This window comes from Pogona vitticeps, chromosome 2 (assembly GCF_051106095.1).
Source record: "Pogona vitticeps strain Pit_001003342236 chromosome 2, PviZW2.1, whole genome shotgun sequence".
NCBI lineage: Eukaryota > Metazoa > Chordata > Lepidosauria > Squamata > Agamidae > Pogona > Pogona vitticeps.
In genome coordinates, this window is record NC_135784.1 from 3,145,798 (window position 1) to 3,215,125 (window position 69,328).

General features: G+C 47.5%; 4 protein-coding genes and 1 long non-coding RNA gene across 9 annotated transcripts in view; 3 read left to right on the top strand and 2 right to left on the bottom strand.

The window, feature by feature from the left end:
* Window positions 1-2,955: 2,955 nt before the first annotated feature.
* LOC144587261 (major histocompatibility complex class I-related protein 1-like) lies at window positions 2,956-20,516 on the bottom strand. Of its 2 annotated transcripts, XM_078387297.1 has the most exons (8): window positions 20,422-20,516; window positions 18,324-18,719; window positions 10,655-10,927; window positions 9,214-9,489; window positions 8,416-8,703; window positions 8,049-8,147; window positions 7,508-7,546; window positions 2,956-4,386 (listed from the first exon to the last, which is right to left on the bottom strand). In XM_078387297.1, the coding sequence occupies exons 3-8, from the start codon at window positions 10,854-10,856 to the stop codon at window positions 4,370-4,372; spliced, it is 921 nt and encodes a 306-aa protein (XP_078243423.1). In that variant the 5' UTR covers window positions 10,857-10,927; window positions 18,324-18,719; window positions 20,422-20,516; the 3' UTR covers window positions 2,956-4,369. The 2 variants fall into 2 exon arrangements, with proteins under 2 accessions (XP_078243423.1, XP_078243421.1); XM_078387295.1 differs by lacking the exons at window positions 18,324-18,719; window positions 20,422-20,516 and adding an exon at window positions 17,320-17,530.
* Window positions 20,517-21,207: 691 nt separating this feature from the next.
* On the top strand, window positions 21,208-38,522 carry LOC144587255 (class I histocompatibility antigen, F10 alpha chain-like). Of its 4 annotated transcripts, XR_013542425.1 has the most exons (9): window positions 21,208-21,339; window positions 22,300-22,563; window positions 23,248-23,487; window positions 30,602-30,883; window positions 30,962-31,082; window positions 34,364-34,441; window positions 35,490-35,516; window positions 36,606-36,638; window positions 36,841-38,522. XR_013542425.1 is itself a non-coding variant. In XM_078387270.1 (8 exons), exons 1-8 carry the CDS (start codon window positions 21,270-21,272, stop codon window positions 37,044-37,046), a joined length of 1,200 nt encoding a protein of 399 aa, XP_078243396.1. In that variant the 5' UTR covers window positions 21,208-21,269; the 3' UTR covers window positions 37,047-38,471. The 4 variants fall into 4 exon arrangements, 3 of the variants coding, with proteins under 3 accessions (XP_078243396.1, XP_078243398.1, XP_078243397.1); XM_078387270.1 differs by lacking the exon at window positions 30,962-31,082 and having other exon boundaries at window positions 36,841-38,471; XM_078387272.1 differs by lacking the exons at window positions 23,248-23,487; window positions 30,962-31,082 and having other exon boundaries at window positions 36,841-38,471.
* LOC140706842 (uncharacterized) lies at window positions 24,311-30,310 on the top strand. Its single transcript, XM_078387149.1, has 2 exons — window positions 24,311-26,809; window positions 29,417-30,310. Exons 1-2 carry the CDS (start codon window positions 25,799-25,801, stop codon window positions 30,059-30,061), a joined length of 1,656 nt encoding a protein of 551 aa, XP_078243275.1. The 5' UTR covers window positions 24,311-25,798; the 3' UTR covers window positions 30,062-30,310.
* A 10,293-nt stretch (window positions 38,523-48,815) lies between the features above and the next one.
* The window catches only part of LOC144587337 (uncharacterized), a 194,143-nt gene continuing 173,630 nt past the window's right edge, over window positions 48,816-69,328 (top strand). The window contains exon 1 of the long non-coding RNA XR_013542497.1: window positions 48,816-49,423. This is a non-coding gene — a long non-coding RNA (uncharacterized LOC144587337). The remainder of the gene's footprint in view (window positions 49,424-69,328) is intronic.
* On the bottom strand, window positions 49,506-56,593 carry LOC144586925 (vomeronasal type-2 receptor 26-like). Its single transcript, XM_078386094.1, has 6 exons — window positions 56,352-56,593; window positions 54,524-54,815; window positions 52,909-53,202; window positions 52,384-52,614; window positions 51,833-52,076; window positions 49,506-50,398 (listed from the first exon to the last, which is right to left on the bottom strand). Exons 1-6 carry the CDS (start codon window positions 56,591-56,593, stop codon window positions 49,506-49,508), a joined length of 2,196 nt encoding a protein of 731 aa, XP_078242220.1.

Here is a 69,328-nt window from a genome sequence, read left to right on the forward strand (position 1 = left end):
ACTAGAAACCGGGCCTTCTTGGCGGTGGCTCCTCGCCTCTGGAATAACCTACCTCCGGAGATTCGCGCTGCACCCTCGCTGGGTACTTTTAAGAACCAACTAAAAACGTGGATGTATAGGCAGGCCTTCCCTTCCAGTTAATTCCTGTCCTCTTTCCTTTTTTTTCTCCTCTTTATTTGATTTATTTTGTATTTTTCCCATTGCAAAATCATTTAATTAATTAATTGTTATAAATTTTTCTTGAACTTGTTATGTTTTATGTTGTAAGCTGCCTAGAGTGGTCGAAATGACTAGATAGGCGGGGTATAAATACAATTAATAATAATAATAATAATAATAATAATAATAATAATAATAATAATAATAATAATAATAATAATAATAATAATAATAATAATAATAATAATAATAATAATAATAATAATAATAATAATAATTTCTAACAGAGGAAATCCTGTTGCTGAAGCATAGGGAAGGAAAACTGGACGAGATGGGGCATCTTCCTCACGCCGTTCTTCTGCTTTCCACATCGTGCTCGGGTCTTCCCTGACAGGGTCCATGAGTGGATTCCCCATAGCCTTTTACAGCCCGACACAGCTTATCGGAAACAGCACGGGGCCCCATCCTGTAGCCGCCGGGCATGGATCCTGCACCATAGGCCAGGCCAGCCTCGTGCTGCAGCCCTGGCTACCTGCTGGAAATTCAGGATCCCCATTGTACCATGTTTTGCCAAAAATAAGAGAGAGAGAGAGAGAGAGAGAGAACTGCAGAGGGACCCCCAAGACCTGATAATTCCAACCCCAAATATGTTTAAATCGCTGTTTTCTTTTCCCATCAAAAAGGAGCGGGGGGGGGAAGAGGTCGATGGAAACGGGGGGGGGGAGGCCCTTTGGGTAAGGGGTCTGGGAGTGGGGCCAAGTCAGAGGTTATTTCCCTGTGAATAGGGCAGCTCAGAGGGTTGCGGATCACACCCTGAACCTCTCCAGTGATGTCAGAAAGAAACACACACCCCCATCCAGCGCTGGGATGGTTCCCTGAGAATTTAAATTAAGAAGCTACAGGACGTTGCTAACTAGGCATGCTTTCAGAGGCATTACGGGACCAACCGAGGCAGTTGGTAAAAGGAAAGCTGGAAGCGGGTATACGTATATTTGGGCCCAGAAAGAGACAAGAAATCAGGGGGAAGAAATGTTCGCAGCGATCCAGTCCTTACAAGAACCCGCTGGAGGTATTTAACAGGCGCCCACCTGGAGTTCCCGTGGCTGAGTGAAAATTCGAACCCAGGTCTCCCGAGCCTGCTGCTCTCCCCACTCCACCACCCGTGAAGAAAACTAATTCACACACTCATGAATGGCTTGTCAGCATCAGGAGGAGGAGGAAGAAGAGGAAGGGGAGGGGGGCAGCCGCCTCCCCCCCCCGACCAAGGGACCCCCCCCTCGCCCGGAGCACCATCCTCGCCCAGCTGCTCCGATGCCAGCGAGAAATTTGAGGCAGCTCCCTCCACCAATCAGAGAAAAAAGTGGGCGAGCACTTTGTGTCGTCAGCGGTGGCTAGGCAGATGCCGCGCCGGGAAGGGTCGGAGCAGGAGGGATGGGGCTGGCGGGCGGGCGCCCCGTGACAAGTGACCCCTGCCTGCTGCCCCCTCCGTCCGCCTCCCCCATCTGGTTGCTGCCCCCCCCTTCGGGATCTCTTTCGGGGCCCTGATCGCTCCTGAAAAGTGATTTTCACCCCCCCCGTCCCCAATTGCTCCCTCTCGGCTTGCCCTGGGAGGGTGCAGCTCGCCCAAGGCTACCTGGGCTGGCTTTCCTCCTAGCAGGCACGGGGGGTGAGGGGAACCGAACCCCTGACCTCCGGCCCGGCAGCCAGAGACATCCCACACCCACACCCACCCTCGAGGAGCTCTCCAGCAGGCGGAGAAGGGTCCAGGGTCCCTCTTGGGCTGACGGTTCTCAAGAGCAGAGAAAAAAAGTCAAGAGCGTCTCTGGGCATGTGGGAAGCGCCCGGGCTGACCCCACCGGAATGAAGGGGGCCGCTCGCCTCTGCTTTTTGGCCCATATTGGGGGGTTGACTTTTTTGTCAAGGTTTTGCTCCCCTCCCAAGATTTCAAACCCAAAGCCGGAGACCTGGGGAGGGACCCCCCAAGACCTGAAAATGCCAACCCCAAATATGTTTGAACCACTGCTTGAATCGCTGTGAATAGGGCAGGCCAGAGGGTTGCGGGTCAAACCCCCACACCTACATCTCTAACCTCTCCAGTGATGTCAGAAAGCTGGTGTCCTTCTGGAGAACACCCCCCCCCCGCCAGATGGGTTGCTGGGGTGTTTCCGTGAGAAATTAAATTAAAACAGGTTTTTTCCCCTCTATTCTGCAATGTGTACCTACTTTGCTGTATGGCAAGGAAGGGGGAAAATGGAGTTCGGAGAATTCCTTCTGACAAGACAGGAATTCTGAGGTTAAGAAAAGTATTATTTTTTTCCAGGAATGAAAAAAGTGTGTCTTATCAAAGCAATATTTTTCCATATGCACCCCCACCCTCTCTGCACCTCTTGCGAAATGCCAGGCTAGGATAATGTGATATTTCGTGGAGAAAGAGGTTTGCAATGGACTGGAAATTTACCAGAACAGAGACAGTTATTTCTAATGTCTCCCAACCTCTTATTTTTTAAGAGAACAATCCTTTACTTCCTCCGACCCTTTGGACATTTTTGAAAAAGTTGTTAAAGACCTTTTTGGACTTCTTCTAAGCCTGCCTGCACAAACAGAAAATGCTACCAGGGATGGTTTGAGGTCCGGCGTGCCACCCAGAAATGTATCCTGGCAGGAGCAATAAGGAGACTGAGGTTAGAGGCTTTGTCAGAACCCTTTTCTTCCTATGTTCAGCTGGGTGCAAATCCCCACAAGGATTGTCTCAATGTAACTTCAAAAATAAAAGCATGTAAAATAATGAGGCAGATATAAAATCGATTAAAAATGTATATGCACAAGTTAATGTTATAAAAGGTTACAGAATACAGAATACAAAACATAGCAATTTTTGAAACAAAAACTCTATTTCACAGAGGAGTAGACAGAGTGGTGTGCATCTGGCAGCCAGACTGATTTCTGGGAGTAGCAAATTCAATCACATTTCTGCAGTTTTGGTGCACCTCCATCGTCTGCGTGCTCAGTTCAAGATGCTGGTTTTGACCTAGGACACCCTGACTTCAATACTTCTTCTAGAACACAGCTACCAGTTTCACTCACTCCTCCCAATAATCCAGATTTGTTAAAGGTGGCCACACCATGGAAGCCCAAAATCACAACAATAAGGAATCAGGACTTTTTAACGATGGCCCCCAATCTGTGGAGTAAGCCCACAACCAAGGTACACCAAGCTTCTTTCCTGACATTTTGGGAAATTACTGAAGACAAAAGTTATGCCCCCCATCCAGTGCTGTCAATATATTTATTTTTAATTACATCTTGATAGCTGGGCCGTCATATGGATTGTGTTGTTCTAGGAGGTTGTGTGAAGTTCTGAGCTGTTAATTCGAAAACATTACTGGTAGCGTTTCCAGTAGAAAGGCAGCATATAAATCAAATAAATAAATAATTTTAGCACACAAATCCCACACACAACATTTAAAATCTTTTTACCGTCTGGCTGAGAGGACAGAAAGGCTCCCATCAGTCCCCCCCCCGCCAGGAATGTCTGTTCTTTCTGTTTCCAAGCACACACAAACCCACGCACATGCACAGAGAGATCCACTCCCCTCCTCTTCCTCTTCCTGACAGTCATCCTGAACGGTTGGAACACTTGTGAACATTCTGTGACCTCACAGCGTTTCAGGTCAAGGCTGCCCAGCGGTGGAGTGCCACCCCCTTGGTGCCAACACAGTGCAAGGCTTTGGGAGGTGAAGGACTGGCCGGCTGCACATTGCCGTCACCCAGAGGACACTGGAGTGTGTCTTTGCAACACTTTCCCACTCTTTGAGGAAGCTCCTCCTACGAACTGGTAGCCATTTCCTGGTTGTTGACTTCCCGCCAGTGACATGCAGAAAAAAATCACAAGGCTAATCCCCACTGTGTCTCCTTTTAAAAAAAAAATCAGGTCGAATTTTGCGTCATTGCTTTCAGCATAAGTGAGAAGCCCAGCTTTTGACCAAACTCGGGGAGGCAGTGGAAGACAGGAGGGCCTGGCGTGCTCTGGTCCATGGGGTCACGAAGAGTTAGACACGACTGCTGCTGCTTTCACATCGTTTCCAAAGTGCCTTCTAAATAGTTTTTTTTCTCCCACTGGAAAACCACAGATCGCTCCAAACATGTGCAAGAGCCGCTCCTTTCAATTGAAGCCACCGAGACCACAGGAAGGAAGAAGCCCGTCTTGCACTCAGACAGGAAAGCGCCCTGTAGAAAAACACACACTGAGAAACGATGTTTCTTTCCTCAGCAAAGTGGTAAAGAGGGTGGTGACTGACCCGCTCCAGGCCCTTTTGGATGAAACGAACACCCTGGATCCATTTCAGTCGGGCTTCAGAGTGTGCCACGGTACGGAAATGACACTGGTCGCCCTGTTTGATGATCTGCAGAGGGAGGCTGACAGGGCAAAATGTCTCTGTTGGTCCTCCTCGATATCTCAGAGGCCTTTGATACCGTCGACCACGGTATCCTCCTGGGGAGGCTCGCCGAGCTGGGAATCGGTGGTCTGGCACTAGCCTGGCTCCGATCCTTCTTGGAAGACCGTCGCCAGAGAGTACAGCTTGGGGAGAGTGTTTTGGCCTCGTGGAGCCTCAATTGTGGGGTTCCGCAGGGCTTGATTATCTCCCCAATGCTGTTTAATATCTACATGAGGCCGCTGGGTGGGGTCATCAGGGGGTGTGGGGCTTCGTGCCATCAGTACGCTGATGACACCCAGCTCTACATCTCATTTTCTCCAACAACAGTGGATGCCGTTACGTCCCTTGAGCACTGCCTGGGGGCTGTACTGTAATGGATGCAGGAAAATGGACTGAGGCTGAACCCGGACTGGGGGTAGGTGGCCCAGACACTGGTGGCTTGGGAAACTCCCTCACTTTTTGGGTGGTGGTGGTGACTCTCACCACAAAGAGTGAGGTTTACAGCTTGGTGTCCACCTGGATCTGGCACCATGGAGATGTCAGTGGTCCGTACTGCCTATTTCTATCTTTGGCAGATTGCCCAGCTGCGTCCCTATCTTGATGGTGGGGTACTCAACACTCTGGTCCATGCACTTGTAGTCTCGAGATTAGACTACTGCAATCCATTCTATGTGGGGCTACCTTTCAGATCGTGCAGAATGCGGCTTCTCAGTGGGACGAGAAAATATCAGCATATATCTCCCACTCTGGCTGCCTTGTATTGGCTACCCGTTTGTTTCCACATTGATTTCAAAGTGTTAATGATGACATATAATGCCCTAAACGGTTTAGGACCTTAATATCTAGTGGAACGCCTCCTCCCACCTAGATCTACCCAAATCACTCATTCTAACCAGGAAGGGCGGCTGAGGGGCATAACACCGAGGGAGGCCTGGAGAGAAAGAACAAGAAACCAGACCTTCTCAGCAGTGGCCCCTCGCCTTAGGACCAGTCTGCCCACAGAGATCTGTCTGGCTCTCTTGTTGGGTGTTTTCAAGAGCAAACTTAAGACCTGGCTCTTTAGGCAGGCTTTCCCTCCTGTCATCACTTGAATATTTTTCCTCATGTTGAGCTATATTGCTACTGTTGTTTTTTATTTTATCTATTATTGTTAGCTGCCGAGTAGACTTTGGTCTAGATGGGCAGGAAACAAACAAACAAACAAACAAACAAACAGGGAAAGGGTCACAAGAGGACAGTCCACCCTGACACCTCAGAATTTTAATGGTTCCCCCATCAAAGCTTACCCAGCCCACCCCCATCAGCAAAGGGAGGGTCTGTCCATTCTTCTCCCGCTGCAGATTGAACAATCCTGAAAAACTGCTCCGAGCAGAGAATGGAGGTACCCTCCGGAGATGCCTATCCAGTAGAGAAGCTGAGAAGAAGGCTCAAACAAGCGAGCCAAGCTGCATTTTGGAAGCACAAGGCAGAAAGCCCACAGAGATGGCGACCCCTCCAATAAGGATGGGATGTTCTTTCCCAAATGTCCGATCGAGGTCGGCCACTCAGGCACTGGGTCAAAACTACCCTCGGATAAAGGGGTGATCTGGTGGATGACCGTACTGGAAAGGCAGCTGAGAGCAACCTCCTTTAAAATGACTCTAACCCTTCCCCATCAGGATCGCTCCAGGCTGGCCGCAAAACAGATTAGCCCTGCCGAGGGACCCGGGCTTGGAGGAAGATCAGGCCAGTCTGCTATGCCACGTACGCCCTGTGATTGGCAATCACACTAAAACGAAGCACGTGGCCCAGGACGTAAGCCGTTTGTCGGTGGGATCGCACCCTTAGAGGACCATCGAATCGTAGACCAGGATGGGACTCCGAGGGTCACCAACTCTGGAAGCTGAAGCAAGAAACTCAAAGCCAAAGGCTTCTCCCAGAACAGCAAATCCATCTTTTTTTTCCTGAAACCTCCAAAGCAGGAGGATCCACCATCCATCCGAGGCGGTTCACAACACGGCTGAACAGCTCTCACTGTTAGGCAAGGTTCAGACAAAAAAAAAACTCCTCCTTTTTTCATCCCAGGCCCATCCTAGATTGGGCAACTGTGCGAGAATACACACCCAACCAACCGGGGCGCACCCAGTTAAAAAAGGTTGGGAGTTTGATTCCCCATGGACTCGAGCATCCATCGGATCCCTTCCCGCCCTGCGGTTCTAGGATTCTACAAATGTAGGCGATCCTAAAAACTGATCTTAAAAACTGCCTTCACCCAATGGAAGTTGATTATTGTCGTTTCACAGGAGCAATGCGCTTTATTTCAGACTTTAAGGGTGACGCCCAAGGACTGGAATCTTTTCTTTTTAAGGGAATGCAATCCGGATTTGCTGAACGGATACTTTCCATTTATCACAGGACTGGAGGAGAAGCTTTTGGCTTTGGCTGGCAAGGGAAACGGGGCCCTCTTTGCAAAGAATCACGTCATAGGATAACGGATAAGGCCGTCGGATCCGATCTCCCGCTCCGTGGCAAGAATCCAAATCAAAGAGGAGAAGTGGGTTCAGAGGAGGGTGGCCAGAAGGATTCGGGGGCCGAAAAGCAAGCCCTAAGAGAAAAGACGGGACAAACTGGGTTTGTTTTTAGCTTCGAGAAAAGAAGGCAGAGGGGAAACAGGAGCAGCTTGAAGAAATAAGGAAGAATTCAAACATCTCTAGGAAGCCAAAGAAGAACACGGTCCTATGAAGAACAACGTTAAAGAGCTGACCTCAAGTATTTTCACACCTCCTAAGCCCTAAAATAAAATATATCTTCATCCTTCTAGCGCCACTCCTGCAGAAGGAAATTTTACTACCTAGAATTTAGGGACTTCTCATCCTCCCCACCCCCACCCCGCCACACACCCTTTCTTTGTTCAGGATTTTAATTCAACTTACTTTTTTCTTCTTTGTCGGCACCTTCTGCTTGCGGATGCCCTGCGGAGACACGATCGAAGAGCCAAGGGTTAAACGGATGGTCCCAGAGAGAAGGCATTTGAAGAAAGAAACAAAAAAAATTCAAGTTGCGGGAGGAACCCCGGGCAAAGTTCAAGGCAGCAGGAAAAGAGGAAGATCAAACATAAGATGAATCAGGTCATAAAAGGAAGCCACAGCCTTGAGTTTACAAGATCTGTCGGGGTGCGAGGGAGTTAACGACAGGACTTTTTGAGGTCACTAAATGATAAGCTCATTGCGGCTCAGAAGCAAGAGAACAGGCTTAAAATCTGGGCAGAGATTCTTGGGAGCTTTGATCGTCCGTTAAAGAAGGAAAACATATATATTTTTTTCACAATGCACCAACCACCAAAGTCCTTACTTCGGAGAAAACCTGCTTAAGGTATGACGTTCCTGGATTCTCTAATCCCTTTCTAATCCCTTCTGGGACTCGGGCACCATTTCTGGCACAGCGTCCCATAGGTCTCACGTCCAGTTTACTTACTGCGACAAAGAAGGAACCCCGTCCCCAGCAGGACAGCAAGACCTACGACTCCGGAGAGGACGAAGGCCACAAGCTCTGTGTTCGAGTCTGTGACTGAAGCTGGGGAGGGGGGAAAAGAGCAGAGTCATTGAATGGAACCCCCAAACCATCATGGGGGGGGGAATACTCTACTCAACGTATCTCTGAAAAGTATAGCAAATAACTCATTAAACGTTGAGTGAAAGCTGGAAAGCAAATGGACTCCAGCCTGGAAGGAAGTGTGTGGTTTCCCTCCTTCCGGGGTGAGACGTTGGGCGGTCAAATCTCTGCCTCCTCCTCCTCCCCTGCCCTCCGCTCACCTCCTGGGATCAGCTCCCAGGGGTCTTACCCTGTTCCCTCCAGGCCAGGACGAGAGGGGCCGCCAGGCTGCCGTGCTCCACCTGGCACCGGTAGAGGTCCCTTTCTTTGGGGTCGATCTCCACGCTGGTCCACGCGTGGTACGTCCCATCCGGGTTCGGGGCGACGTTCCTGTGGAAGGTGTCCTCCATCCAGACCTCCCCGTCCTTCCTCCAGAAGGCATCAATCTCCTTCGGGTAGAAGCCATAGATTTCACAGACGAGGGTTTCCCAGCCACTGGCGTAGACCTCCCGTCGTTTCAGCTTCGCCACTGGGAGTTCTGGGGATACGGCAAGAGCCGCGTTAGAGAGCCTGGGCAGAGCCTCCTTGCAGAACCTGGAAAGCCTTGGGAATCCCTTCCCCGAAAAGAGCGAACAATCGCTTGGATTCTCTGGGAAGGGGTCATGAAACCAGGAGGGCTTGAGCAGCTTCAGAGTTGTAAGGGATCAGGTGTGAATGCAAAATCCACCTGCAGACTGGCCCTGTTCTTGCCTCCCACGACCCACTGTGGCTAAACTTATTTATTTATGCATGAATTTATTTATTTATAAATTTATTTGGCACTTTCTGAGGACAATCACACATCTTTCATTCTTGAAGCCAGCTGCACTTCCAATTGTGAAGCTGCCCTTTCTTCTTATGTGGACTTCCAAGACCCACAGCATTCAGGCTGGACCCCCAATTCAAGCTTCACCCTTCTCAGGAGGATCCCTTTTGTCTCCTCAAAACATCTCCCTCCCCCTCCCCATTGTTCTCCTCCCCTCCCCCCCCCCCGGTTTGTCCTCCTTGCCTGTTCTCAGCAGAGTCGTGTTTCCATATTCCAAGAACTTCTTCAGCCACTTCACACAGATCTCCTCCTGGTAAGCTTTCACGTACTTGGAATATTCCAAATTGTTATCCAGGCGGAGCTTTAAGACCTGGGCCAGGGGAGATGTTGCTGTCCAGGTGAGGGTCTCCTTGTCAAAGCTGATGAAGTCTCTCCCGTTGTAGCTATACTGGGAAAACCCTCTCAAGCTCCCATCGCTGCTCAGCTCACAACCGTACATGTGCTGCCAGGTGTGAAGGCCTAGAGGAGACACACAAAGGGTGGGCTCAGTAGAAGAAGCCCAGAAGTTTTAGATCTACAAAACTCCATGGCCTTCCAGTTGCTTCTCCAGTTTCTGACTGGTGTGCTTCTACTCTTCCATCCTCCCAGGGTTAGTTAACCCATACAGGGAAGGAAACCACGTACATAATTTGGTGGCACCAAATTCTATCCTGATGGTGGGTTTCCCATGGACCCCTTTGGGAATGGACTGACTGGGCTTGTGGTCTGTTATGTATTTCCTTCTCATGCAGAAACTGGAGAATACAGTGGTGCCTCGCTTAACGAGCGCACCGTATAACAACGAAATCATATAGCGATGGGGTCTCAGTGATCGCAAATGCGATCGCATACCGATGGCCCCTATGGGCAAAACTCGCTTTGCGAAGATCGGTAAGCGTTTCACTTACCGATCTTCGCAAAACGAAGCCCGACGATCAGCTGTTCGGCGGCTCCAAAATGGCCGCCGGAAGCCCTGAAATGGCTGCGTGTAGCGTTTTCGCGCCCTGCCCTCGCTTAACAAGGGCGCGAAAATGGCTGCCGGACCTGGGAAGCATCGCTGAACAGTGAGTTTTCGGCCCATATGGAACGCATTAAACGATGTTTAATGCGTTCCTATGGGCTTTTCTGTCCCGTTCAGCAATGTTTCGCCATAGCGAAGGTTAATCCGGAACGGATTAACCTCGCTATGTGAGGCACCACTGTATTTTAAAGTTGAAGTCCAGCTAAATGTGACATCTCACGGAGAGTTCACCTCCCGTGACCTCCACTTTGGGGGGAAAAGTCCATCTAGAAACACCGGGGTATACCCTTCACCTAGTATATACCTAGACAAAGGAAGGGGCGGATCAATTATGAAACAAATGAACCTCAAATTTCAGGACCCTTAATCTCAGAAGGGGCTGAGAAGTGATTTTAGTCCATGGTTTGTTTGTTTTTTAAAAAATTGTGGTGATCTGTCATGTAGTAAACCAACAGAAGAGGTTAAAGGGGTTACGAAGATTTCATCGCATATTGCAAAAGGCCCACCATAACAGTTCAAGCTTCAGGGCCTCAAAAATGTAGGTCCACTGCTGGACAAAGGAGAAAGAATACAGGATTTTGGGGGAAAGTTACTCCCCCCCCACTCGCTTTGGCCTCTACTCACCTCTGCTCTCGTTCTGTTGTTTAAGGATCTCCAGGTCTTTGGACAACCGTTGCTCGGCATTTTTTATGACCAGCGTCCTCCACCCCCAGTACGAGGGGTCTTCCTCCTCCATCTTCTTCAGCCAGTCGGCTTGAGGCCTGGCCACCCTCGTGGTGCTGTTGTAGTGGTTGAAGTCGTGGTCATTCACCTGGTCCACAGCCATGAATCCGGGTGGTCCTTGATCCGGTTCCCAGACAGTAGTATAAAAATGTAACAAGGAGTGTGAGGAGGAGCCTGGAAGCAAAGGAGAGGACAAACTGGTCATGGGGTGGGAGGGTGGGGAGAGATCGTGGAAGGAGAGGGAGCACAAAGGAAGAGCCACCCTCCATTCCAGGATGAGCTTTTCAGGGCCAACCCCAACCCTGCAAGGTAGGCGGCTGCCATCCTGTCTTTTCACACAGCCCATCTCCTGGGTCAACAAGCAGAAGGGACCCAAAAAAGCAGTAGTCAAGATGCGGGTAAGAGAGCATAACGTTGAGATGCAGGTCCTTAAAGGACATTTTCAAGAGGCTTTGCCAGGTGAGCTTCCACCCGGCGGGACAAGAGACAAGGGGAAGCCCTCCCTCCCCTCTCCATCATCCTGCCCCTCCTAAAATGATCCATGAGATGTTCATGGAGACGTTTCCCATTGCCAGCCACCTTGCGTTCCCATGGCTGAGTGGGCATTCGAACCTAGGTCTCCTGAGCCTGCTACCCTCGCCACTCTACCACCAGTTAGACTTTACCGTGGTAATGCACACAATCACAAATTGCATGGCATGTTTTTAAAAAGTTTAGGATGGATAAGAAGATAGAGTGCTTGAAATGTTCTGCTCCGAATGCCCTGAAAATGCTCCCCCCCCAAAAAAATAGCAGGAAATCATTTCCAAACACAACCATACTACACCAACCAAAAGAAGTTATTTCTCCGTGACGTTTGCGATTCCTATGCCACTGTCGTCATACCCCTAGGAAAAGGCTGGTAGGCCTGCTGTGTGGGAGGCTACCATCCATCCCGCTTAGGACCTTCCCCCCTTTTTATGGCCAACATGAGGTGCACGTGGTCCTGGAAGTATCCAATGTGACTCATGGAATGGATGAGGGTGAATGCACTGAAAGGCACTTTCCCGAGATAAGAGCAAGTAGAAAAAAGGTAATATGGAGTGATTTGGAGATTCATAAGCATGAAGAGAGTATGGAAAGTATTGTTTTTAAAGGGAAATATAAAAGAAATGGGGGGGGGGAATCCAGACAATCCAGACAGTAATATGTTAAAAGCTGAGAGAACTGTAGGAAAATGCTTTTTCAAAAGTTTCTCCATGAGTTTCATGACTGATATATGGCAGAAATACTGTATTTGTGGGTGGCTGGTTTTTTTTTTTTTTAAAAACCCGACAACCTACAAACAGTATTCAGTCCCACCACAAAAACACAACAAATGTTATGGTCATTGAAGGACAAAAGGGTTCCCCTCACCACTGCAGGAGTATACCGGATACCCTGCAGTTGTGGCCGGGTATACATTGGAACCACAAAACGAAGCATCCACATCAGAATCAAACAACATGAGAGACACTGCAGACTAAAACAACCAGAAAAATCAACAGTAGCTGAACATGCCCTAAAACAAACTGGACATGAAATCTTATTTCAAAACAGAGAAGTACTGGACAACACCAGCAATAATTCTGTTAGACTACACAGGGAAGCCACTGAAATCCACAAACACCATCAGAGCTTCAGCAAAAAAAAAGAAAGTTTAAAATTTAACAAAGCCTGGCTGCCAGTACTGAAAAATACAGCCTGCAAATGGTCAAGGAACTCTACTCAGCCACAAGGACTGCATACAAAAGACAAGTTAACAACACTTTTGCAGAGTGTTGTTAATTGAATGAATGAATGAATGAATGAATGAATGAATGAATGAATGAATGAATGAATGAATGAATGAATGAATAACACCCATAGAGCACAATGACAGACCATCTCCCCCTTATTACAACAATACACCCATAATGAAAAACACCTTGATCACCATAATCACCCAATCTCCTGAAAAGGACAAAAAGCTGATCCAATAGATACAAATACTCAGCTATCCCACACACCAGAACACAGAGTTCTAGCTCCTGTCCTCTGAAGATGTCGGCCACAGAGACAGTTGAAATGTTCAGAAGAAAAACGGCCAAGCAGCCCAAAAAGCCTACAACAACCACCGGATCCCGGTTGTGAAAGCCTTCGAGAATACAAGGAGACACTCATTAGGCCGATTAGAAAGAAACCTAGTTTGGCGGCGGATGAAACTGGCAATTACAGGCCCGTCGCCAATGTTTCTTTCACGAGCAAAGTGGTCGAGAGGGTGGTGGCCGACCAGCTTCAGGCGCACTTGGATGAAACAGATGCCCTGGATCCATTTCAGTCGGGCTTCAGGCCGCGCCACGGTACAGAGACGACATTGGTCGCCCTGTACGATGACCTGTTGAGGGAGGCCGACAAGGGTAAAACACGTCTTTGTTGGTCCTCCTCAACATCTCAGTGGCCTTTGATACCGTCGACCACGGTATCCTCCTGGGGAGGCTCTCTGAGTTGGGAATTGGTGGTCTGGCGCTTGCCTGGTTCCATTCCTTCTTGGAGGACCGTCCCCAGAGAGTGCAGCTTGGGGAGAGTGTCTCGGCCCCGTGGAGCTCCAATTGTGGGGTTCCACAGGGGTCGATTATCTCCCCAATGCTGTTTCACATCTATATGAGGCCGCTGGGTGGGGTCATCAGGGGGTGTGGGGCCTCGTGTCATCAGCATGCTGATGACACCCAGCTCTACATTTCCTTTCTACCAACTGCAGGAGATGCCGTTCTGTCCCTCCAGCGCTGCCTGGAGGCCGTACTGGAATGGATGCAGGAGAACGGGCTGAGGCTGAACCCGGACAAGATGGAGGTACTGAGGGTGGGTGCCCCCACAGTAGGTGGTTTGGGAAACTCTCTTTTTTGGGGGGTCACTCTTGCCATCAAGAGTGGGCTTCGCAGTCTGGGGATCCATCTGGACCCGACGCTCACTATTGAAACCCAGGTGGCGTCGGTGGTCTGCGCCGCCTTTTTTCACCTTCAGCAGATAGCCCAGCTGCGGCCCTATCTCGACACGGGGCCCTCACTACTTTGGTGCATGCGCTCGTAATCTCAAGATTAGACCACTGCAGTGCGCTCTACATGGGGCTACCTTTGAGGCTGATGCGGAAACTCCAAGTGGTGCAGAATGCGGTGGCCAGATTACTCAGTGGTGTGAAAAAATACCAACATATTTCTCCTATTCTGGCCACATTGCATTGGCTGCCCATTCGGTTCTGTATTGACTTCAAAGTGTTGATGCTTACGTATAAAGCTCTAAATGGTTTAGGCCCTCAATATCTGACGGAACGCCTTCTCGCACCAATAACTATCCGGATCACCCGCACGAGTCAGGAGGTGAGGCTGAGGAGCCTGATGCCGAGAGAGGCCTGAACTGAAAAAACAAGAAATCGGGCCTTCTCGGTGGTGGCTCCTCACCTCTGGAACAACTTGCCTCCAGAGATTCATGAGGCCCCATTGCTGGGTATTTTTAAGACCCACCTAAAAACATAGATGTCTAAGCAGGCCTTCCCTCCAGATAACAACTGATTTTTCCTTCTTTACCTATTCCTTGTTATTTTCGCCATCTTGAAGAATTTGCTTATTGTTTATTCCTTATTGTTTATTGTTTATTGTTCAATTGTCTATTCCTGGATATTTTTATTTTTTATTATATGTATATGTGATTGTATTTTTATCTGTCTGGAAGCCGCCTAGAGTGGTCGTTTTGACCAGATAGGTGGGGTACAAATAGAATTAAATAAATAAATAAATAAATAAATAAATAAATAAATAAATAAATAAATAAATAAATAAATAAATAAATAAATAAATAAATAAATGTTGTAAAGTGGGGAGAACTGTAGGAAAATATTAAGTGCAAAGAGATCTCCAAATGGTGGAATGAAGAAATTTTCCAGAAAACTTTAAGAAAAAGTTAAATAAGATTATGATAGAACAGGGAGTTATAATAATAAAAAGACTGGATTAAGGATATGCTTAACATTGAGCGAATAAAAGAATTTTTAGGACAAGAATAAGTCATCTTGTTCAATAAAATGCAGTAAAAAAACTGGACCAAGGAATGAAAAAGAAGGAAGGAAAGTGTAAATTTTAAGAAATTATTGAAAAAAGGAAGAAGATGAAAGGTACTGAAAATGGAAAAGGGATAAGTGTAATTTGCAAGATGTTAACAGAGAAAAGTTCTTAGAAACAACTTGGGTCCGAGTTATCTCCTTAGGAGGAGGTTAAGATCCTTTCTCTCACTCCCGCCACTTTCACTGGTGTGTTTACTGGGGATACAGGAGAGAGCCTTCTCGGTGGTGGCTCCCAGAGACTCTGGAACTCCCTGCCACTGGAGGCCAGGCTGGCCCCCTCTTTGCTGTAATTTCACAAGCAGGCAAAAGCCTTCATCTCCAGGGAAAGTTTTGCTCAGTCACTAGCTCTCTGGGTCAGATTTTAAAACAGAATGCTTTATATGTCTCTCTTTCACTGCTTTTATTCCAGCATTTTAAATACCATGTTTATTTAATTCTTTTTAAATATTTTGAATAGTTTACTATTAGTATTGTTCTTGTTATTTATATTTTATTTTATTTTTAAATTTATTCCATACCCTGCCTATCTGTTCATTGCGAATGACATAAGCTGCCTTGGGGCCTTCTTTTATGAGAAAGGTGGGCTGAAAATCTTCAAAATAAATCAAAAAGAGAGAGAGAGGGGAAAAAATGAAGAAAGGGTTGATGGCAGGCTTTCCCCAAACTCCCTAATGGCTCTATTTAACCCCTGGGGAAGAATCAATACCATCCCACCAAGCACCAGAAATAGCATGCCTGGGGGGCTGCACAATTTATGATGGTGAAAAATGTAAAATGGTGCGCACGCGCACGCGCACGCGCGCGCACACACACACACACACACACACACACACACACACACACACACACACACACACACACACACACACACACACACACACACACAAAATCAGCCTGAGCAGGACTTCAGGATCTCCTGGATCACCTTCGCCAGTTTTGCCAGGAGAAACCAAGATTCCCCTTCAGCCCCAGAGGACTTCTTTGGATCCTCTCTGCGGTGGACCGGATCACGACAACACCAATAACCGTTTGCTGTCAAGTCACTTCCGGCTTCCGGGGACCTTTTTAAAAAGAGTTTTCTAGGCAGAGCTGACTCAGATGTGGTTTCCCCTTCCCTCCGTCGGCATGGGGTGGGAGCCCCCCCCCCGGGACTTGGTAAGCAGCTGTATGTGGGTCACCATATCACCTCCTGAGTCTCTGGAACCATTGCAGCTCCAGCCGGTTCTTCAGGCCCACGGATGGAACCGGAGCAAACAGAGACCACGAAAAGGCTGCAAAACCTCTTGGCCAGGCCAAGGACCGGGCTGGTAAAGAGTTTGGTAAAGTCCGGGCCTCTCCTGACCAACGTCTGCCTGAGGACCTCCTGCATTTGATTTTCTGGATCCTTCCCCAGTCAGGGAACCTGGGGCTTTACCGGTAGAATGGGCTACCAATTCTGCGGGTCCCGTTTCACTATCAATGCCCTGTCATGCTGAGAAAAGTTGCACCAGGTGAATTTCTGCCTGCCTTTCTCTCTCCTAAGGGAAACAAAGATGAATTCCTGGCTCTTGGTCAGGAGAAGATCAAATCCCAAGTCTGTAGCTGCTTATTTTTAGATGGGATCCTGAGGATCATCCAGCCCAGCCCCAGTGAAGGAAGCCCCAGTGATTCGAACTCCCAACCTCTAGGGCTGAAGGCGGCCAGTCCCCCCGCCCCCGGGGCCATAAAACCGCCCCACCTCAGAATCCCTGGGAGGGCAGGCGCCGGCACTCAAGGCAGGGACCAGTTCCCGTCCACACGCAACCCTGTCGCTCCTGCTCACCCCCCCCGAGGAGCTTACAGTGGCCTCCAGACAGCGAGGCACTTCTCACGCCTCTCATGCCATCCTAGAACCCAGTGGTGGGAGAGGGAGAGCAGACCTAAGGTAAAACATTTCTTGACCCAGCGGGTGGTGAGTCAGTGGAACTCCTTGCCACAGGACGGGGTGACGGCATCTGGCATCTAGAGGCCTTGAAAAGGGGATGGGACCGATTCCTGGAGGAAAAGTCCATCGCCGGTGACCAGCCGTGATGGGGCTGTAAAATCTCCAGGCTGCCAGATGCAGGGGAAGGGGAATCAGGAGAGAGAGAGAGAGATCTTGGGGTCTCCCAGAGGCCTCTGGTGGGACCATGGTGAGAGACAGAGGGAGCCGGACTGGAGGGGCCCTCGGCCTGATCCGGCACGGGGCTCTTCTGAGGTTCTTACGAGGAAACCCTCCCTGGCCAGTGGCTTGGCGTTGTGTGTGTGTGTGCACGCGTGTGGGATCTGAGTTCAAATCCACATCTGGCAAAACACTCGCGCGGGTGCCTCCCTCCCACCCGAGGCATCTCTCACCCCCTCTTTCCGCCCCCCCCCACGCCTGCTCACCTGCCTCTTTCTTTGCCTGGACCAGGCGCACCCCTCCCTTCCCCTCGTCCCCTCCCCAGAGACCCACCGGAGACCCCTTGCTGCAGCAGCAGGAGGAGGAGGAGGAAGAGGACGGGGAGGCGCCTAAGCGGACTCTTGCGCGCCATCCTGTCCACGATCCGCGCCCGTCTTCGGGGAAGTCACTGCCTTGGCAAAGCGCAGAAGAGGCAGCCGCTTCCTGGAGGCGCCCCCGAGCAGCGCGCGCTTCCCTTGCGCAAGGCTGGGCATCCCCGGGGCGGGGCGGGGCGGGGGAGGAGGGGGCGCGCCGCGCTGAAAAAGAGAGCGGATCCCGCCCCTCTTTGTGACGTCACCGGGCGCTAGGCAGAAGTCGCGCGGGGAAGGGTCCTCCCCGGGGAAGCTGGCGTGGGAGGCGAGGCGCCGCGCCCGGAGCATCCTCGGAAAGGGGGTTCGAGGCTGGGGAGGGGCGCCCCCTGGCAGCTGCCTTCTGGCCCCCACTCCATCCACACACCCCTGTAAAGGGCTGCCAGGGGAGGAACCCCCAGCCACCCTGGAGTTTTTTTTGGGGGGGTGGCTTCCAAACGAGCTAATTCTTTCCTTCCATTGTAGTTCTTTTGCCCCCCCCCCCGCATGACTAGCCTGGGCTCCCCGGAGAGATGGGAGCGAAGGGATCCTGCCCCTCACCTGTTGAAAGCAGGGCCCGTCAGGCTCCTGCCCCTTTCGCGATCTCTTTTGGGGCCACGATCCCTCCTAAGGAGCCTTGTTGCCCCCCCCCGTCTCCCTCTGGGGTTGCCCTGGGATGGTGCAGCTCCCCCAGGGCTACCCGGGCAGGCTTTCCTCCTGGCTGACCTCCAGCCACAGCCCCCACCCACAAATTACTAATTGTCATTCCTAAAAGTAACTTTGTAACTCCTAGTTACACCGGTCATTACCCAAAGTAATCATTAGCCACATGAACTCACATTACTTGAGGCTAGCTATTTCCAAGCTATGGATGAAAGTGGAAATCATTAAAAGACGCCCTTTTCAAAGTTGCCGGCAAGAAAACGTTCCACCCCGTAACTTTGGTGTTACCTGCTCATTTTTCTTCTTCTTCTGAGCTTAGGTCAGAAAGATTGTCGTCTTCCTCCAACAGAAAGATGGGGGTAGAGATGGACATTTCTCCTACAGGAAGACTGCAGGTGTTTAATTTTGCCTAGTCGGCTAAACTGGAAGCCAGAGTTTCCTTATTTGTTTATTGTTTTATATTTCCACCATTCCTCCGAGGCATTCAAGGTGGTCCAGGTGGCTCTTATCCTTCCCTACAGCCTCGTGAGGTAGCTCGGTTCAAGAAACAGGCCAGTTCAAAGTCCCTCAGCAAGCGCCGTGCCCTAGTCCTTGTACTGGGAAAACGCACACAATTAAATTCCAAAGGGGAAATCAAGGTAGCAAGACTTTAATCAGATGAAATTCATCTTGTTGCTGCTCTTTCTGCAGTGAAATGCCATTCGTCACCAGAAAAGAAGAAGAAGAAGAAGAAGAAGAAGAAGATGATGTTGATGATGATGATGATGATGAAGAAGATGATGATGATGAAGAAGAAGAAGAAGAAAATTGTGCTTATTTTTAATTTTAAAAATTCTCATCAAGATTTTGGCCAGAATCCTCTACTGGGCCTAAGGTGTCATGGCAGGAAATGGCTATGAATTAACAAGTTGCCACTCACGATTCCTGGTCACGGGCCTGTCTCTGAACCTGGCGAGCAGCCACAAATAGGAGCGGTAACTCTTTAATTGGCGGCAAACTGCTGCTGCAATTTATGCAGTTACATTGCTGGGACCATCAATTCACCAAGAGGCATCTGGCTCCATTTTTTAATTTTTCCATTTTAAATTATGAGTCGATATATCTGTTCGGAGAGGACGGTGATAAATGTCCAAAACAACAATAGCAACATCAAAAATGGCTTCCCATCCCTCCTTCTGATGGTCCTCTGGGATCAACCGACTTGCCCAAGGCCATCTAGATGGCCTTTAACTCCCATTAGCCACGAACGAGGGCAGCAATCTCCTCTCATCAGGCCCAGACTGGGATTTGAACTCCGGACACTTTGGTGCTCCAACCCATGGGGGGGGGGGTCTAGCCACCAAAAAGACTACAATGAAGGGCAAGGTTGTTCCTCAAACATTAGGAATGGGATGTGGTTAAAGCAACACATTTGGTAAGTGCTTTTCAAGCACACTTTGGCCATTCCCTGTAATGCACAACCAAATCATTTTTGGAAATTAGAAAAACGACTTTAAAATAAAATTGAGAAACAGTAAGAGCTCGTTTGAACCTGCTTCAAATGTTGCTTTTGTTTAGTGTGGTATTTATTCGACCCTTTTTAGTATATGCATACTTGCTATTTTTAGCTTTTAAATATTGTCTTTTAAGGGCGTAAGCCTCCTGCGATCCTGACAAGCAGGCTTTCCTCTGCATTGGGACAGGGAGGGAGAGAGTGATGATGGGTCTATGCGCACATGCAAAGAATTGCAGCTGGCTTGCATGGATAAACCCCTTATTCGAAGCCCTTATGAGAAAGGAGCTGGGGTGTTGGGTGGAGGAGAGGATATTTATCTCCCTCTGCCTGGAGCCCCCTGTCCCACTTACTGCCCATTTAAAAACCCCTCTCAGTTCAGTTTAAGTCCTGCCTTTAAGGCAAGCCTGGTCTTCAATGAAATACTGAAGGTTACAGTAGATCAGACTCGCATTCCTACAGATCCTCCTCCTTTTTCTTGCCTGTAACTGGCACAGCTGCTAAACTCGCTGGGTCTACTAACCCTGCACTTTAAATTCTTCTTATTTAACAAGTGCAATAACTTGAAGTTCCTTAACTTTTTATGTTTTTACTGTATTTAAATTGTTGCAAGCTGCCCAGACACCTTTGGGTACTGTGGGTGGCACATAAGTTAAATAACATAAAAAAAAACACACTTTTTTCTCTCTGTTGTGTGTGTGATGCTAGCTACCACGCCTTGCACCTCCATTTCCTCTCTGCAAACATGCATTTTACCACCACCACCTTCTCAGTTTCCAGGTCACCTGGGCCCACGAGCTGCGTCCTATGTTTGCTTTGGCACAAAACCCTCTGGGACCCATTGCACACGTGTACACACGTACACACACACATGGGTGTTGCACACCGGCTCACCCCATCCCTTCTCTTTTATTCCTCACACCAGCTTTGCTGCTTTGCACGTCCTCTTCCTCCTTTCCAGGGGCAGAAAAGCCCGGGGCAGGCGGGCTCTCGTCCTCTCTGTTTAGAATAAATAAATAAACAAGCACGCCATGTACTGTCGTCTCTCTAGGAATCAGATCTTGGTTCATTTAACCCTTGGGGGAACGGAATGGCACAAAATCAGACTTCTTTTCCTGTCCCACAAGTTTGGTTAAATTCAAGATTCTAGGGTATTTTATTTTTCAAAGCACGATGGGTTATGCAGTCCACCCCTTCCTTGAATCTCCCCCGCAGAGGTGCTGCTTATAGCACTTCAAGCACTATAGCGCTTCAAGCACTCTCTGGGCAGTTTACAATTTAATTATACAGGCTACACATTGCCCCCCCAGCAAGCTGGGTTCTCATTTTACCGACCTCGGAAGGATAGAAGGCTGAGTCAACCTTGAGCCGGCTACCTGGGATTTGAACCCCAGGTCGTGAGCACAGTTTTGGCTGCAGTACAGCGTTTTAACCACTGCGCCACGAGGCTCTTTTCTAGATGGCCTCCTCCAGGAAGGCACGAACTGGTCTCCGGTAAGCCATCTGCCCAGCAACGAATGATGGCCTTAGATCCTTTCTACTCTATTGGCCAAATATTCTCCCCATCACCCAATTGAGGCTTTTCTGTCTCCACCACCAGGAAGCAAGAAGACATCCGCCCAGAAACGAACGATGACATTAGATTCTACACATCCTATTGGTTGACTATTCTCCCCATCAGCCAATCCAGAGTTTTGTCTCCGTAAGTGAACAAATGGGGCAGTAATGGGCAGGAGGAGCCGATGGAGTTTCTGCCCTGGGGAGTCCTCTTCCTCCTTGCAACTTCGGCCCCCCTGTTGGGGATCAACCCAGGTGAGCACCTCTGCTGGAAGGGTTGGTGGCTGTGGTGGGGGCATCTGGCCAATGGCAGGACCCCTGTGTTGGAATTTTTACAACCTCGCATGCTGCAGTTTGTTTGATTGGGAGGGGCCTTTCAAACTCTCCAGCCCCAACCAATCATTTTTTTGCTCCCTCTGAATTCAAAGAGAGCCCCACCTCTCTGCCGAGTGGTCTCTTTCCCTCTCTTGAAGTCAGTTTGCCATTTCTTTGCTGTTGATCTGTTCGCAAGTGTAAGTAATAAAATGTTTTTATTCTTTCTCCTACCAGTATCCCAAGAGTGAGTTATTGAGACCTTAAGTGCTGCCAGTTAATGAGGAAGGGGTGGACTGTGTGGGGGAACTTGTAGCTATTCCTCTCTGTTGGTCTCTGTACAGTGGTGCCCTGCTTGACGACGAAATCGCTTGATGATGCTTTTTTTGCGATCGCTATAGTGATAGCAAAACAATGGTTCCAAGGGAGCTTTTTTGCTGCACGACGCCCAGGTCCCTGTTTTGTGAACCGATTGTTCGCATTACGACAATTAAAAACAGCTGATCGGCGGTTCGCAAAATGGCTCCCTGCTGTTTTGCTGACCTATTTCCGTAAGACAGGGACCGCAAAATGGACGCCCTATGAAGGATCTTTGCTGCACAAGCAGGTATTTCCCCTATTGGAACACATTGACCAGTTTTCAATGCATTCCAATGGTTTTTTTTTTTGCTTGACAACGATTTCGCTGTACAGCGATTTTGCTGGAACAGATTATCGTTGTCAAGCGGGGCACCACTGTACTTCTATTGCATAGCAAAAGGAATTTTACTAGCAATTCCGATCTCTGTAATGGAATGTTTGTCATCTTTCAAGCCTGATGGAGGGTGGTTTTGTTGTGTGTGGAGGAATCTCCTGTTTAGAGGTATTCCTCCTCATGTCAGTTCTCACGGTGGCCCCTTCCAGGAAGATCCTCCCATTCCTTACTCCACACATACATGAAAGAGTCAGATCAGTCCTTGTTCATCCTCTCCACATGCCTGGATGGCAAGCGCATCACCCGCTATGACAACAAGAAGCATTCGGTTGAGGTGGTGCTCCCCAGGGTGCAAGCGTTCTTGCAGAATGATTCCAAGACCAACCGCCGGGAGATCGATCATGCGAAAGATGCTGAGGAATATTTTGGCCTGGCTTTGTACCACCTGAATAAACTCTACAACCAAAGTTCAGGTGAGTAGAAAGAGGAGAAAGGAGGTGTCCGTTGCTCCTGTAAAGAGAAAAGAGGACCGGGAGGTGGTTTTCCATTTGTCATATATACTGCCTCGCTTAACAAGCGCACCGTTTAACGACGAATTCGCATAGCGATGCGGATTTTGCAATCGTTTTTACGATCACATTGCGATGTTTTAAATAGTCAAAACATCGCATTGCGATGATCGTTAAGCGTTTCACTTACCGATCTTCGCATTGCGATGTTTTAGAAACAGCTGATCGGCAGTTCCAAAATGGCTGCCGGATGAAGAAAATGGTCGCCCGCAGCATTTTTGCACCGATTCCTCACTTACTGAGCCGGCAAAAATGGCAGCCCTATGGCGGATTCCTGCTTAGCGGTGAGTTTACCCCTCATAGGAACACATTAATTTGAGTTTAATGCTTTCCTATGGGGTTTTTATTTCCGTATAGCGATGTTTCTGGATAGTGACGTTTTTCCTGGAACGGATTAACGTCGCTATGCGGGGCACCACTGTAAATATGACCAATGGAAAGTTAAATACTGTATATATACTGCACGCCAGAACCTCCGGCGTGCTTCGTTAGTCTCATCTTTAGTGGTCCAGATTTGTTTCCAAAGCGTTTGGTCCATGCCACTTACGTTGTGTGTTGTTTTTTTGGGGGGGTGGGGGTTTCGCCCAGCCATTCACGTCTTGCAGTGCCTCACTAATTGCAGCCTGGGCACAGATGGCGGGGTGGAATGGCTAATCAAGTGTGCCTACGATTGGAGGGACATCCGCCTGCACCAGGACACTTTCCCCAGGAAGGCCTTGGAGGATATCTGGGAAATGACCGAGCTATGGGAGGTGTACCGAAGGGAGAGCTGTCCACAGACTCTTTGCCGGTGGCTGCAGGATGGCAAGAAATACCTCCAGGAGATCAGTACGTAAGGGGGGGACTGGAGGGTGGGCTGGCGGGCTTCTTTCCACTCAAGGAGTCCTTCCATCTGTGAGTTGAATGCCTGTGATCATGTGCAGAGTGCCTTTTCCGAACAGACTTAAAGCAGGTTTGTCCTGGTGTAAACCCACAGAGGGCTTCTGTGTGTATGTGTGACATGCACCATGGAAGTCACCGGGAGTTTCTGTTCACCACCCTTGAAAAGGATCAGCCTTTTCCCCTTTTTTTGCTATTCTCAGAATGGAACCAGCAGGCAGTGGAGGAACAAAGAGGCTGGGAGTTCGATTCCCCACTGATCCACCTGGACAGGCACTGGCCTCAATGATCCAAAGGGTCCCTTCTAGCTCTGCAATTTTAAGATTATTTTTTGTTATGGAGGTCTCTGGCTGCGGAGACAAAGGTTGGGAGTTCGATTCCCCCAGTGCGCATAGAGAAAAGCCAGCCTGAGTAGCCTTCGGCCAGCGGCGCAGTCCCAGGGCGCCCCTAAAAGAAGAGAAGGGAAAACCACCTTCTGAGTACTCTCTACCTGGAAAACCCTGAAAAAGGCTCATCATAAGTCATAATTGACTTGATGACACACTATTTATTATTATTATTATTATTATTATTATTATTATTATTATTATTATTATTATTATTATTATTATTATTATTAGTAGTAGTAGTAGTAGTAGTAGTAGTAGTAGTAGTAGTAGTAGTAGTAGTAGTAGTAGTAGTAGTAGTAGTAGTAGTGTTCTTATTGTTTTGTTGTTTTGTTTTGTCATCTTGTTCTTGTTCTTCTTGTTCTTCTTCTTCTTCTTCTTCTTGTTGTTGTTATTATTATTATTATTATTATTATTATTATTATTATTATTATTATTATTATTATTATTATTATATACATTGGAAGAATATGAAATATTGGCTGAAATTCGATGGTAATTGGCAAGGAGAGTAGTCCCGTTAGATCAGTGGAACTGACGTTGGAGTTGACTTACTGATTCAGTGGGTGTGAAGGAGTGGGACCCAGTGTGCCGTCCCCAGAAGAAGAAAGCCCGAAAGACGCGAGTGGCTGTACAGAAGGGATACTAGTAGAAATAGAGAGTGAGGAAGAACTACAGAGAAGGCCTACCGAAGTGTGCTTGGTGGATGAGGGCGGAGCCGAGATGGACTTGATCATGTGGGAGGAGGTGAAAGGGGAAGGAGATTTTGCGCGGGAGTTTAGTTGGCTGGGAGAAGGAGAGCTGGGCAGATGCACCACGAGAGGGGTGCAGACAGACTGGTTAAAGGATGCCAAGAGCCTAGCAGACGGGACCCCAGGTGCCCAAAGCGTGCCGGGAGGAGGAGGTCTGCTGCCTGAGCCTCCTACAACGTGCGGTCGCGGTAGGACTTACGAACCCTTAGAATGGAGGGTCTCGGTCTTCCCGGTGGGTTACCATGGTGGGGGACGGAGAGTTATCCGCCCGGGCCCCGAGTTCCAACAGAAACCCCCGGAGGGGGATTGGGCCCGCCACCCCTGCTGTGGGACCATCTGCGCCGTCAGGAGTGCGCCTTTAAGACCCCTGACGGATCGCGAGCGGTTTGGCCCGGCCCCTTGGTAGATGAAGAGATGTGCCAGCCAGTTGTTAGACCGAAGAAGTATGCCCTGTTAACCGATGACGTTTTGAAGGATCCGTTTGATCCCGTGGAATTAAGTGTTCATGCTAATAAAGTTGTTATTCCTCAAGACTCAAACTCGCCTCCGCGCTTGTTTCCCGCCTTTACTACCCAACCCCCCCCGGCCAAAGACGAACCTCGTCACAGTGGCGCCCAACGTGGGGCCGGGGGGACGGAATTGGCGGGAAACCAAGAGGTGGACCGGTTGCGAGAAGCAATGGAGAGGCAAGCCCGACTTATAGAAAACCTGACGGAGCAGCAAATCTTGATGGCCCGGCAGATGCGCGGGAGAGGGAGCGAAGAGGAGAGGGGCGGCAGGAATCTTGCTAGCGTAAGAGGCAGCCTAGTGGCGGGGCCGGCACCAATCCGAATACAGAAAATGACCGCCACGGATGACCCTGAGGCGTACCTGCACACGTTTGAGAGGGTGGCCACGGCCGCGGGGTGGCCATGAGACCAATGGACTCTGGTGCTCATACCGTGTCTCACCGGCCTGTTGCAGGAGGTGGTTGATACCTTGGGAGTTCAGGAGGCGACGCGGTATGACGCAGTGAAAAATGCTATCTTGAGCACCCTGAACTTAACGGAGGAAACTTATAGAAAGAGGCTGAGGGAGTTGAAGTGGAAACCAGGAACCCACCCGCGTACGGTTGCACAGAGAATGAGAGCTAATGCGATGAGGTGGTTGAAACCAGCCGAAAACGATGGTGAAAAGCTAGTGGATGCAGTTGTGCTTGAACAGCTCGTACAGTCCTTGGGAACCAACGCTAAAAACTGGGTGCAGAAGAATAATCCCAAAACGCTAGAGAGGGCGATTACGCTGCTGGAGGACTTCAGCAACACGGAAGAAGCGAACAAGGAAGTGACCACCCCCTGGGCGGAGAGGCAGCGACCACGAGGAGGAGAAGTTTCGCTTTCAACTTCCAACCTTACTGCGAAGGCGGGCACGGAGATGAGCGGATCTGCTAGAGCGCGCGGGAAAGGTTTCGAGCCGTTCGCACCCAAGCCCGTCCGGCCTATTACAGTTGACCAAAGGATTTACGCGCCGGGCACGGGCTGGAAAGAGGGCAAGGACGGTCGCCCCCTCTACACCCCGGGAGTGGTAGGGAAGGACAACAAAGAGGGGAGGATCGTCTGTTATTCCTGTGGGGTTCCGGGCCACGTGAAAAGAAATTGCCCCGGGATTGATTGTTCGTGGGTGGGGCGATTAACACGCGCGGTGGAAACTAAGGGCCCGACCTCGGAACGATGGGAAATAGACGCTTGGGTGAATGGGATGAAAAAAAGAGCCCTCATAGACACGGGGTGCGGGACGACCCTGGTGAGGGACCTGCCGGGCGATAAGAAGGATGGAGGACTATCGGTGCGATGCATCCATGGGGACCTTAAAAAGTACCAAACTATGTGGGCTACAGTGAAAGTAGGGGACGACGAGAGACACATGAAAATCGGGGTCGTTCCAGGACTGACGCGTGAAATGTTGCTTGGTCGGGACTGGGTGGGCTCCCGCAATGTGGGGTCGGTTAAGGAAGGGCTGCAAGGGGATGAGGAGGATAGTAAGGATCAGTCCGATTTTTTGCAGAGAACGTCGCGAGAGCAAGTGAGAGCCATGCAGCAGGATGACGCGTCGCTGCGGGAGCCCCTGCTGGCGGCTCAACCATCGGGAACCATTGTAAGAGGACAAAGGGGGTGGGAAATGGATAATAATCTGTTGTATTATGTGCATGAGGATGCAAGTAGAAGGTTGGTGGTACCTTCCAAATGGAGGTCGAAAGTTATGGCATTGGCTCATGATATTCCCTTGGCAGGACATTTGGCAGAAGAAAAAATGAGGGCAAGGATAGAGCAGCGATTCTGGTGGCCTGAATTGCGGAAGGAGGTGAAAGAGTATTGTGCAACCTGTCCCCAATGTCAGAAAACCCAAAGGAAGCCGCCCACAGGGGCTGAGTTAATCCCATTGCCTCTTATGGATCATCCCTTTCAAAGGATTGGATTAGACATTGTGGGACCACTGCTTAAGTCACAAGGGGGGCATACTCATATCTTGGTGATCATAGATTATGCCACCCGATATCCCGAAGCGGTCCCACTGAGATCGACCACGGCCAAAGTGCTAGCGCGGGAGTTGATGCAGGTATTCACGAGGCTGGGGTTCCCCAAAGAAATACTCACCGACCAAGGCACGAATTTCATGAGCCAAACCTTAAAGGAATTGTGGCGCCTCCTAGAGGTGAAACCCATTCACACCGCCGTGTATCATCCTCAAAGCAACGGCTTGGTGGAACGTTTCAACAAAACACTGAAGGGCATGTTGCGGAAATTGGTCATGGAAAAACCCCGACGATGGCACCTGTTGGTGGCACCCTTAATGTTTGCCATAAGGGAAGTACCACAGTCCTCTACCGGGTTTTCCCCATTCGAACTAATGTATGGGTGGAACCCCAGAGGTATTCTGGATCTGGTAAAAGAGAGGTGGGAGGAAGGTCCAGATGATGCGCGGATAACCATTCAACAAGTGATCGAAATGAGGGAGCATCTAAGAACAGCAGTGGGACTGGCCAAGGCCAACCTTGGCCAGGCCCAAGCCGGGCAAAAGAGGAGATACGATCAAAGAGTGAAAGTGCGGGAGTTCGTACCAGGGCAAAAGGTTTTGTTGTTGATGCCTTCTGAACAAGCCAAGTTGTTCGCGACTTGGCAAGGCCCTTATGAGGTGGTACAGAGAATAGGAGACGTTGACTACGAGATATATATGCCAGACAAGACTAAGAAGAAAGGTATCTTTCACGTCAACCTCCTTAAGGAGTGGAAAGAAAGAGAGGCTTTGTGGGGGGAAGTAGAGGAGCAGGAGTTTGGGCCAGAAGTTGATTCTTGGGGGCGGATGGAGGGCCGGTTACCTATAGATGAGACCTTACCTGCGGCACAACAACAAGACTTATTGCAGCTAGAGGGCGAATTCCAGCATTTGTTTTCAGGGGTACCAGGTGAAACTCAACTGATACACCATGAGATACACACCCCTGCAGGGGTTGTTACGAGATCGGGGAACCGAACCTGGCCGTACCACCTTCGGGAGGCTATCAGTAGGGAGGTTGAGGAAATGTTGCAGCTGGGCATTATAGAACCCTCACGGAGCCCTTGGCGTAGCTACCCGGTGATGGTGCCAAAGGCTGACGGGAAGATGCGTCTATGTGTAGATTTTAGACAATTGAACGAAGTTTCCAAATTTGACGCTTACCCCATGCCCCGAGTGGATGACCTATTAGAAAAATTGGGCGGGTCAGTCTATCTGACCTCGCTCGACCTCACTAAAGGTTATTGGCAGATACCTTTAAGAGAGGAAGACAAGGAGAAAACATCCTTTGTGACGCCCCAGGGATTGTTCCAGTTCAAAAAAATGCCATTCGGGTTGCATGGCGCCGCCGCAACGTTCCAAAGGCTGATGGATCAGGTTTTAGCCCCGGTTAGGGATTTCGCGGGGGCTTACATCGATGATATCTTGATCTATAGTAAGTCTTGGGAAGAACATCTGGAACACCTAAAGAGGGTGCTCGGGGAGATTGAGAAGGCTGGGCTGAAAGTGAATCCTGATAAGTGCAAGATCGCGCGGAGAGGGGTACGATTCTTAGGGTTTCAGGTGGAGGGTGGCCAGATACAACCGGTGTCCGATAAAGTAGACAAAGTAGTATCGTGGACGGTACCCAAGACTAAGAAAGAGGTCCAACAATTTTTGGGGCTCGCCGGATACTACAGACAATTTGTGCCCAATTTTGCGGAGGTGGCAGCTCCTCTCACAGACTTGACGCGGAAACGGAAAGGGAAAGGCATTCTGTGGGGTGCAGCAGAACAACACGCGTTCAGACAGCTTAAGGAGATCTTGGCCACCTTACCTTCTAGGTATGCTCCAGACTTCAAGTTACCTTTCTGGGTACAAACAGATGCTTCTGACAGGGGAATTGGCGCGGTGCTGTCTCAAAAGAGAGATGGGGTGGAATACCCGGTAATGTACTTAAGTAAAAAGTTGAGTAATCGGGAACAAAAGTATGCGACAATCGAGAAAGAAGCATTGGCGGTGAAGTGGGCAGTACACGCCCTGAGGTATTATTTGTTAGGGGCTCCGTTCATACTGGTGACAGACCATGCGCCCTTACAGTGGCTTAATCGCATGAAGGATACCAATGCCCGTCTGACCAGATGGTATCTTAGTTTACAACCATTCTCATTTCAGGTACAGTATAGGAAGGGGAAGGCACACTCTAATGCCGACTATTTCTCTCGACAGGAAGGGGAGAAGGAGAACCTTCCCTGGAGGACGGCCCACTCAGAGAGGGGGGCGTGTGAAGGAGTGGGACCCAGTGTGCCGTCCCCAGAAGAAGAAAGCCCGAAAGACGCGAGTGGCTGTACAGAAGGGATACTAGTAGAAATAGAGAGTGAGGAAGAACTACAGAGAAGGCCTACCGAAGTGTGCTTGGTGGATGAGGGCGGAGCCGAGATGGACTTGATCATGTGGGAGGAGGTGAAAGGGGAAGGAGATTTTGCGCGGGAGTTTAGTTGGCTGGGAGAAGGAGAGCTGGGCAGATGCACCACGAGAGGGGTGCAGACAGACTGGTTAAAGGATGCCAAGAGCCTAGCAGACGGGACCCCAGGTGCCCAAAGCGTGCCGGGAGGAGGAGGTCTGCTGCCTGAGCCTCCTACAACGTGCGGTCGCGGTAGGACTTACGAACCCTTAGAATGGAGGGTCTCGGTCTTCCCGGTGGGTTACCATGGTGGGGGACGGAGAGTTATCCGCCCGGGCCCCGAGTTCCAACAGAAACCCCCGGAGGGGGATTGGGCCCGCCACCCCTGCTGTGGGACCATCTGCGCCGTCAGGAGTGCGCCTTTAAGACCCCTGACGGATCGCGAGCGGTTTGGCCCGGCCCCTTGGTAGATGAAGAGATGTGCCAGCCAGTTGTTAGACCGAAGAAGTATGCCCTGTTAACCGATGACGTTTTGAAGGATCCGTTTGATCCCGTGGAATTAAGTGTTCATGCTAATAAAGTTGTTATTCCTCAAGACTCAAACTCGCCTCCGCGCTTGTTTCCCGCCTTTACTACCCAACCCCCCCCGGCCAAAGACGAACCTCGTCACAGTGGGCCTCTCCCATTTTCCCCATCCTGTTGGATTTTGGACAATATTTTGATGCCACCCCATGGAAACACTCCTTTCTCTGCCTCCCCGGCCCCTTTTCCCTTTGCTTGGGAGGTGTGCTGCCATTTGTGAAGTCAGAACAGTCCCTTGACCGTTGTGTTGACTGGTCAGGGCGTCCAAATTGCAGAGCACTTCTTTAGAGTTGAGGGAGAGGGACCCCCCCCGAAGGTGTCCCCTTTCTCTACTGCCTCCCCACAACTTGGAAGACAGCCAAGCAAGGATCCATCCCTCCAGAGAAGAACTGGGATTGCACTGAAAACGTGCCCATTCCATTCTGCAGAAACGCCCGAGGTGGAGCTGAAAGCTCAGGAGCGCGATGGTTTCAAGACACTCTTCTGCCGAGCCTACGGTTTCGAGCCTGTGATGATCAGAATGGCCTGGAAGAAGGACGGCCGGGATTGGCAGGCACATACCTTCCGCGGGATCGTTGCGCCCAATGTGGACGGGACTTACTACTTCTGGATCAGCGTCCGAGTTGGCCCTGAGGAGGAGGGCTGTTACGTGTGCCGTGTGGAACATGCAAGCCTGGCAGAGCCACTGGAGCGGACTTGGGAGGAATCTGGTGAGAGATGATGGGGACTGTTCCTCTTACAGAGGGACAAGGGGAGGCTCCAGGAAAATGTTTGTTTCTGCTTGCCAGCCATAGGACAGTCAGTACTCATGTCCACAACAGCTGCCCATGCGAGGAGAGTCGGAAGGAAACAAGGATGCAGGAGTAGGCATGTAGAAAACACATGCAGTGGGCCATAGCTGCTGGAGAGGTCAGTGTTTTAGGTTTCTAGAGCCAGAGGTTGGGAGTTCAAATCCTGCCTCCTTGAGATGGGCTAGACTTGATGGTCTATAGAGGTCCCTTTTAGTTCTATGATGATAAAAGCTAATTTAAGTGGCTATTTGTTTTGTGGGACTTAAGTCTCTTTCCCAAGATATACCCCAAAGCAAAAGTTCTGATTGGGACTTCTGATTGTGTCTTTAAGTGTCATGTTCTTGCTTCCCTCAGATCATCAGGAGACAAACTTTTATTGTTTTACAATGCTGATTTTTGCTAGAGGAGGATGGATGGATGTGTGATGTCTCCGCTTCTAAACAATGGCCACTTTTCCCCAGGAGTCACCGGGAAACCTTTCTGTACACTGGGCTTTGCTATGGCCAAGAAATACATTGGCTAAATTTACCGTGTTTTTCTGTGTATAAGACGATATTTATCTAAAATCTTTAGAATAAAAATTGAGGGTCTTCTTATACACAGAAGCAAGGGGGAGGTGCAGAATCGCAGGTGCTGCATGATCGCAGCCCTTTGATCCTGCAGCCCTTTCATCACTGCTTTCTCCCTCCACTTCTGCAGCCCTTTGATCCTGCTTTTGTGGGGTTTAGTGGAGGGGGAAAGCAGTGATCACATTTTCTTATTTGGGGTTGGAAAAGTGGGGGTCACCTTATACATGGGAAAATACGGTATCTGATTGCTAATTCTAATGGATATGGTTATGTCTTAAATATCAGAGGGAAACTACTGTGATGGGGTGCATGCATAAATTCGAGCGTGCATCTAGAAGATGAAATAGAGATCGGGGTGTGATAATGTTGTTGTTGTAGAAGGAGATGAATGTGGCCACCTCTTTCAAAACAAGAAGTGGGTTATCTGTTGTGAACAGGGAAGAGGCAGAAACTCATTTTTGGTAAATTCAATAAATGCCCAGGGCGAGCGGAGTGACTTGCCAGCTTCCTTGTTGACCGGTAAGGCATGGCCGTTGTAGATCATCCTGTGGAATGAAATGCACAATCCGAGTCCCACTACAGGTGGTGCAAAAAAGGGCAACCCAGATGACCGGTTGGAGCAAATCCTCTAGGAGGAAAAATCAGGCCGAAACGGAAAGAAAAATGAAAATTAAAAAAAAAAGGCAAACACACTGTGGCACTTTAAAGACTAACTGCTCCATTTTAACATGAGCTTTTGTGGATCACCTCCACTTCCTCAGACATCGTAGTGAGATGACGTGGCAAATTTCTATGCATTTGTACATGACTTGAATGTAAAGAAGCCAGTGTAGGAAATTGTGGGGGGCTGTTAAGCTTAGACAAGTGGACGTTAAGGGGGAAAATTTCCACATTGAAGGTGGAAGGGGAAGAAAAAGTTGGAAGGAAGATGCAATCCGGTGCAGTCATGCTCTGAAATTGAAGGATGAGAATTTCAGGACAAATCAAAGGAATTTTTTCTTGTTAAATTGCATTGTTCAACCATGGGATGTAACACCTTGGCGGATAGAACTAGTCTGGCTTGGTAGAAAATTCGTTGTTTTCAAAGCACGGCATGAGAAGATGCAGAGCGGAAAGGGATGGTCTTAAAGGCATGGCATGCAAGGAAAATGTGTGCCACCTCACTCTAATAAATACTTGTTATTTTATTGCATTGCATTGCATTTTTATGCTGGCTTTCTCTGACTGAAGGGACTTAAGGCAGCTCACCCATAATTAAAACAAACTTTTTTGTTTTTTTAAAAAAGTAGTTCCCCTCTGTTCAGTATTGGTTAGGCCTCCTCTTGAGTATTGTGTCCAGGTCTGGACATCTCACTTCAAGAAGACTGGAGGAAGTTCAGATGAGGGCAACCAGGATGATTGCATGGCTGGAAACCAAGCCCTAGGAGGAAAGATGGAAATAATTGGGCTTGTTTAGCCTTGAGAAAAGAAGACTGAAGGGAGATACGATAGCACTTTTCAAATATTTGAAAGGCTGTCATACAGAGGAGAGGCAAGATCTGTTCTGGATCCTTCCAGAGTGCTGGACATGCAACAATGGGATCAGGTTACAAGAAGCTAAATTTCAGGTGAATATCAGGATAAACTTCCTAACTGTTAGAGCAGTACGACAGTGGAACCAGTGACCTCAAGAGGTGGTGAATACTCCGGCTCTGGAAGCAGTCAAGAGAAGCTTAGACGACTACCTGGCAGATCTCCCTTGATTTGCATTCTTGCCTTGAGCAGGGGGTTGGACTGGATGGCCTTAAGAGGCCCCTTCCAACTCCTTGATTCTAGGATTTTGTCACCCATCTACTCAGTGGTAAAGCTGTCACAGCACACACACCCCTTTGTACAGTAGAAACACTGCTGTTGTAGGAAACGGTTCTCCTTCCTTCTGACTAGGAGACTCAATAAGTTTGAACTCAAGCCTTCCTCCCCCTTTAGTGTGGATATCTTTGTATAAAAACAAAACAGGGACTTTTGCCTGGCTGGATTTTCAGTAAGTAAGGGTTAATTAGATGTTAAAGGAAAGGAAGAACTGGGGATGTTGAGCTTAACGAAGGGAAGACTGAGGGGAGACCTGATGGCAGTCTTCCAAGATCTGAAGGGTTGCCACAGGGAAGAGGGCATCAATTTATTTTCTACTGCGCCTCACGTTAGGACAAGAAGCAAGGGCTGGAAACTCATCAGAGAGACATCCAACCTGGAAATAAGAAGGAATTTCCTGATGGTGAGAACCATTAAGCAGTGAAACAGCTTGCCTCCTGATCTTGTGGGTGCCCCATCACTGGAGGTTTTCAAGAAAAGTTTGGACAGCCATCTGTCCGGGGTGGAAAATCTCTGTTAAGCGAAATCGTCGTCATGCGAAAAACAATTCCCCATTGGAATGCATTGAAACCCATTTAATGCGTTCCAATGGGGAAATTACCTCGTTGTCCAGCGAAGATCGCCCATATGGAAGCCATTTTCTGAGTGCCAATCAGCTGTTAAAATGGCTGTCCTGCGAAGCATGGGTCTGGAAAACACAGGGCAGCCATTTTAGGAACCCGATGATCAGCTGAAAAGATCATCGTCTTGTGAATAAGCAGTCCGCAAAGCACGGACCAAATCGTTGTCAAGCAGAATTCCCCCATAGGAGTGATTGTTTTGCAAATCGCTATAGCGAGCACAAAAAGTCACCGTCCTGCGGATTTGTCGTACAGCGGGGTCATCGTCTAATGAGGTATCACTGTAAAAGCATCCTCTGGTAGGGAACTAGCGCCTGTTTTGGCAGGATTTCTTGCATTGTTGTTATCTTTTCCTCTTCCAGCATCTGTACGACAGAGATTTGGGACCATCGTCTCTCTGGTAGTCATCGCAATACTTTCTTTGGTCACCACCATTTATTGTAAGTAAATCTGGACTTGTTTCGCATGGGAAGTTTTACTCCCTGTCTTGATTTGGATCAGGAGAGGAATGGCTGACGGCGCAACTTTTGTGGCAGTCAAAAGCTTTTTTTGTGGGGTGAGCACCAGTAAAACCTCTTTGAGTTGCCGTATTGAAAGAGCAGCCATACAGCAGTGTGACCCACAGCCGGGGTTGTGGTTTGAAGCCATAATGAACGGATCGATTTGAGTAAAACAGTTCTAATCTGTGGGAAGGGTAGTGCAGTGGATAGAGCGATGAACTCCCATCTCAAGAGATATGGGACCCAATCCTCACTTCACCCTGAAAACTCAGCAGAGTGGATGGGTGGGAGGGGACACTGGTGAAAGTGCTCCTTAAATGCGGCAGGCACCTTGAATAACCGATTTAAGTTTGCCGTTAATTCAGATGCAATTAGACGACACAGAACAAGCCGACAACTTTCTCTATATTCCTAGATCTTAGAGCAAGAGGCAAACAGAGAATGTAAACAGAATGCATCAAATGTAAATCCTGTAAAATGAGGAAAACAGAAGTCTGTTAAACAACGAAAACAAGATTAATGCAGATTAAAGAATTAAATACCGAGTCCTGCTCGGAGAACCAGAGGTTCTGATGAGCAGCCAAGTTTTGGAACCGGAATACATTTATTGGTTTCTTATTTATTTAAAATATTTTCACGCCGCCTTTGTCCATAAAATGATCTAAGGCTATGTGAGACTTCTCAGGGTTCTGTAACTGGGACTTAAGAGTGAAGAACATTCCCCACTTCCTTGATATCAAAGGAGGGAGAAGATTCCTCAGAGCTCTGAGTTCTTAATCTTTTGAAGGCTTTTAATGGCACAGTCAACACTTTGAATGCAGGTGAGATCAATAACCAAATGTTCTCTAACTGGAAGAGAAAGAAGTTGGGTATATTCGGGCACCTTGGCTAGAAGGATTTTCAGAATGGAAGAACTTTGCTTTTCTGCAGAGGGTGGGTCTAGAAATGATCTCTGGAAGTTTTAATCTGTGATGTTTTCTCCCCGCAGGCAAATGTTTCCGGCAAGAAAAACAAAGTAAGTGACTCTCAGCCTTTTAAAATGATTCCAACAACACAAGGAAGCCCGGACATCAGGGATTAGGACAGAGTGGGAGGGAGAGAGAGGGGCAGTAACGATCAATGTGGGGGCTGGGTGAATCAGTCGCTAACCACTAGGTCCTGCGATTTCTGGGGTGATCTTGACATATACAAAGGCCTCCCACCACCAATGGTCTGGAAGAAAGAGGAGGAGATGAATATGCAACCAACAGAGGGTGGGAACTTTTCAAGCCCAAGGAAAAGTTGCAGGATCTCTCTCACCTTGAGGTCAAGATCAAAACCTTTGGTGCCCCCCCCCAAAGGGATGTGACTTTTGCTCCCAAAAATGCTTTGAAATTGGGTTGAAAATGGTTCCTCGTTCTTGGCCCATATTGCGCTGTACTGAGGGAGAGACTCTGAAAACAACTTCTAGGCAGAGAAGGAAAGCATAGTTAAAATGTATTTAACAATGCTTAGTGCACTGAAGGACTGGAAAAGATCAGTCTACATCCCAATCCCAAAGAAGGGCAGTGCCAAAGAATGCTTCCACTACCATACAATTGCACTCATTACACACACTAGCAAGGTTATGCTCAAAATCCTACAAGGTAGGATTAAGCAGTATGTGGACCGAGAACTCCCAGAAGTACAAGCTGGATTTTGAAAGGGCAGAGGAGCTAGAGACCAAATTGCTAACACACGCTGGATTATGGAGAAAGCCAGAGAGTTCCAGAAAAGCATCTACTTCTGTTTCTTTGACTACGCAAAAGCCTTTGACTGTGTGGACCACAACAAACTAAGAAATGGGAGTGCCTGACCACCTTATATACCTCCTGAGAAACCTATATGTGGGACAGGAAGCAACAGTTAGAACTGGATATGGAACAACTGATTGGTTCAAAATTGGGAATGGAGTATGACAAGGCTGTATATTGTCCCCCTGCTTATTTAACTTATATGCAGAATACATTATACTGACATGGAAATACTAAGGATAAGGGAATCTACAAATTCGGGGGCAGAGAATAAAAACACTCTGAAAACACAAGCAGTGCTACTGATTTTCTCCCTTGTCTTTCCTTTGTAGCCTGTCCGCAGAGCCCTGTCGCCTTGTCCCAGGGTAAGTGGAGTCCTGAGAGAGGAGCAGCAGCCACCTCAGGATCCTGCAAATATGAGGGGAATGTGGGATTTCTGATCACGGGGCTTCGTGGAACTCCTTGCCAAGGGTTGGCCTGGGTGATGTCTTCCAACCTGCAGAGGTGGGGTTGGGGATCTACCTGGGGATTACTTTCTGTTGTGATTTGCTGATTCTCTCCCCATAGAACTACTTGATCCCAGAGAAACATTGCTTGGTGGTGAGACTCAAGGAGCGCAGGAGGACAGAGAAGGACGTCCGGGAGACCATCAGTTTTGTGCCCTCTGTGGGAAGCGCTACCTATCTTCAATCAAGAAGGATCGGAGGGGGTTTTCTGACAAGGATTTTTGCTCCTGTCCTCCCGTTACATTAGTGGAAATCCTGAGTAAATAACGGCTGATTCCCCCATTTATATCAACTAGGCAGTCGAACATAACCCAAGGAAGATGGAATGAACCATTATCTTTTCCAACTCACTGGGCCGGAAAATATTCTTGAGCCAAAAAAGAAAAGAAAACTGTTTGGCAGGGGGTGCAGTAAGGTTTCGCTTAGACAACAGTGTGCCCGGTTGTGAATTTTGCGAGCAACTCCCCCACAACCAGAATTGTAATTGGAACATGTTGAGCGAGGAATTAGGTGGGACGGGAAGACTTTCTCCCCCTTATGATGAGGTTTTTGATAACGTAAGAACCCAAACCATGGAAGGGGTGGACTTGCCATGTAAGGTGAAACGAAAGATGTTCTGCAGATGGTTTGGTTCCCGTTTTAATGCCTTGGCGTGCACAGTAGAGGGGGAACATGGATGGAGCCATGTCTGGAGCTGTAGAAGGAAGCCGGGGAGTCATCTTTGTCAATATTATTATTTGAAGAGGGGTTATTTTGCCCAATCGTAGCCATTCTTCAGAATCTTTAAGGTGATTTTTTAAAAAAATTAACAAAACAGTAATGATTAGGAGTAAAGAGTGGTTTCTGATGTTTCCGAAAGGACACAATGTCGTAAACAATGTCCTTTAAGTTTAAATTCTCTCATACAGGGTGGAACTGAACCAGTGAGAGAAATGACACACATACACACCCCCACCTCTGCTACAAACAGCTTTAAATGGGCTTACTCCTTAGAAGCCCTTCCTCATGGCTCACATTGAGGCTATTTAAAAGTCTACAACTCCCCCCTTGTGAGCCTCCACAAGCCTTCAGGAGAGAGTCCCCGTCTGGGTCCCATTGCACTCAGAAAGATGCCTGGGGAGGACTCAAGGGAGGACTTGTTCTTTGGCTGCTCCTAGATTGTGGACCTCCCTTCCCTTGGGGGGAGTACGGGTGGACTTTTTCCTCCTTTCCCTCTGCCAGGCCTTTGAAAATCAGAAGGCAGTTGAGATGGAATGGTCTTTTAAAGTCTGTTTTATAGGTTTTATATAATGTTTTAAAATATGTGTTTCTTATATGGTTGCCAAGAAATTTCCTAATTCATTGTGAATTGCGTATATTTTTATACCGCCTGGGATTCCCACTGGGGGACTAAAGGGTGATCAAACAAAACAAATAAAAAAATGCCAAAATGCTCAGAATCTGCACGGTGTCCCCATTCCTGGGTTTGGAGGTGTGAAAATGTGTGTGGCGATCCCCCTTGTTGCCCCTTTATTTCCTTTGGGCTCCACAAAGGTAAACACGCCTTTTTCCTTCTTTTCGCTGCCACCAGGTATTTCTCCTAATACCAATTCAGGTCCCCCCCCCCACACAGGAGTTGCTCATGTAACTTAGGAATCAGGTTTTCAATTAAACCTTATTTTATTAATGATCAAATGAAAAAGGAAATCAATATATAGCTGGTTCAGGTATTCATGTATAATAAATCATGTGTTCAATCACTGGCATTCAATATCTCCCATGTTTTACCTATAAGTTCATTTCTGCCTGTTAGATGTGTGTTTTAATCTTTCAGTTTCTTTTCTGAACCCCTTTTTATCTATTCCTAAACCCTAACACTTTCTCAACATCTTGTGGTCCCTAATTCTCTCTATCTCTCCCTGATTCCAACTCTATCCCTATCTCATTCCAACTGTCTCTGTCTCTTCCAACTGTCTAACTGTCCTTTTTGCTCCGCCCCTCCTGCTTTATCCTCTGATTGACAGGCAGGGATGACGTCGTCTTTTGGATTCCGTGTCACTTCAGCCTAATTCCATTGGGGGTTTTCTTAGCAGGGAACCCAGTTATTCCTTCTGTGAGCAGAACAAAAGAGCGGGGGTTAAAAAGCCCACAAGAAACACGAGGGTGGGTCTACAAATAGCAATTATGGAAATGCACGGTTACATTGTTGTATTGTACTGACAGGAAAGCAATTTATTATCTTGCAAAGAGATTACAAGGTAGGGTGAAAAAGAGACTTTCAAGATGAGAAGGAAATAATGTTTGTAGAGGAAAAGGTATTGTGCCATGACTGTCCAGGTTCGGGAGTTCAGGTTGCCTAAAACTGGTCCTGGTGTTCACCTGGGGAAGAGAGTCAAAACCCAGCTGTGTCTGTTTGCTTCAACAATCTAGACTGGAAAGCGAAATACCTGGCCCTGGCAAAGGAAACCTGGCCAGCCTTTTTGCTTTACAGAGACTCTTTGAGGGAATGAAAAATATGTATAACTCTATCTATCTATCTATCTATCTATCTATCTATCTATCTATCTATCTATCTATCTATCTATCTATCTATCTATCTATCTATCTATCTATCTATCTATCTATCTATCATCTATCTATCTATCATCTATCTATCTATCTATCTATCTATCTATCTATCTATCTATCTATCTATCTATCTATCTATCTATCTATCTATCTATCTATCTATCTATCTATCTATCTATCTATCTATATCTATCATGTCTAGCTGGCTGTGTTTTAGCTTTCCAAACTGTATTCTGTGTGATCTGATGAGAGGTGTGTTCTTCTTGCATGTTTCATGTAGTGCTTTTGTGTACGTGGTCCCTTCACTACAGTTGGTTCCATCCTCCGTATATCGTAATGATGTGAGGTGAGATAATTTACATCACATAAAGACCTGCATTCCAAAGAAAAAGAGGGATGTCTCATTTCTGCTGTGATGGACAAGGATTACCTCTAGCCTGCCCTCCACTCTAACTCTTGTACTGTTGAATTCCAGGTCTATAGCCAACAAGCCTCAGGTGATTCACGATCTTATCCTGGAGGAGAATGCAGACCTGGCATGCATAACCGAGACATGGATCAGCGGGGAGGGCGGTCCTCCCCTGGCTCTTGTCTGTCCGCCCGGTTATGCTGTCCAGCACCAGGGTAGACTGGAGGGGCGGGGGGGAGGAGTAGCCATTGTTCATAAATCCAGCTTGGAGGTTACTAGGCGCTCCTCGGTGGTAAAGCCAGGTCTAGAGGCACTCCACATATCGATTGGGGCCAGGGATGGTTTTGGGATTTTGCTGGGTTACCGCGCTCCCTGCAATCCAGTCACTTCCCTTCCGGAGTTGACTGACTTTGTCTCCGCGGCACTATTGGGATCCCCGAGGCTTTTGGTCTTGGGTGATTTCAATGTGCATGGGGGGGCAGAGCCATCTGGGTCAGCTCTTGAGTTCTTGGAAACCATGGCTTCCTTGAACATGTCCCAACATGTCAACGGCCCCACCCACGTGGGTGGTCACACACTGGACCTGGTCTTTTCCTCCAGTTGGAGCGAGTGTGATCTGGTGGTGATGGACCTCACGTCAATCCTCTTGTCATGGTCAGATCACCACCTAATAAAATGTAACCTCACAGTGGCTCTCCCCCCTCACAGGGAGCAGGGACCTATTTCTATGGTCCGCCCTCGGCTACTGGATCCGGCTGGATTCCAGGACGTCATGAGAGGGGTCACGGCGGACCTGGCTAGTGCTCCTGTTGACACTCTGGTTGATAATTGGTCCACCTTCGTAACCAGGGCTATAGATACAATTGCACCTAAACGCCCTCTCTGTCGTAGAGCTCGTCCAGCGCCCTGGTTTAACCAGGAGCTTCGAGTGCTGAAGCGACATAGGAGAAGGCTAGAGTGTAGATGGAGGAAGAACCCGATGGATTATAATAGGATAGCTGTCAAGGTCGCAACTAACCTTTACCTGTCTAAGGTAAAGGCTGCTTGTCGAACTTACTTCGCTAACCGGATAAGCGAAGCGTCCAACCAGCAGGCGGAGTTATTCCGTATAGTGCGCGACCTATCCGGAACTGGTCTGGATGATAGGCCTCCCCTTAGTTTTTCACCTGACCAGTTTGCAGCCTTTTTTAAATCTAAAGTCAAGGCCATCCGACGGGATCTCTCTCCTTTTTTGAACACAGTAAGTCGAGCAGAGATGTCCAGCGCTCCATCTTGCCTGGTAACCCTTGACTCCTTTCAACCTATCACGCCTGATTCTGTGGCCAGAGTGCTTGACCGCTGTCGAGCCACCACCTCCTCCTTGGACCCTTGCCCGGCCTGGCTAATCAAAGCAGCCAGGCCGATAACAACAGAATGGGCCACTGCAATAATAAATGGGTCTTTCCTTGAGGGCAGGTTTCCCTCTGCCTTCAAGGAGACACTCATTAGGCCCATAAGAAAGAAACCTAATTTGGCGGCAGACGAAATTGGCAACTATAGGCCCGTCGCCAATATTTCTTTCATGAGCAAAGTAGTCGAGAGGGTGGTGGCTGACCAGCTTCAGGCACATCTGGATGAAACAGATGCCCTGGATCCTTTTCAGTCGGGCTTCAGGCTGCACCATGGTACAGAGACGGCAATTGGTCGCCCTATACGATGACTTGTTGAGGGAGGCCGACAGCAGTAAAATTTCTTTGTTGGTCCTCCTCGACATCTCAGCGGCCTTCGATACCGTCGACCACAGTATCCTCCTGGGGAGGCTCTCTGAGTTGGGTATCGGTGGCTTAGCTCTGGCCTGGTTCCGTTCCTTCTTGGAGGACCGCCCCCAGAGAGTGCAGCTTGGGGAGAGTATTTCAGCCCCGTGGAGTCTCAATTGTGGGGTTCCACAGGGGTCGATCATCTCCCCAATGCTGTTTAACATCTATATGAGGCCGCTGGGTGGGGTCATCAGGGGATGTAGAGCATCGTGTCATCAATATGCCGATGACACCCAGCTCTATATTTCCTTTTCACCAACTGCAGGTGATGCCGTCCTGTCCCTCCAGCACTGCCTGGGGGCCGTACAGCAGTGGATGCAGGAGAACGGGCTGAGGTTGAACCCGGATGTCGCGACTGCCACCTCCTCTTACGTCACCACAAGAGATGACAGGCCACGATCCTTCACACACACACACACAGTACTTCGCTGCCACCAACCACACATAAACCTGACACCTCAGACTATGTATGGATTTTAAAATAAAAATAATGATTTATTGAATACAGACTTAAAAAGGAAATCACTGAATAAAAGAATCACTTATAAAACTATATTTATCAGACCTTCACCCTGCACAGTTCTTTATTTCTTAACACACAGTTACACACAGTTACCTAACCTACATCTAACCCTGTCACTCTCTAATTCCCCCAACAACAACTCCCTCAACAACCTTTCCCTCCTTGTACACCCCCCTTATATACACAAGCTCCACCCCTATAAGACCCACCTCCTGCCTTGCCATAGGCCAGGAAACTCCAGCCTTAGCCAAGACAGGCAGGTGACGTCATGGCACACGTCACATACCTTCCCCCTTTAATAAGTTGTTTTGTGGGGGAAAGCTAAGGTGCTTTTTCCCCAAAACAACTGCAACAAACACAAAGCATTACATTTATTACACAATTTAACACAACTACAAATATACTTACACTTCCTTCCTACAGGTAAATAAAACATGCAATGTAAACATTTATCATAATACAATACATAACTTTCAAAACACTTTACATTGCCATATACTATACACAGAGTCCATAAGTCCTTTAGGTGTCGTCTTCTGGTCTTCTGGATAAGGCGTCAGCCACACAGTTTATAGTCCCTCTGACCACCTTAACCTCGAAATCATAGTCCTGCAAAAGAAGCGCCCACCTCATCAGTTTACTGTTCTGTGATTTCATAGTCCGCAACCACGATAGAGGTGAGTGATCAGTGCACAAGGTAAAATGTCGACCCCAGATGTAAGCCTTCAGCTTCCGGATCGCAAAGATGATCGCCAAACACTCTTTCTCGATGGTAGAAAGATTCTTCTCCCTGGGAAGCAACTTCTTGCTCAGGTACGCCACTGGATGTTGGTCTCCGCTGTCATCCTGTTGGCACAGTACCGCTCCCACACCGGCATTAGACGCATCTGTGTAGATGATGAACTCTCTGTTGAAGTCAGGAGCATGCAGCACTGGATGGTTGGTTAGAGCATCTTTCAGCCGTCCAAACGCCATCTCGCACTCTTCCGACCAGGAAACGCTTTTGCTGCTCTGCTTCTTTGTCAGGTCTGATAAAGGTGCAGCAATCTCACTGAAACTGGGTATAAACCTTCTGTAATACCCTGCCAGACCTAGAAAGGACCTCACTTTCTTTTTAGTGGTAGGTCTGGGCCACTTCAGGATTGCTTCTACCTTGGCCTCTAAAGGTTTGATTAGGCCTCCTCCCACTATGTGACCTAGGTACTTCATCTCCGAGTTACCTAGCTGACACTTACTAGCTTTAACAGTTAAGCCAGCATCTTTCAACCTTTGTAGCACTAACTCTAGATGATGTAGGTGATCTTGCCAGGTGTTGCTAAAGACCCCTATGTCATCGATATAAGCTACTGTGAAGTCACTAAGCCCTTTCAGAGTATGGTCCATGAGCCTTTGAAACGTTGCTGGTGAGTTTCTCAGGCCAAAACTGAGGACCCGGAACTCAAACAGGCCAAATGGACTGCAAAATGCGGTTTTCTCTTGGTCCTGAGGATCAATTCTCACCTGCCAAAAACCTTTAACTAGGTCTAAGCAGGAGATGTACCTACACCCCCCAATGGTTTCTAAGAGGTCATCAAGCCTGGGCATAGGATATGCATCAGGTTTGGTTACTGCGTTTAGCTTTCTGTAATCAACGCAGAACCTCACACTGCCGTCCGGCTTGTCCACCAAAACTATCGGGGCTGACCAAGCACTAGAAGAAGGTACAATAATCTGATCCTTTAACATTTCATCCAGTTCCTTCCTAACTTTTTCTACATATGGCCCTGTTACTCTATAAGGGGTTACAGATTGAGGGGAAGCATTCCCTGTGTCAATCTTGTGTAACACACCCTTGGCCACACCAGGTTTGCTTGAGAAAACTTCACGATATCTTGTCACTAGTGCTAAAAGATTATTATGTTGTTCAGTGGATAGGGTAGGGCTAATCTGCACATCCTGTGGATTATATTTTTGCTGCCCTCTCCCTTCCCAAAAGGGTAATTCAGGCTCCTCCTTGCCAGCAGCTTTCATGGCAAACAGCACATGGTTGGTCTCTCTGTAATAAGGCTTCAGGGCATTTATATGAACAACTCTCCTGCCTGAACCTTCCTCGTCCTCAATAACATAATTGAGGTCACTTATTTTCTCAACCACTCTGTAAGGACCATCCCATTTAAGTTGTAACTTGTTCCCTTTTATGGGCCTCAGCCTGAGAACATCATCTCCTGGGTTGAACTGACGTTCTCTTGCCTTTCTGTCATACCATTGCTTTTGTTTGGCCTTTTTAGAGGTTAAATTTTCCACAGCTAAATCCATATTCCGCTTTAGGCAATTCATTAGGGAGTCAATATAGGCTACCACGTTTTGAGGATCATCCTCAAAGCATTGCTCCCAATTTTGCCTGATCAAATCTAGCGGTCCCCTCACTTGCCTTCCAAATAATAATTCAAAGGGACTGAAGCCAGTGCTCTCCTGGGGTACTGATCTATAAGCATAAAGGAGCAGCTGTAACTTTTGGTCCCAGTTATTTGGATTCTCTTGTAAATATGCTCTGATCATTCTCATAAGAGTTCCATTAAATCTTTCTGTTAACCCGTTGCTTTCTGGGTGATAAGGGGAAGTTTCCAGGTGTTTAATCCCACAAATTTGCCATAACCTCTTCATTAGTCTGGATGTAAAAGAGGTTCCTAAATCTGTGATTATTTCAGAAGGAAAACCCATCCTACTCATGTAATTCACTAAGGCTTCTGCTACAGTCTGGGTCTCTATATTACGTAATGGGATCGCTTCTGGATATCTCGTGGCATGGTCTACTATAGTTAAAATAAATCTGTTCCCCCTCTTAGTGGCATTGGGCAATGGACCTATGATATCCACCCCTAGACGTGTAAAAGGAGTTGAAATCACTGGTAATGGGCATAGCTTTGCTCTGGTTTTATCACAGTTAGAGCCCTGTCTCTGACAAATATGGCATCTTTGACAGAAACTCTTAATATGTTTACCCATATCAGGCCAGTAAAAGTTTTGGGCTATTCTTTGTTTGGTCTTGTTGATCCCCATGTGAGCTGAGAAAATGTCTGCATGTCCCTTTTCCAGAATCATAGGGCGATATTTCTCAGGCACCACCAACTGTCTCTTAACTTCAGGCCCCCCTTTTGAAATATTATTCAGTTTTTCCCTATACAGTAAACCACCCTTGATAATAAAACGTTCAGGGCACTCAGGTGATAAATCTTTATCAGTCACCTTTGCAAAACAATCTTTTAAGGTGGGATCTGCTGTTTGTTCCTTGACAAAGAGGCTTTTCTGAGGTATTTCAACTGAGAATGCCTCAGGTTGTGGTACAAATTTCTCTGGCTCTTGAGAGTCATTCTCACTACTGGCTTCACTTTGTACTGATTGTGCACGTGTTACCACTAGGGCACTCTTGACATGCTTTGTTAAGTCATTACCAATAAGAAAAGGGGTAGGGATCTCAGAAGACACCCCCACTCTCCACAGTCCCTTCCAACCTTGATATTCAATTTTCAAATCAGCTACAGGTAGTGAAACTAGTTCTGACCCAATCCCTTTCACAGATAGAGTCTGGTCAGCAATCATACAACTCTGTGGTACTATGTCTGAGTGGCAAATAGAAATTTGAGAACAGGTGTCTCTCAAAGCTGAATAGTCATTTTCAAAAACTTATCCTATCCCCAGCAGATTCCAGTAAAGCAGCATTGGTCTGTATGTAATAACAATGGACAACTTCAGCGAGAGGTAGCTCCTTCAATGTATCCAATTCAGAGCTCCTAACTGCCTCTGCCTGGGTTTCCATGACAACAGAGCTTTCACTAGAAGAAGCTTGAGGTTTACTCTGAACACAAAATACAGCCTTTGCTTCTTTTACATTAACTTTCTGAGGTGGAATTTCTTTATTTTGTCTTGTATTAAAACATTGTGAAGCAATGTGGCCTTTCTTTTTGCAAATGAAGCAGATTCTCTCCCCCCATGAGCTTTTCCCATCAAATCTCTCAAGTTTCTCTTTTCCCTCCAAAACTTGTTTACTGTGCTGGCCCTGTTCTGAGGGCTTTTCACTAAAATGGCCGCCTACTTTAGTCTGTCTCTGTGCTTGTTCTTTAGAGAACTTTGGGTCCCATGTTTTCCTCACACTTCTCCCCTCATAACAACTAGGACCCCTTATTTGAGAAATAAAATCAGCTATTTGAGCAGCGTTTCTAACATCAGTTGGTTTTCGTTCTTGAACTAAAAATTTAAGTTCCCCATGGAGTAAGGAATAAAACTGCTCCAGGCCCACAACATTTTTCAATTCCTGAAAGGTTTTTACATTCTCCTGTTCAAGCCACCTATCTAAACACTTTTCTAAGTTAAAACCCAGTTGGGTATAAGATTCATCTGATTTTTTAGTAAGTTTTCTGAACTTCAACCTCAGATGTTCTGAATTAATGCCAAATCGATTATAAACCATTTTTTTGAACTCTGAATAATCTTTACTGAGCTCAACTGGCATGTCAGCATACACATCAGCCATTTTTCCACTCAGGAGAGACCTCAAAATTATCATTTTCTCTGTTTCCCTCACAGAAAAATCAGCACAACTTCGTTCAAAGATTTTAAGGAAATTTTCAGGACAATCCCCCTGTTTATATGTAGGAAATTTCTTCAAATCTGATTTTGATAACTGGCTTGGTTCAGTACCAGAATCTCTGTTGTTGTTGTTGTTTTGGTTCAGTAATTCCAATTTCCTAAGTTCAAAAGCCATACGCTCTCTCTCCAGAGCAATTCTTTCCCTTTCTATTCTTTCCTCCTTTTCTATTTGTCTCTCTTTTTCTCTTTCCTCTTTTTCTAGGGCCCTTAATCTAAATTCGTGTTCCTGGGCTAATTGAATTTTCTTAATTTCTGATAACTGTTCACCATTAGCTTCTTCCTGCACTGAGGCAACTCTTCCCTCACCATTTGACTCATCCCCAGACCAGTCTGACATTGCTTGGTCTCTTTGTTCACTCACTTCAGCCATTTGACTGCGCGTGAGAGGCATTTTAATCACACAGAAGGCTCTTTTCTATTTTCAAGCCTCTGTTTAAAACGTCACTTTTTTTTTTTTCTGTGCTAAGGTCTGACACTCTCTAACAGGGTATACAAACAGATATGGCTAGGCTTGTTACTGTAGTCTCTAATGGCTTCTGCCCCTTCACTGGGCCTCTTGCCAGATTTAGAGCTACTTTAATTTTTTTTTGCCGTTGGCTCTAATTTCAAATCCACCACAGCTTCACCCTCTCTCAGGTTCTGTAGTTCACCAGAGAGATCCCAAATCTTCGCTGCCCTTGGTCTGTCTGTCCCTTCCGAGTTCTCCCAACTCTGGACTCTCAGACCAAGTCCCAACAGCCTCCTACTTTGGGTCAATCTCCCTCACAAAATGGAAAATGGACCTTCTAGAGCTCATAAGTCAGTTCCCTCACTCTGAAGTTTTAGGTGCCTCTCTACTAGATCTGCTCCCCCCTGGAGACAAATCCTAGAGAGTTACCCACACCCCACTTCAGGTGCACCTAACTGAAATCCTTTTGCTCTGGTCACACTAGCCAAGGCTTTTCTGGACAACTGGGCAACTGGACAACTCGTATCCCACACGCTGGCACCAGTTTTGTCGCGACTGCCACCTCCTCTTACGTCACCACAAGAGATGACAGGCCACGATCCTTCACACACACACACACAGTACTTCGCTGCCACCAACCACACATAAACCTGACACCTCAGACTATGTATGGATTTTAAAATAAAAATAATGATTTATTGAATACAGACTTAAAAAGGAAATCACTGAATAAAAGAATCACTTATAAAACTATATTTATCAGACCTTCACCCTGCACAGTTCTTTATTTCTTAACACACAGTTACACACAGTTACCTAACCTACATCTAACCCTGTCACTCTCTAATTCCCCCAACAACAACTCCCTCAACAACCTTTCCCTCCTTGTACACCCCCCTTATATACACAAGCTCCACCCCTATAAGACCCACCTCCTGCCTTGCCATAGGCCAGGAAACTCCAGCCTTAGCCAAGACAGGCAGGTGACGTCATGGCACACGTCACACCGGACAAGACGGAAGTTCTGAGGGAGGGTGGCCCTGTGGATGGTGGCTTGGGAAACTCCCTCATGTTTGGGGGGGTGGCCCTGGCCGCAAAGAGTGGGGTCCGCAGCCTGGGGGTACACCTGGACCCGATGCTCACCATGGAAACGCAGGTGGCATCGGTAGTCCGCACTGCCTTTTTCCACCTTTGGCGGATTGCCCGGCTGCAACCTTATCTAGACACGGAGGCACTCACTACCTTAGTACTTGCGCTCGTAATTTCTAGATTAGACTACTGTAACACGCTCTACATGGGGCTTCCTTTGAAGCTGATGCGGAAACTTCAAGTGGTGCAGAGTGTGGCGGCCAGACTCCTTACTGGAGTGAGAAAATACCAACTGGCCATGCTGCACTGGCTGCCCATCCGTTTCCGCATTGACTTCAAAGTGTTAATGCTTACATATAAAGCCCTAAATGGTTTAGGACCTCGATACTTGGCGGAACGCTTACTCCCAACTAATTCTACCCGTGTCACCCGTGCGAGCCAAGAGGTGAGGCTGAGGAGCCTGACGCCTAGGGAGGCCCAGAAAGAAAGAACTAGAAACCGGGCCTTCTCAGCTGTGGCTCCTCGTCTCTGGAATAACCTACCTCTGGAGATTCGCGCTGCACCCTCGCTGGGTACTTTTAATGTTGTGTGTGTTTAGTCGTTTAGTCGTGTCCGACTCTTCGTGACCCCATGGACCAGAGCACGCCAGGCCCTCCTGTCTTCTACTGCCTCCCGGAGTTGTGTCAGGTTCATGTTGGTTGCTTCGCAGACACTGTCCAGCCATCTCATCCTTGGTCGTCCCCTTCTCCTCTTGCCATCACACCTTCCTAACATCAAGGTTTTTTCCAAGGACTCTCCTTCATGGATTGCTGCCTTGTCGTGGCGAAGGGGCTTGAGTAACTCAGAGAAGCTATGGGCTATGCCGTGCAGGGATACCCAAGACGGACAGGACATAGTGGAGAGTTCCGACTAAACGCAATCCACCTGGAGTAGGAAATGGCAAGCCACTCCAGTATCTTTGCCAAGAACGCCCCATGATCAGAAACAAAAGGGTACTTTTAATAACCAACTAAAAACATGGATGTTTAGGCAGGCCTTCCCTTCCAGTTAATTCCTGTCCTCTTTCCTTTTTCTTTCTCTCTTTATTTGATTTATTTTTATTTTTCCCATCTTACAGAATCATCTAATTAATTAATTGTTATAATTTTTTTAGAACTTGTTATCATTTGTTGTAAGCCGCCTAGAGTGGTCGAAATGACTAGATAGGTGGGGTATAAATACAATAAATAAATAAATAAATAAAATAAAAATAGTTTTTGAGAATTTTAGAACCCGCACACTGCTACCTTTAATGTTTCAAATGCTCTTTGGTGTTCAGGTGAGGCCTGAGGACAATAACGTAGCACTTGGGGATGAAGATGCAGCCCAGGAGGCCAGCGCTGGAGGCCAAGATGGAGAAGACCTGCACGGCCACCATGAACTTGCCCCTGGTGCTCAGGTAGGTGGGGACAAAAGACGCCCAAACGCTGCAGAAGACCAGCATGCTGAAGGTGATCAGCTTGGCCTCGTTGAAGGCCCCGGGCAACTTCCTGGCCAGGAAGGCCACCGTGAAGCAGACGGCAGCCAGGAAGCCCAGGTAGCCGAGGGCGGTGTAGAACATGGCCACAGACCCCTCGTTGCATTGGAGGGTGATCTCCCCAGGCTGGGAGTGCAGGTCAGCGTCCGGGAATGGAGGAGAGGTCCCCAACCAGATGGAGCAGATGACCATTTGACCACCGGAGCAAGAAAGGACGACGGCGTTGGCCAGACTCTTCCCCAGCCACCTCCTGGCCCTGTTCCCGGGCTTGGTGGCCAGGAAGGCCAGCACCACCGTGATGGTTTTGGCCAACACCGAAGAGACGGCAATGGAGAAGATGATGCTGAAGGCCGTTTGTCGGAGGAGGCAGGTGGCTTTCCTTGGCCGGCCGATGAAGAGGAAGGGGGAGAAGAAGGAAAGCAAGAGGGAGACGAGAAGGATGTAGGAGAGGCCCCGGTTGTTGGCCCTGACCAGTGGAGTCTCTTGGTTCTTGATGAAGATTCCTAACACAGAAGCTGTGACGATGGAGAAAAACAGGGCAAAAGAAACCAGGATGATCCCCAAATATTCCTCATAAGAGAGGAAGGTTATGTCCTTGGGGATACACTGATCGTGGTCCTTATTTGGATGCTGATCTTCCGGGCATTTAGTGCATCCATCCGCATCTGGAAGAAAGAAGGAGGAAGAACATCTTCAGAGAGAAGGGACTGGGGTGCCTTTTATATAAGCACACATCCTTCCTCTTTGGCTTCCAAGATTTTTGGAGCAGTAACCAAGACACCTGTGCCCAGACTTGTTCCAAATAACTTTGTGATGTACAGTCTTAAAAGAGATCATGTCTGGCCCAAAACAGTAGAGCAGAAAGACTTATGGCTCATTTCAAGTGGAACCAAGATACTAATGATCAGCTTAATTTTTAATTATTACTCCCCTGAGAAAGATGGGAAGCCACTTCCCAAGAATGATACTGGATTCTGTCTCTTGAGCTAAGGGTTCACTGTGGCTCTCGGCTGTACACCCAGATGCTCAAAGTGACTGGGACTGGAAAGATTGAAACTCTAACCTCCTTAAACAGTAAGATGGATCTTGATTCAGCCAAGACCACATTCTGCCTGCCAGCAGCACCAATGGGGCCGCAACCATCCTGGAGCAAGACTACACCTCACAGGCAGCTTATTATTGAAAAGATAATTCCTTGACTGCTGGAAGGCATCTGATTAGCACAGCATGTGATTTTCTCATCTCCCACAGTTTGTTGTTTCTGACTTCCCTGGATCATTGCACAACCTTATCCATGATGGATCCTTTTCCCCTCCGGAAGCTTTGCTGACTCTTTCCCCAGATTTGGCCCAGATCCCCTCGGTATCACCTACCTTCATGGCTAGAGATCGTCCCTTCGGCGCATAATGAACAACCATAGCAGCAAACGGACTTCCCTTCTTCGATCACCCTGGAATATCCCAGATGACAGCTTTCTGTACACCTGGAACCAGGGAGGGACTGCCCCCCCCAAAAAAAGACAAGATCGATCAAGGAAAGAACAGGCCATGCTGTCTGTCATCAGAGGAGGGGAAGGGATCCAATGGGAAGGCCAGTCTTCAGCCTGGCTTTACACCCCTTGCCGTTCGTGATCAGCCCGAACCCTCTTTCAGGACTGAATGAAAGTGGAGACTAACGTCAACTGAGGAGGAGAAGAGCAAAACAGTGTCTGTTGAACATAACATTCCTAAAAATTAATCTGATTTTTCAGGGGCTTCCAAAGGAACAGAAGGTCATGAGTGGGGTGGGGAAGCATCCTATGGATTATGGAGAAGAATCTCAATTAAATCAGAGCAGATATTTTTACTTGTAAGGACATTGAATACCTTGTCTCGGAACACCCTTTGTGTACAATTTTGGCTGATAAGGATGGTGACAGGCTCCAGCTACAAAGATCATTTCCACTTCCAGCTTGTATCTAATCTTTCCTTATTATTCAGATATGTATTTTTACTGATGCATACTATGTGAGGTCTCATGGAGTCTTAAGTTTGAACCTGCAAACTGCCCAGAACAATTAATTAAAAGCAATAAATTAAAGTAAGCATGGATGATCTCACCAGATCCACCCACCTGGCTAAACAAGGAGAGCCATTGAGGGGCGTCCGGGTCGAGGGCGAATTTTATGGCTCCCGATGCCTGGCCCTCCACCTTCCCAAACTTTACAGCGTGGAAGGACTTGTTCTTGGGAAGGACCACCCAGTTCACAGCATCGAAGTGGGCTCCCAGTTCCCCATTCTCGTTCAGAAACACCCCATCCATGGAAGTGTTGTAGAAGTGGGCGTTTCCCAAGAAAGGGTGAAGCTGGAAAGACAAAGAGAGAAAAGAAGGGCATTTGGAAAAGAGGAAACCGAGCAGGGTGCCTCACTCTTTCTATCCATGGGAGGTTCAATGATGACCCTGTCTTTATTTCCATAAGATATCTATCATTGCAATGTTGTCCTTTATTTCAGGCAGGTTCAAGTCATACCCGGCTATTTTCATCTCTCCTTTACACGCTTCTGGGTTGTATATTCTAACTGCTGAAAATTCAGCTGCATCTGGAAAAACTCAGAGACAGAAAGACTGGCAGTCATGGTGATCCAAAGGATCTGAGATGGGCAAGCCATACCTGCCACGGCTGCAACAATCTTGGGTGTCTCAGCCTCTGGCCACGCAACCGGGCCATCCGCCTGAGTCCATATGATGACAGTGCATCCTTCAGGGCCCTTGCCACTGCGTGGGCCAGGTTGTAAATAGCATAGCCGTCGAGCGACAGAGTTCCCTCAACCCATTCTCTGGGCATGGCCCCCAGCCTCTCTGCTTCTTGGCACCTGAACCGCTCTTTCACGGACAACGGATGCTTGGAATGGGAGCAGGTAAATGAACTCAGAAAAAATTCCCATGTAGCAGTTAAAAAGGCGTCAAAATCTTCCTGTCTTGCCCTTTTCTCTCTATGGATTAGGAAAGAGAATAAGCCATAGATCTCTGGAGAAACCAGAACACCATAAGACAAGTTTGGAGTGAGGTCCCAGACAGCAGTCGTGATCCAGACTTTCCCCACGGGGAACTTTGCCATGCCTTTTGTGTAAAGTAGCAAAATTGCTATGGCAGCGTAGAAGAAGCAAAGCTCCGCATAGTAAATGAATATCCTGACCTTGTTCCACTTGATCAACAGGTCTGGAGGCATTTCTATTAATTGTTTCTGGACCGGAGTCCGAAGTGAGAAAGCTGTGCATATGGCATTGCTAAGAAGCAAAGGGGTCATCGTCTGTATGAACCGTTCCCCATCGTCAGTGTCTGGCGTGATGAGGCCGACCCAGTTCCATCTGAAATGCAGCAGCAACTGGACAATTCCAAGATACTGGTGTTCGTCTTTGGGGACCATCCGGTAGATGAATGGGAACTGGGTTTTATCATGAAGAAGGTGGGACCCAAAGCTGTAACTGACCTGAAGCAAGAAAAGGGAGAGAAGAGTCTTCTGGCTCTAGAAGAAATCCATTTGTCAACTCGTCCATCTCCATCCCTTTCAGCTCAATCTGTACTGCCCCTTCCCTCACCCTCTTATCAATTTATTCATTCATTTATTTGTTTGATTTATATACCACCGATCTGATCTGTGGCAACTCTGCTTGCTTCACAACCCAAAAGTAACACGCATTAAATGCAAGTAGATTATAAAATACAACATACCAACTTCACACATTATAAGTTGTACTCTAAAATATCTCAGTTTAAAATGCATTCTATAAAAACAGAAACATTTAGAACTTCGGTAGCCATTAGCATGACGGGTTGTTGATTTAGGAGCTTTTTGCCTAAAATGGGGAAAAGGAATCTTGGTTGAGACTTAGTGGCCATGAAAATCAAAACTCTCCTGCCATCCCTCCTGGAGGGTCCGCATCTCACTTCTATGCTGTTCCCCAAACCCCAGTTATCTTTTCAGCTGGGGTCTTGAGAAGTAGATGAGTGTGGACAAGGATTTGTCATATATCACAATCACGAGGTGCAATACGGAGGCTGACTTTCATGAACCTTGATATGTCAAGCACTGGCCATTATTCTTATCATTATTATTATTATTTGCAGGCATGCAAACTAAGGAGGGCCAACCCTGAACATTTTAGGGGTTCTCCCCCATACATAACTTACCACCACCCAAGGACTACCTCTCAAGGGTCATCAGAATCTTCAAAGGAATGGCTATTGCAAAATACTATATTCAAGCACTATGGGATGTGGTGGCGCTGCGGGCTAAACCGCAGAAGCCTGTGCTGCAGGGTCAGAAGACCAAGCAGTCGTAAGATCAAATCCATGCGATGGAGTGAGTGCCCGTCGCTTGTCCCAGATCCCACCAACCTAGCGGTTCGAAAGCATGCAAATGCAAGTAGATAAATAGGGACCACCTCGGTGGGAAGGTAACAGCGTTCCCTGTCTAAGTCGCACTGGCCATGCAACCACGGAAGGTTGTCTTTGGACAAAACGCTGGCTCTATGGCTTGGAAATGGGGATGAGCACCACCCCCTAGAGTAGAACATGACTGGACAAAAATTGTCAAGGGGAACCTTTGCCTTTACCTTTTATATTCAAGCACTGGTTCTGATTGGTCTTACCTTTCCCTCTAAATTCTTGCTTATCCCGAGTTCTTTTGTTGTTTAATTTCATTCCAAATCTCAAGATTTCCCATTGTTTCTTTTCTTGGATTCCACCTCTTGCTTCACATTTCCCACCAACAGAGGACTAAACTACAGAGCAGGGGATTCCCGAAGTACCTGTGGGATTTTGTAGAGGCCGGTCAGGGTGGAAATCTCTTTGGAAATCTCTGATTCCTGCCCTTCCAGGAGGACCAGGAGATCCTCCCTTTGCCCACAGGAGTAGTTGGGGATGTTGGCTTTCCCAGTGGAGAGGAGGTCCGCCGTCACTGCGTACGTCGTCCCCACATCGAAATAGTTGTCATAGACGTTGTAGCCAAGGGTGAGGTTGGGCAAGAGGCTGGGATTCTGGTTGACGTCCCGGAGGGCGAAAAGGAAGGAGAGGGTGTGCCAGTGGTTCGTGGGCCCATTCCTGCAAAACACTCACCAGGTTGCCTTGTCATCATTCCACTGCCCAGAAACACAATTCAAATCATTTCTTAAAGGTTTATAACTCTTCCCAGCAGAGAATGGAAATGCCTGAATTCTCCCCTAGTGGTGTGGCACACGCCGCAGCCTCAATAGCCTAACAAAAGCCTCTTCCTGTATCTAAAACCAAATGATGGCACCTAAGCAAGAGTCCTGTATACTTTTTAAAAAATCCCCAAGTGCATGTAACATTTTTCTCTCCCAGGTACACTGGGATGCTCAGCCACATCTCTGCAGGATAAGATGTTTGATGCGTCAGATCCTTCCATGGCTTGACTCTTGTTTTGGAAGGAGCTCAATGGGACTTGAGTGGATTTTGGTGGGATTCTGCCCGAGTCCCCTAAATTGGTTTTCAGGGCTTCGGAACATTCCCTCGTTTGGCTCTGGGTGGAGTGATTTGCGTCCTATCCCTTTTGATATTTATCCAGGTTCTGAGTGACAGCCACGATCTGTAGAGATGCAGCTACCGGTAGAGGAGTGCCAGGTAATGGAGGTCCAGGTAAATGGTTTCTGTCTTTGTCTGTAATTACAGGGTGGGGTACTTTTTGTTAAGTTTGACTGGTAAGACCTGCTGGATAGCTCAGGGGTTTAGGTATTTGCCCGTGTAGCCAGAGTTTGGGAGATCAAATCCCCCACTGGGGCCCCTTGCCATGGTCAGAAGTGGATGATCCACAGGGTCCCTTCCAGCTCTGCAGTACTAAGGCTATTATTATTACTGTTATTGTTATTAGGCCTCTGGCTGCGTAGCCAGAGGTTGGGAGTTTGATTCCCCACGAGGCCTCCTGGACTGTGGCCGGACCCGATGACCCATAGGGTCCTTTCCAGCTCCTGCAGATCTCAGATTATTATTGTTACGAATTCAAGTGAAGATGTTTTAGGGAACAGTTGGGCGGAAAATGATGACGTAATTTTTAAATATCAATTTTATACGAAGCCTACTAAAATTTACTGTTCAAAAGGTGATAGTCTGAAGTGGGGAAACTTATGAGTCCTACAATTCACATGACGCTGCCTCTCCTTGTCTCTTGGGCCTCTCTCTCTCTCTCTCTCTCTTTCTCTCTCCCCCGCTATCATACACAGCCCCAAAAGAACACAAAAAATAATACACAAAACACAAAACATGACAACAGATAAGCCAAGCTACTACACAATGTTTGATAAATAACTGTTGTTGAACATAAAAAAAAGCCAAGCAAGATGACCCACCAAAAGCTTTCACAAATCTTTCACACATATAGAAATATTTCAAAGCTTAACACGTGGCTTATTTAAAAGAGGGAGTGAGATAATTGAAGGAACCCGAAATAAATTTCAGAGTCAGGTGATAAGTGCCTTCTCTGTGTGGACAGGAGGCTCACTTGGAAACTGCTACATCGGATCTGTCCACGTCTGGAATGAGGAACCCTGTCCCTTCCGTTGGCTTGCGCTTCGGATACAGAAAGCAAGGAACGCAGGCTTCTGATAATGTAGAAAAACTCACAGTACAACTCTGGTGACGGGAGGCACCGAGAAGTTGGCAGGCTGAAAAACGACAGGTGTTGCTGGTATCACTCCACCAATGTGGAAGTCCCCTGGCTTGTAAAAATTCATGGGTTGCTTGTTGTCCCTTGCCAAGCTCAAAGGGCATTTCGCCTTCTCCCTCCCAGACGCTGTCCGGGGCAGCAGGAGCAGCAGCAGCAACAGAAGCAGGAACAGGCTCCTCCGTGGGCTGCCCGTGGCCATGGCTCCCCTCCCAAAAGGCTGCACTGGCCAAGGTGGCCGGATGAAAGACGAGAGAGGCTGCCCTCGTTCAGGACCAGCACTGGGCTGAGGGCTAAGTTCTGCTCAGAAGATTGGACAATCAAGGGCAACCTGGGGCTCGGTTCAGCGACTCCCTTCTAGACTGGCATCTGGCTCAGTGGCCAAAGGAGGGTGTTTTTGTACAACTGACGTTATGTTGTTTTGCTGGTGGAGTCATCCATGGACCCAAAGGAGAACCTCAGAAAGAGAGAGAAAAAGGTTCCTTGAACTTTGAGAAGTAGGAGGAAAACAAAGTAAATGACTGTGATTTCAATAATGACATGGTGGAGGCTCCACTCTGTGCCATCCTGACGAGCCCCAGGGCCAGAGGTGGAGAAAAACATGTTTTGAAGAACTCAGTCGTGGGTCTCCATCTTTTGCTGTGTCTCAGCCTGGAGGCTAGAATCCCCTGGAGACGGACCAGCACAAGCCGAATGCGTCTGCCTGGAAGTTTCTGAAGTTTCCCTGCCACTGAGTCCCACCACTGAGAAGGAAGGAGGAGATTGCACGCCATTCATTATGGAAAGGAGAGGACGGGACACACTCTCTTTATAGAGTTGGTGTAGCAATTTGTTCCTATTTTAGCTGCTACAACCTCACGACTCCTTACCCTTGTAGGTGGATGATGGATGGACCATTTTCTCTTCTAGGGGTTTCCCAAGAGCGACAGCATTGAATTTCTGGTCCCTCATCAAAATAATCTCATATTTCCATAGGTTCAGTAAAAATCAAGAGAATTCCTGATAGAATTGCATAAGGGTGCAACTATGACCCTTAAATTGGAAAAGATAGTCCCAGAACCATGTAATGTAGGCCAGTGTATTGGTCATCGCTGTGTGTAGAAGGCATGCTTTGTATGCAGAAGGAGTCCTCTTAGATTTCTAGTCTAGGGTCTGCCGAAAAGGTAGAAATCTCCTGCTGCTGGTCTGTACAGACCAAAGCGTGAAAGACTGAGTACAAAGTTGTCGGGCGTTACTGTCTAAAAAGAACTTTTTAAAGCTCTGCATGACAATAACACCCAACTAGATGGTCAATTGCTCGTCCTTAGCATGAGACATCCTCCCAACGCTCATCCAAATGACACACAACTTTATTAAGCTTTCTTCTTGTTGTTGTTGTTTAGTCGTTTAGTCGTGTCCAACTCTTCGTGACCCCATGGACCAGAGCACGCCAGGCCCTTCTGTCTTCCACTGCCTCCCGGAGTTGGGTCAAATTCATATTGGTAGCTTCAATGACACTCTTCAACCATCTCATCCTCTGTTGTCCCCTTCTCCTCTTGCCTTCACACTTTCCCAACATCAGGGACTTTTCCAGGGAGTCTTCTCATGAAATGGCCATGATCCTCAGCTTCAGGATCTGTCCTTCCAGTGAGTACTCAGGGTTGATTTCCTTTAGAATTGATAGGTTTGTTCTCCTTGCAGTCCAGGGGACTCTCAAGAGTCTCCTCCAGCACACAATTCAAAGGCATCAATTCTTCGGCAGTCTGCTTTCTTTATGGTCCAGCTCTCACTTCCATACATCACTACAGGAAAAACAATAGCTGTAACTATGCCGAGTTTTGTCAGCAAGGTGATGTCTCTGCTTTTGAAGATGCTGTTGAGGTTTGTCATCGCTTTCTTCCCAAGAAGAAGGTGTCTTTTGATTTTGTGGCTGCTGTCACCACCTGCAGTGATCATGGAGCCCAGGAAAGTAAAATCTGTCACCCCTCCATATCTTCCCCTTCTATTTGCCAGGTCTGTCTGTCTGTCTGTCTGTCTGTCTGTCTGTCTGTCTGTCTGTCTGTCTGTCTGTCTAACTATCTATTTATTTATAACACTGCCCATCTAGACACAAGTCTACTCTAGATGGCTAACATTAAAAATAGAATTAAAACAGTACAATAAATTAAAAAGCAAGAATAGTAATATGGTTCAAGATGGGTGAAAAATAAAAAGAATCAAGTGATGACAGGAGGGAAAGCCTGCCTAAAGAGCCAGGTCTTACGTTGGCTCTCAAAAACACCCAGCAAGGAGCAAGACAGATCTCTGAGGGCAGATTGTTCCAAAGCTGAGAAGGGCTGGTGTATTGTTCTTTCTCTCTGGGCCTCCCTCGGCATTAAGCCCCTCAGCCACCCTTCCTGGCTAGAATGAGTGATTCAGGTAGATCTAGGTGGGAGAAGGCCTACCGCTAGATATTGAGATCCTAAACCATTTAGGGCTTTATATGTCATCATATAAAGCCCTAAATGATCATATAAAGTGTGGTGGCGCTGCGGGCTAAACCACAGAAGCCTGTGCTGCAGGGTCAGAAGACCAGCAGTTGTAAGATCTAATCCACGTGACAGAGTGAGCTCCTGTCACTTTGTCCCAGCTCCTTGCCAACCGAGCAGTTCCAAGGCATGTAAATGCGAGTAGATAAATAGGTACTGTTACATACAGCACTGATGTTACCTGTCTGTCATGGGTTTGGAGGGAAAGTTCCATCCTATGGGGAGTGGAAGGCGGGACATCAGGAGGAGGGGCTGTACTGTATAAATATGTGATGCCTGTGTGGTGAAGATAGGAGAGACACTGAGAGACACTGGGATGTGACGAAGCAGCAGCTGGGAAGAAGGAGCTGTTGTGGGAGTCTGTGTGTCAGACAGGGTACTACTGTGTGTCAGAGTACCAACCTGATAGGTTCAGGTGTCTGTTGGTTAGCCAGAACTGATAGGTTCAGGGTCTGTGCTTCAAGTTAGGGTTCTGTGTGAACCAAACTGTATGCTTGTATGAGTGAGAATAAGCCACGTTACTTTATCTTATTCACCTGATTGTTTATTTTTCCCTGTGTGTATTTAAAATAAACCTTATTCTTTTTATTGTTTAAAAATCCATCCCTGGTCTGTGTGACTTCTTAAAGGGAATGGTTGGTGGCAGCTTAGTGTAACTGTGTGGCAGATCCCAGTAGGTCTGGGTTTGTCACATTGATTGGTGTCCAGCGTGTGGGATACGACTGGTCCAGTTGTCCAGCGGTCCAGCAAAGCCTTGGCAAGTGTGCCCAGAGCAAGGGGGGTCTAGTCAGGGACAGTCTGAGGCGCGTAGGTAATCTTCTAGGTGTACCTCACGGGGAGGTGCGCTAGTAGAAGAACGTGCCAACTGGGGAGACTTAGATTAAGGTGCTCTGAGGCAGCCTAGTTTTGGCGGGAAAAAGCTGAGGCAAAACTGCGTAGTAACAGCGAGCTAGCTTGCCAGCTGAGAGGCCCAGCAGAGGGGGGTAGGCTCTGACTCGATACTGTTGCAAGTTGGTGCTGAAGAACAGCAGCCTAGAGAAAGCTGGTTCTGAGGCAAAAAGGAAAAAAAAGTGGTCGTTTTATTCTGAGGCTTGACTTTTTAAAGCAGCCTGTTCTGAGGGGGGATTATGCCCTTGACTCGAAGCCAGATGGCCGATATGAGTGAAGTGAAAGACCCCCAGATTGACCAAGGTTCTGAGGATGAATTTGGCTCAGTGCAGGGTGACAGCACAGGAGAGCAGAACCCAGAACTTAGAAAATTGCTCATAGCCCAACAGCATGAACTGAGGATGAGGCAATTTGAACTGGAGGAAAGGGAAAGAGAAGAAAGGGAAAGAGAGAAACAGCGGCAATTTGAAATAGAGAGATTGGAAAGAGAAGAAAGATTAGAGAGAGAGAGAATGGAAATGGAGAGGGAGAGAGAGAAAATTGCTCTGGAAAAAGAAAGAATGGCCTTTGAATTAAAAAAATTGGAACTGATGAACCAGAACAATAATAACAATAGGGATTCTGAGGGAGGCCAATTGTCTAAAGCTGACCTGAAGAAATTCCCTGTGTACCACAAGGGAGATTGTCCTGAGGTGTTCTTTTCCCTAGTGGAAAGAGCGTTTGTGGACTTCTCAGTGAGGGAAACTGAGAAGATGACCATCATGCGGTCTTTAATCAGTGGTAGCCTGGCTGAGGTCTATGCCGAGATGCCTGAGGAACTGATGAAAGATTTTGCAGAGTTTAAAAAACTGGTGTTTGCCAGACATGGGATAAATGCAGAGCAGCTGAGACAAAGATTCAGGTCCCTCACAAAAAAACCAGAACAGACTTTTACCCAAGTGGGGGCCCAATTGGTGAGGCTGCTTGGGAAATGGCTATCGCAGGAAGGGACAGAGACCTATGAACAGCTTAAAGACTTGATAGCACTGGAACAGTTCTATTCAGTCCTGCATGGGGAATTGAAATTCCAAGTGAGGGAAAGGAAACCGAGGTCTGTGGCTGCAGCCGCAGAGATCGCAGATTTTATTTCCCAAATAAGAAAGCCCTTGGGTGAGGGGAAATCTGTAGGTAAACCCAAAGAAACCTACAGCAAGTACTCTCAGGGACCAGGGAAAAGCCAGCAAGGGGGAGGGGCCCACGGTGAAGGGAAGCCCTCAGACATGAAACCAAGACCTCAGATTTTGGAGGGAAAACCAAAACAAGATGAGAGAGAATCAAAATACACCAGAAAATGTTATTTCTGTCAGGGAAAGGGTCATCTAATCTCAGAGTGTGAGAAATTAAAGCAGCTAAAAGGAATGGTGCCTCAGGATTCTAGTGGGACCAAGCCAAAAGCTGTGTTCTGTGTCCAGAAAGAGCAAGGCTCAGTCTCACTGAGGGAGCCTGTTGCCATGGCTACTCAGTCTGGAACAGCTACCGCTGCTGATCAGGCTGAGGAAAATGGTCCTCTTGTGGAGGTAAAGCGCTGCTTGCTGGTAAAAACAGATTCTCAGTTGTTTGAGACAGCAGGGGTGGACGTAGGAATACTTGACCGTCAGTATAGGGGGCTGCGGGACACTTGTTCCCAGGTAACCCTGTGCCATCCAGATATCATTCCTAGGGAGTTTATAATCCCAAATGAGAGCATGAAGGTGGCAGGGATTGAGGGGCAGGTAATCTCTCTGCCAGTAGCAGAGGTACCTGTCAACTTTCAAGGCTGGAGGGGAGATTGGCGGCTAGCGATTTCATCGACTCTGCCAGCAGCCGTGCTCGTGGGAAATGACCTGGCTGAACATGTGAAACGGGTGCTAGTGATTACACGCTCACAAGCCACCACAGGGACAGTTCAGGGGGGTAATGATGAGCCAGAGGCAGAAGCAGAGGGGAGTTCAGAAGCTGTGGTGGAAACCTTAACCACAGACAGCAGATTTGGACAGGAGCAAAAGGCAGACGCCACTCTCCAAAAGTGTTTTGAACAGGTGACTGACGCCCAGCTAACACCTGAAACCCCAGTGAGATTTCTGGAGAAAAAGGGAGTTTTATATAGAGAAACCCTGAGGAATATCTCAAAAGGGGGAGATGGGATCAGAAGTCAGCTGGTGGTACCTGAAAAGTATCGCCCCATGATCTTACAAAGGGGTCACTCCGACATGTTTGCTGCACACTTAGGAGTGAATAAAACACAGCAAAGAATCACACAGAATTTCTACTGGCCTGACATAGGGAAGCAGATCAGGGAGTTCTGTAAACAATGTGATGTGTGTCAAAGGCAGGGGAATAACCGCGACAGGACCAAAGCAAAGTTGTGCCCTTTGCCTGTGATTGACACTCCGTTCAAATGCATAGGGGTGGATATTGTGGGACCTTTGCCCAAGGCCACAAAGAGGGGGAACAGGTTCATTCTAACAATTGTGGACCATGCCACAAGGTATCCTGAAGCCATACCCTTGACTAACATTGAAACAAACACAGTGGCCGATGCTTTGGTGGGGTATATGTCCAGGATGGGATTTGCCTCAGAGATAATCACAGATTTGGGCGCATCGTTCACATCAAAGCTCATGAAACGCTTATGGCAAATCTGTGGAATTAAGCACAAGGAAACCACTGCTTATCATCCTGAAAGTAATGGGTTAACTGAGAAGTTCAATGGGACTCTAATGCGCATGATTAGGGCTTACTTGGCAGAGAATCCAAACAATTGGGACCAGAAGCTGCAATCCCTTTTGTTTGCTTATCGATCAGTGCCACAAGCCAGCACCGGGTTCAGTCCATTTGAACTTTTATTTGGGAGAAGGGTGAAAGGGCCCCTTGATTTGATCAAACAAAATTGGGAGCAGATCACCCAGGATGACCCACAAGACGTTGTGACTTACATAGACACCTTGATGAATGACCTAAGGAGAAATCTAGAGCTGGCAGCAGAAAACCTGCAAGCTCAGAAGGTCAGACAGAAAACATGGTATGACCACAAAGCTAGAGAGAGGCACTTTGACCCAGGGGAGGAAGTGCTTTGGCTTAGGCCCTGCAGAGAGAACAAACTGCAGCTCAAATGGGCAGGACCATATAGGGTCATTTCCAAGATGTCAGACCTGAACTACCTAATAGAGCAGGAGGAGAACCAAGCAAGGAGGGTGGTTCATGTGAATGCCCTAAAACCCTACTACCGAGGGGAACAGAGGGTTTTATTCGCGATAAAAGCAGCTGAGAGTGAGGAAGCTGAATTACCCTTCTGGGAGGGTAGAGGGGAAGTAAAATACAGCCCAGAGGAGGTAAAGATCAGTCCTGCACTCACCCAAGACCAGCAGCAAGAACTAAAAATGCTGCTTAGTAAATATCAACAGGTGTTTTCCAACAAGCCGGGGATAGTGAAGGGAGTGATGCATCGGATCCACACAGGGGATGCACCCCCGCAGGCAGTATCCCCATACCGAGTAACGGGACCCTATAGGGACAAGGTGCGGAAGGAGCTGGACGAGATGCTGAGGGAGAACATAATCGTCCCCTCTTCTAGTCCTTGGTCCTCTCCGATAGTCCTTGTGGACAAGCCTGATGGGAGCATTAGGTTTTGTGTCGATTACAGGAAATTAAACCGTGTAACCACTCCTGATGCCTACCCAATGCCCAGGCTAGACAACCTGATTGAAACCATAGGGGGTTGTCGGTTCATCTCATCATTGGACCTGGTAAAGGGATATTGGCAATTAAGAATTGATCCCAGGGATCAAGAAAAGACTGCCTTTTGCAGCCCTTTTGGTCTCTATGAGTTTCGAGTCCTGAGCTTTGGTCTCAGAAATGCACCAGCCACATTCCAAAGGCTGATGGACCAGACCTTGGCAGGGCTCAGTGACTTTACAGTGGCCTACATTGACGACATAGGGATCTTCAGTAATACCTGGGAAGATCACCTGATACACCTGGAGTTAGTGCTGCAGAGGTTAAGTGCAGCAGGGCTAACAGTAAAGGCCAGCAAGTGTCAGCTGGGTAGCCCAGAAATAAAATACTTGGGTCACATGGTAGGGGGAGGAGTGATAAAACCCCTGGAGGCCAAAATAGAAGCTGTTCGTGATTGGCCCAGACTCAACACCAAGAAAAAAGTCAAATCATTTCTTGGGTTGGTGGGCTACTACAGAAAGTTCATCCCGAGGTTTAGCGAGATTGCGGCTCCGCTGACCGATCTGACGAGGAAGAAGGCTGATGACCGCATCCCGTGGACCAGCGACTGTGAGGCGGCGTTCCAGAGGTTGAAGGAGGCGCTAATCAACTATCCAGTCCTGCGGGCTCCAGACTTCGACCGGGAGTTCATCATCTACACCGACGCGTCTAACAGCGGGGTAGGAGCAGTTCTGTGCCAGGAGGATGAGAATGGTGACCAGCATCCAGTGTCCTACCTGAGTAGGAAACTTCAAAAAGGTGAGAGACATTTGGCAACCGTGGAGAAGGAGTGTTTGGCCATAGTCTACGCGATCCAGAAGGCCAAGCCTTACATCTGGGGAAGACATTTTGTTCTGTGTACTGACCATTCACCATTGCAATGGTTAAAGACAATGAAAACCCACAATAGCAAACTTATGAGGTGGGCTTTAAACCTACAGGACTATGACTTTGAAGTGAAGGTGGTCAGAGGGTCAGTGAACTGTGTTGCTGACGCCTTATCAAGAAGACCTGAAGAATGAAGACGGCGAAAGAACATGGACTATGTGTATATATTGATGACACAAAGGTTAAATGTACCTGGTTTTTCTGAATTTGGTTTGTATGAATAAAGGTAAATTGATGTAATGTTAATGGTAAATGTTTAAATGCATAATTGCTATGGTTGACTTAGAATGTAAGTATGAGTAAGTATAATATCGTATGTATAAATGTTGTTGTGTGTTTTATCAAGGTTGTTTTTTTGTGAAAAGCACGTTAGCTTTCCCCCTACAAAACAACTTATAAAGAGGGGAGGTGTTACATACAGCACTGATGTTACCTGTCTGTCATGGGTTTGGAGGGAAAGTTCCATCCTATGGGGAGTGGAAGGCGGGACATCAGGAGGAGGGGCTGTACTGTATAAATATGTGATGCCTGTGTGGTGAAGATAGGAGAGACACTGAGAGACACTGGGATGTGACGAAGCAGCAGCTGGGAAGAAGGAGCTGTTGTGGGAGTCTGTGTGTCAGACAGGGTACTACTGTGTGTCAGAGTACCAACCTGATAGGTTCAGGTGTCTGTTGGTTAGCCAGAACTGATAGGTTCAGGGTCTGTGCTTCAAGTTAGGGTTCTGTGTGAACCAAACTGTATGCTTGTATGAGTGAGAATAAGCCACGTTACTTTATCTTATTCACCTGATTGTTTATTTTTCCCTGTGTGTATTTAAAATAAACCTTATTCTTTTTATTGTTTAAAAATCCATCCCTGGTCTGTGTGACTTCTTAAAGGGAATGGTTGGTGGCAGCTTAGTGTAACTGTGTGGCAGATCCCAGTAGGTCTGGGTTTGTCACAGGTACCACTTTGGTGGGAAGGTAAAACTGCTTTCCCTAGTCATGCTGGCCACGTGAAAATGGAAATGGTCTTCGGACAAGCGCTGGCTCTAGGGCTTGAAAACGGGATGAGCACCGCTCTCTAGAGTCGGACACGACGGGACTAAATTTCAAATAGAACCTTTACCTTTATGTCAGCATTAACACTTTGAAATCAATGTGGGAATGAATGGGCAGACAAGGCAAGGCAGCCAGAGTGGGGGAAATATGCTGATATTTTCTTGTCCCACTGAGAAGTCTGGCCGCCACATTCTGCACCCTTCCACATCAGTCTCAAAGGTAGCCCCACGTAGAGTGCATTGCAGTAGTCTAATCTCGAGATTACAAGTGCATGGACCAGAGTGGTGAGCACCCCACCATCAAGATAGGGACTTAGCTGGGCAATCCACTACAGATGGAAATAGGCAGAGCAGACCACTGACGCCACCTGGGTTGCCATGGTGAGCACCGGATCCAGATGGACCCCCAAGCTGCGAACCTCACTCTTCGTGGTGAGTGTTACTCCCCCCAAAAAGAGGGAGTTTCCCAGACCACCAATGGAGGGGCCACCTACCCTCAGGACCTCCATCTTGTCCAGGTTCAGCTTCAGTCCATTCTCCTGCATCCATTGCAGTACAGCCACCAGGCAGCACCGAAGGGATGGAACGGCATCCACTGTGGTTGGAGAAAATGAGATGTAGAGCGGGGTGTCATCACTGTACTGGTGGCACGATTTCCCACAACCCCTGATGACCCCACCCAGCGGCCTCAAGTAGATATCAAACAGGATTAGGGAGATAATCAAGCCCTGCAGAACCACACAATTGAGGCTCGATGGAGCCGAAACACTCTCCCCAAGTTGTATTCTCTGAGGACGGTCCTGCAAGAAGGATCGGAGACAGGCCAGCACCAGACCACCGAATCCCAGCTCGGAGAGCCTCCTCAGGAGGATACCGTAAAAGGCAGCTGAGATATCGAGGATGACCAACAGAGACATTTTGCCCCTGTCAGCCTCCCTCAGTAGGTCATCAAACAGGGCAATCAATGCTGTTTCCGTGCCATGATGCTGCCTGAAGCCTGACTCGAATGGATCCAGGTCATTAGTTTCATCCAAAAGAGCCTGGAGCTGGTCAGTCATCACCCTCTCTACCACTTTGCTAAGGAAAGAAATATTGGCAACGGGCTTAAAATTGCCAACACTGTCCGCTGCCAAACATGGTTTCTTCCTTATGGGCCTACAGTAGTTAAGTGTTTTGTTCACTTTATCAGGCATCAAGATCCAAACACAAGATACAAATGATTGATTTATAGAGTGTTCCCAGACAAAAACACACCCATAGGTCAAGCAGCTCAGTTGGTACTTTCTCTGCAGAACCCCATAACAGGATTCCAGAGATCACCAAGAGAAAAGGAAAGAGAGAAATCCAATTCAATGAAAGGTCAAGTCTCAGAGCTTGAAGGATAAAGGAAGAGGCCGCATCCAGTGAAACATCTCACAGCCTTCCTCAATGGCAATATGTTGGATCCTATTTGCAGGGTTCTCATGCAATGACATCTGGAGATGGCTTGTCAGAGATCTGTGTCTTTGTTGTTCATAAAAGATGGAGAGACTGAGTTGTTCTGTTAAAAAACTTCTCTATTCGTTTGTTTTTCTCTGTGCGCTTTTTTCATGTCCATGGAGGGCGTTGGTTGGCTGGACAAATGGTCGTGGCTGGAGGAAGAGTTTGCAGAAGGAAGAAGTTACCAATCATGCAGGTACCTGTAACTGCTTAACGTTGGCTGACATACCAAGCCATTATGGTGGTATGTTTTAGGTATTATTAGTTAAACCTAAGCGGAGGACACCATCTTACTAGAAGGAAGCACCAATGACTTGAACTGAGTTTTGGGAGAATGAAAGAAAGCACCAAAGGAGAACTGCAGTTGAATGTTAAGAGGACCAAAATCTTGACTACAGAAAAATTACACAACTACACAACTTTGACTTTGACAATGAAGAAATTCAATTAATCAGAGGTTTTGCTTAACCATCAATTCAAACAGAGTCTGCTACCCAGAAATCAAATGAAGACTGATACTAGAAAGAGAATCAATGAACAAAATATCATCCACCCTCATATATTTCTGATCACCACTTAAAGGTATGAAAGCTAGAGAGTTAAGAAAGCTGACAGGGAACACCTTGAGGCATTTGAAATGTGGTGCTGGAGGAGAGCTTTATGGATTCACTGGCGTGACAGAAATATGAACAAATGGGTCCTAGATGGAATCCAAGATTCCACAGAATGTCCATTTCTCTAAGTGCTCCTGCCACTCCTGGAAACTCCAGGTGGGGGTTGAGAGCTGATAATGGCAAACAATTTCTTGAAAAATTCCCTGTGGATGCGTGTGACTTCTCATTTTTCTTGGCTGAGGTGGGGAGAGTCTCTCTTGGGCCTAAATCCATTGGGGGTTTGGGTAGCAAGTTATCCAGTTATTCTTTCTGTAGGCAAAGCACAAGGTAAGAAAAAAGCCCTCAAGTAACACAAGGATGTTTGCCCAGACTCACCACTTTTCCTGTAACACACAGGTCTAGTGCTTTCTGTTGCTCTAGTTCAAGTAGAAAAAGTAAGTAGAAGTAGAAGATCTACTAGAAAAGATAGGGAGGGCCAAATTCCTGTTACTCTGACACCTGGTTAAAGGATATTGGCAGATCCCATTGAGAGCAACTGATTAGGAAAAACTGATTTTGTCACCCCATGGGGTTTATATGAATTCACCTGCATGTCATTTGGGCTGCATGGGGCAGCTGCTATGTTCTTTTTTTTTTATTTTATTTTATTTTCAAAACTATTGGGTGATGGGGAAGGAATACAAAAGGCAAAGGGCAGTGGGGGGGATGGAAAAAGGGTTTTGATAATAAGAAAACATCAAATGCATAATCATTCAATCTTACATATCAAGTATATAAACATCTAATCTATTCATGTTCCAATGAAGGTTCATCTTTCTTCTTTTTCTTCTTCTTCTTTTGACTATTTTGTCTATGTATTAACCTCTTTAGCTTTCGGCTTATACATGTAATACAGCTTAAATCTATGTTATTCCCACGGCATCAGAACACCAGGACCATTTGTGAAATATATCCCCTCTTTCACCCTCCTTTTTTCTTAAGAATGCACTCAGCAGACCCAAAATAATATAAATCATGCTCTCTCCTCCCCTTTCCTCCCTGTACTTGTTTTGTTTCTGCGACTCTTTTTCCTTCCATATTTTAAAAGGGGAAACAATATCATTCAAAGTTTGCTTTTCAGCCTCAATCGCTACATCTCTTACTGGGTGGTCCTCCATCCCTTGTATATTATCTGATATCTTCATCAATACAGCCGGTTCTGAAATCTCTTTTTGGTGTAATTTAACCTCTGCTACCTTCCCTCCCCTAGAGCCTCCAATCACGTCTTCCATCTGGTCAATATAATAATTTACCTGCATGAATTTTTGCAACAATGACATCTGAAAAGAAGTTTTCCAGTCTAGCCACCGATCAGTATTTTTCTCAGGGGGAGGTTCCATTTTCCACTATTTTCACTTAATATTCCCTCACCCCTTTATCCCAGTACACATCCAATATTTCTAATATTTCACCTTACCACTATACCATATTAGCAATAAGATAGCAGGTACATTCAAGTAGGAGATGGAATCTAAAACATAGATCTCTCAAGTGTCTTTGTAGTCGCTAATATCTTCAGACTGGTTGCTTCTTTTTTTTTCCCCCTTCTTTTCTCTTCTCCAAGTTTGTTTTAACCTTCACCCGGCAAGACTCTATTATTAGAATGTCATTTGTCAAGATCTCAGTTCAGTTCAAACCACATAGCCCCCAGTTCACAGCTCTTCCTTTTACTTCCAACGGCTTGCTTCTCCTCCCCCGAACAGGGAGATCCAGCAGAGTCCCGGCAGTATATTGTTCACGGAAAGCAG

Bases quoted from the DNA above. Each gene is read 5' to 3' on its own strand.
- LOC144587261 (XM_078387295.1), bottom strand. From the start codon at position 17,398: ATGGCGCGCAAGAGTCCGCTTAGGCGCCTCCCCGTCCTCTTCCTCCTC. The intron at 10,928-17,319 runs GTGGGTCTCTGG...CTTTGCTTCCAG, and splicing joins GCTGCAGCAAGGGGTCTCCG to GCTCCTCCTCACACTCCTTG. The intron at 8,704-9,213 runs GCAAGGAGGACA...CCGTATCCCCAG, and splicing joins CACGACTCTGCTGAGAACAG to AACTCCCAGTGGCGAAGCTG.
- LOC140706842 (XM_078387149.1), top strand. From the start codon at position 25,799: ATGAGAGCTAATGCGATGAGGTGGTTGAAACCAGCCGAAAACGATGGT. The intron at 26,810-29,416 runs GTAAGAGGACAA...TTCTCTCGACAG, and splicing joins CTCAACCATCGGGAACCATT to GAAGGGGAGAAGGAGAACCT.
- LOC144587255 (XM_078387270.1), top strand. From the start codon at position 21,270: ATGGAGTTTCTGCCCTGGGGAGTCCTCTTCCTCCTTGCAACTTCGGCC. The intron at 22,564-23,247 runs GTGAGTAGAAAG...GGTTTCGCCCAG, and splicing joins ACTCTACAACCAAAGTTCAG to CCATTCACGTCTTGCAGTGC. The intron at 35,517-36,605 runs GTAAGTGACTCT...TTTCCTTTGTAG, and splicing joins TTTCCGGCAAGAAAAACAAA to CCTGTCCGCAGAGCCCTGTC.
- LOC144586925 (XM_078386094.1), bottom strand. From the start codon at position 56,593: ATGGCCACGGGCAGCCCACGGAGGAGCCTGTTCCTGCTTCTGTTGCTG. The intron at 52,615-52,908 runs GTCAGGATATTC...TCCCATTCCAAG, and splicing joins TGTTGATCAAGTGGAACAAG to CATCCGTTGTCCGTGAAAGA. The intron at 50,399-51,832 runs GTGAGATCATCC...TCTTTCTTCCAG, and splicing joins TAGCCAGGTGGGTGGATCTG to ATGCGGATGGATGCACTAAA.